At 41.5% G+C, this 72089-nt stretch overlaps 1 protein-coding gene across 1 annotated transcript; it reads right to left on the bottom strand.

Annotated features, from left to right (window-relative positions):
* Positions 1-30464: 30464 nt before the first annotated feature.
* On the bottom strand, positions 30465-60437 carry FGF9 (fibroblast growth factor 9). The gene is made up of 3 exons (XM_058547841.1): positions 59432-60437; positions 50924-51027; positions 30465-32650 (listed from the first exon to the last, which is right to left on the bottom strand). The coding sequence occupies exons 1-3, from the start codon at positions 59706-59708 to the stop codon at positions 32405-32407; spliced, it is 627 nt and encodes a 208-aa protein (XP_058403824.1). The 5' UTR covers positions 59709-60437; the 3' UTR covers positions 30465-32404.
* Positions 60438-72089: the final 11652 nt, after the last annotated feature.

Genomic DNA, 72089 nt, shown 5'->3' with positions numbered 1-72089 from the left:
TTTGTTCTTTTTAATAGAAAATCATTAAATATAGAAGCAAATAGGTTTTCACATTTACTCTTTGGCAAAATTTTCCATATAAGTAACAGCGCAAGTCAGAGAACAATCCTTTGTTGGACTATGCATCCTGGTTCTAGGGTCAGAGATTCAGATCCATCAGTTAGTTTCAACGACCCCATTTTGAAAATGAAAGTGAAGGTACATCTCCCCAAAGGAGAGCAAGCCAGTCCACAGGAGAAGCAATTCTTGGGTTTGAATCCAGCAGTCTCGCCAGGGCCCTGTGTTGCCTAGAAAGGAGGACTGATTGCAATTATCCTAGTTGATTCTGGCTTCTGATGGGACAGGATGCGGTAGGCACACAGTGACGAGGACAAGAGTAAATCTAGTATGTACTAGCTCAGCCACTTACTGTGTGGTCTTGGGCAAAGCCCTACAGCTCTCTCAGCCCGTCTGTTTCCTCATCTATACAATGCAGATGATAAGAACACCCACCAGGAGGAGTTGTTATGAACATAGACCAAGGAAATGCAGGTCGAGGCACTTACCATGGTACCTGCCACATAGCAAGCACTCTGAGATCTAAGTCACAGAGAACAAGCCGGCGTCAGCTCTCCCCCAGGACAACGTCACTCGCTGGTGCATGAGCAGGGCAGGGTGGACAGAGGTAACGTCAAATCCAAACTCTGCAGCTTCATTACTGGGTAAACCACTCCGAGCAAATCATATAACCTCTGGACGCTTTAGCTCCTTCATCTGTAAACATGTGAATAGTGACACCGAACTCCAAGGTTTTTGTGAGGATTAAATGAAGGAGCATATTTAAAGTCTCTGGCATTTAATAGATGTGGAAAACAGGAAGTACCTTCCTCCCTGGAGACCAGTCTGCCCCTCTCCTACCTAGTCTCCACCAGGGGCTCTCACCGGGTGAGTGAGAAATTTAGAGGTGTGCCCTGCCCTCCTCTACACCCCAGTATCTTTATACAGATGAACTCAGATTATTATGAACGGCAAAGCAGTGTTTCAACTTGACTTCTGCCCTCACCACTCGACTGAAACTCTGCAAGACCTTCTGATCTCCAAAGCAAATGGCCGGGATTCATTTTCCTCCCTCTTTTTGCATTTGATGCTGGCTGATTTCCATCTTGAAGTCTTTTCTCTTTTGGTTTCTATGATGTGATACTGCTCTGGGTATTCTCCTGCTTCTCTGGTACTTTCCCTCCAAGTCTAACTGCAGGCTTCACTTGTCCTTCTGATTCATAAACATGGGATGCCTCAATGTTCTACACCCCCTCGCTTCTCTTTCTATTCTCTCCCCTCATCAGTCTCATTCACTTCAATGGCTTAACTCTCTCTTTCTAAAATCATGGCCTCCAAATCTGTATCTGTGGCCATGACATCTTTTCCAAACCCTAGAACAGGAGTTGAACACCCAGATACTTACAAGGGCCAGGCAGGTAATATAAATAACTACAACAGGCTGGACTAGAGGATAATAGGGAGTAGTGGAGACTGTAGCAAAGTAGAGAGCACATACTTCACTCTCTAGTCTCGCCAATTGCTGTCTTGCAAGAATGAGGGCCTGGCGATTCCATATCTTAAGATTTTTCAAAAGAAATCAGAAATGCAGATTTTTATAAGCAAGTAATTAACAACTAATTCAATTTTATTGAATTGTCCAAGTTAACCCTATACAGGGCAAAAAAACTTTACCTGAAAGCAAAATATGGCACATGAGCAACTAATTTACCATATTATTCTTTTTGTGTGTGTGTGTGAGGAAGATTAGCCCTAAGCTAACATCCAATGCCAATCTTCCTCTTTTTGCTGAAGAAGACTGGCCCTGGGCTAACATCCATGCCCATCTTCCTCTACTTTATATGGGACGCCACCACAGTATGGCTTGACAAGCAGTGTGTCGGTGTGCGCCTGGGATCCGAACCTGTGAACCCTGGGCCGCCGAAGCGGAGCACACACACTTAACTGCTGCACCACCGGAGCAGCCCTTACCATATTATTCTAAACCCACCAGTTCAAGTACTCATTTTAAGCCTCATTTGAAAATCTCACTGGAACCTCAAGTTTAACATATTCAAAACCCACCATAATCTTCCCTAAACCATCTCCTCTTACTGTTCTATAATTCAAATATTGCCAATCCCATTCTCCCAAGCACCCAGGTTTGGAACCTTCACATCGTTTTCGACTTTTTCTTCACTTTTCTCTCAACTGATCAGCTCTGCTATATTATCTTTGCAATGCGTCTCAAATCTAATCCCCTTTCCTATTCCCATTGTCACCATTAATTCTCCACTGCAATTTTTCAGTAGACTTGCTGGTCTCCTCTTCTGTTTCTCCCCATGTTAATTCATCTACACACTACTGACAGATTAATCTTCCTAAAATACTCCTTTTCACATAACTCCCCTACTCAAAAGCGTCACAGTTTCCTCTAACCTCTGAAATTTAGTATATTCTTCCCAACCTGGCGTTCAAGGCCTCCCGTAATCTAGGGCAGATACTACCAGCTGTCCTTTTTTTTTTTTCTTTTTTTTTTTTTTTTTAGAATTGCTTATTTTATTTTTTTTTTCTTTTAAATTTTTTATTTATTGCAGTAACATTGGTTTATAACATTGTAAAAGTTTCAGGTGTACATCATTGTACTTCTATTTCTGCATAGATTACATCATGTTCACCACCAAAATACTAATTACAACCCATCACCACACACATGTACCGAATTATATCTGTTCTCTCCTCCTTCTGTGGTAGTAGAACTCTCAGTGATTTGCTGGGAATGTAGACACCTAAATTAAAGAGCATATTTCCCAGGATCCCTCGCAGCTAGGTGTGGCCAAGTGACTAAGTTCTAGCCAGTGGAATGAAGGTAAAGTTCTATGGAGTAGTTTCTGGGAGCACTCTCTAAGAGGTACGACATATGCCCTTTTCCCCCTCCTTCTTTGTCCCTTTCACCGTCCTGATGTCTAGAATATGATGTTACAATCTTCGATGTTCAACTAAAGGCCCACAGTGTGGGGTAACAAGAGAGAAGAAACTTGGGTCCCTGACACAATGGAGTACCATACCAGCCTTTGAGACCACTGGACTTTACATATTTTTATCTTGTTTAAGCCATTGTTGCTTTTGGTTTTCTGCCACTCTCAGCGAAACCTACCCCTCGCTAGTATAGATCCCACCTAACACACCTCTTCCACTCCCCTAAGTATATCCTATCCATTATTCGAACTAAGCTACACTTGGTTCCCCAATATTCATCTACTTTCCTACCTCTCTGCCTTTTCTCATGCTACACCTGGATTGTTTTTCTCTTGTTGAAATTTTATCTCTCTCTCAAGACTCATCTCAAATCTCATATTTCACTTCCATAAAATAAATCATTCTTCTTCCCCCCCCAGTAGCATATGATTTCTCTCTCTAAATCCCATCAGAATTTTATTTATTCCTCTCGCATTATATTTATCACAACACATGCACACACACACACACACAGCCAGCATTATGCCCAAACATTGCTGGCCCTATCCATATTGAACAGAGTGGGTCCATGATACAATCTGCTTAACTGAATTGAGGAGAAAAGTCACCCACAAGAGAACAACAAATGGCTGAGGAGTATGTGCGGAGGGAGTTCCCTGACAGGTCTTAGGATGGTTTGGGACAAGGGAGGTTTTGTGGGTAGGGTCTGTATACATATGAGCTGAAGTTGTTGTCTGATGCACCAGCTGGCAGAGCCATCCCTACATCACTTCTTAGAGCTATGTCACCCTCAAATCTAGGGACCAAGCAACCGCACCACACTTTGTCCACGGCTCTCCCTCTGGCTTGCTCCTTCCCAGCCAACCCCGGGTCAAGCCCCAGCATTAACCATTTGATCAATGGGCATTTGACTTTATATTTGATCAGAAGCACATTTTAAAACTTCTGACTTAGGCATAGCCTCTACTGCACCTAAGTCCCACAAACCCTTCTAGATTTTTCTTTTGGGACCTGTCTCTGAATGACAATAAGAATAGCTTGGCTTGGCAGAGGATCCAGGTTAGGATTACATGACATATGGCCCTGCTGGATGCAAGCCACACTGTCAGATTATCCAAGGGGCTGGTCTTTGTGGCTTTGAGCTGCTTACATGAGAACCCCCATTACCTCTTCTCACCAGACACCTTTGACAAAAGATGACATTTGAATATAACTATCAAAGAAAGGAGTTGGGAAAGAAGACAGAAATATCCTCTCTCCAGGTCCTGGGCTACTCTGAGACTGAGCCTGCCAGAGAGTCAGATGCTCACTTCCGAATGAACCCACATGTGCTTCTCTCCTGAGTGGCATATGTTCTCTCAGGAACCGCACAGCTTCTCAGCGGGTTGGGCAGGAGGTTTGCACCGTCTCTCAAAAGAGAGGCTTCTTGGCCCAGCCTCTGTCCTCCCAAGTGCATGTCTTAGATTTCCTGAGCACAGGTCAGCACTAAGGGGGGCCACAGACAGGAAGGAAAAACAGAGCGTCCGTGTCACGGGCTAGACGTGAGAGAGTCCCGCACAGTGAGGACAGGGGAGGAAGGGACAGAGAACAGGAAGCAGAGAATGCTGAGGAGTTGGTCTCCATAAGTTAAAAAACAAGCTTCCCCCTAAGGCACGCCGGTCGAGGCTCCCTCACTTCTCAAAGCCTCTGATCCCAGCCATGGGTCCCCCTGTAGCTGCAGACACACAGAGCATTTTTCCAAGCACTTTCAAAGGGATTAATTCAGACAAAGACCTTGGCTTGAACCTTGGATTTGTTGTTTTTTAACCAAGCCTTTGCTTTTACTATTTTTTCTATTTTTCTTTTTATGTGCTACTTTTAACTTATTTTTTATTTTTATTAACTTATTTCATCTTTTACTTATTTTTTTTTTTCAGTGGGGACAAGAAGTGACTGCTTAAAGTGTCAGGCACTGTAGAATGGTGGCTGTACGGTGTCTTAGATCGGGAGTCAGCAAACTTTCTGCAAAGGGCCATATAGTAAATGTGTTTAGACTTGGCAGGCCGAGTGGTCTCTGTCACGACTACTTGTTGCAGTGATTGTGGTGTAAAAGCGGCCGTAGACAATAGATAAACAAATGAGTATGTCTGTTTTCCAATAAAAATTTATTTACAAAAACAGTCAGCAAGCAGATTTGACCTGTGGGCTGTAGTTTGCCATCTCCTGCCTTAGATCCAAAGCTGATCTAGACGTGGAGAACTCGAGAAAAGAGCCAAGTGATGGAATGAATCTCATCAGCCTTTCAACCAGGCACACATTCCTATTCCCGACCTTCTGAGAATTGCAGATCCTCTTTGCTCACATCTGAGTCTTTTAGTAACCATATTTTTCAGTCTTCAGTAATCACCCAGAACCGTGCTAGTCAGACCACGAACTGAACATTTTCATTCTCATCTGTTACCAGCACTGACCTTGCACATGGCCTAGGTTTCATCTCCACCCGACACCAGATCATGGGTCTTATTTCCGGACAAAGTGCTAATGGGAGCATAAAAGGACACAGCAACAAAAATGTCTCCATGGTGTCACAAAAGAAGTCACAAAGGTGACATATGAGCTGGGTCTTTGCCAGGCAAAGAAGGGAGAAAAAAGTACATTCAAGTTAGAGGAAATAAATTACTAAATAGAAAACTGTCATGGTAAGATTTTAATTTTAGGAAGATAAATGGCTTCAATAAGGAAGGATAGAAGAGAGTGGAACCAGAGGGAAGGAGACAAAATAACAGGCTGTTCCAAGAGCCCGGGCAAATTAGGATGAAGATCCCAACGAAGGCAGGGGCAGTAGAGGTGATGTTATACACTGTATGTTTGTGTCCTCCCAAAATTCATCTGTTGAAATCTTAACCCCCAATATGATGTTATTAGGAGGCTCAGTCTTTGGGAAGTAATTAGGTCAAGAGAGTGGAGCCCCCATGGCGGTATTAGTGCCCTTGTAAGAAGAGACTCTAGAGAGCTTGCCTCCTCTCTGCTCTCTCCGCCATGTGAGGATACAATAAGAAGTCAAGAGGTCAGCCATCTACAAACCAGGGAGAGGACTCTTACCAGACACAGATCTGCTGGCACCTTGATCTTGGACTTTCCAGCCTTCAAAACTGTGGGAAATAAATATTTGTTGTTTAAGCCACATAGTCTATTGTATTTTGTTATAGCAGCCCAAACTAAGATAGTTGGGAAGTCATCAAATATGAACAGTTTCTACTATAATATTAAAAGAATTGAGTGATCAGCTGAATGGGGACAGTGGGAGACAGGATAAGAGTTATTTAGGGTTAAAAATAGGTTAGCCATAGAGTTAGATAGTATTCCGATTAGGATTAAGATGAGGGTTTTGCCTTGGATTAAGGCTATCACTGATTTACTTTCATTGGTTTACTTCTCATTTTAAAATATGATTCAAAAGATTCTTCTAACCCATCGTAACTCACCAATTCCAAGACACATTATTTTTCACATTTTACACATCTAGTTTTTACACATTTATTTTCATATCTCTAAATTTAAGAGGTATCTTACTGATGTTAATGTGCATCTTAGCTTAATTGGCAACTATTTATTTCATAGCAATAGCAATAGATGAGATAATGGTGAATCTTCCAATCAGTGGCATCTTTCATTTTATGTAATATGGTGAACGTGTTCAAAACACAATAGAAAATCAAATGATTCATGTTAGTTCCAAGGAAGCAAAACCATCATTGGTGTGTGTTGTTTGTTAATCATACTTTAAAATCTTGTATCTCAAGGAAGCTTTTAGAGACTATGAAGTACTTTCTTGAATAAAAGCTAATCAAACTCACTTATGGGTTCAGTGTGCTGTGTGAAAAGGTAAGAAATAAAACAAAATATAGGTGAGAAAATATGATAGCAAGAGGATGGAAGTTTAGTTCAGGAATTTAGCAAGCAGGTGAATTCAGTAAACAAAATAACTACTTTTAAAACAACTTGTGACTCATTACCAACCTACTCTATGATTTGAGTTCATTCAAATTGGTTTTTTGCTGTTGTTCAAACAAGACTATGTGAGTTATCTAACAAACAGAGTGTCACATGAACACGTTAACTGCCTGAGTCTGCGAGAGGGCTAGAAATGCTAAAAGGTGCCTCAGCATAAGAAACTAAAATCTCTCTGAAAAGGAATTCTGTTCTCCTGTGTCTTGGTCACACTTCTAGATGAATGTAACCACCTCCTCAAGGGAATCTCTGACTCGGGCCTTGTCGGCTCCGACCCGTGCTTCATATCTCTACTACGGTGGTTCTTCTTAAATCCCGTTTTCACATCGCTATTGTACTCCAACCCCCCTAACATCTCCCTAGTGCCTCACAACTATTGTCCAAACATTTCTGCATGACTTGGAAGGCCCTATTGGTCGACACAGCTGACTCTACTTCCCACTGTTCCTCTCCTGTGTCCTCTGCTACCAAAAGCTAATTTCAATCCATCTTCTTTGGACTTTTCTGAAATATTTTTCTCCCGTACTGAAATACCTCTATTAGAACTCCTGCCTATCAAGTTCCTTCACAGAGGCTTCCCCAGCCACAGTCAACAGGCCAGTCAAAGTGTCTGCCACACCTGGAGCTCCCCTGTGACAGAAACCTCTGTAATCCCAATCCTGATGTCACAGCTATCCCAAGGGGCTCCTTCTGCATAGATGACCATGTTCTGTATGGCTAAAATCCTTTGGCCAAAGCTGATTGGATTAGCGTGGGCTCCTAATCTAGACCAGACAGTCAATAGGCTGGCCAGTGGCCAATGAATTTGCCAGGTACAAAAGGTCTGCTTAAATAAGGATAATGAGGAAGGCAGACCAATGAGATCCCCTCTCTTGGAAATCTGAACAGAAGATAGAGAAAGAGAGAGCAAGGGCACTCACAGGAGCAGGAGTGAAAACATCAGCAAGCGGTCAAGTTACATTAACAGTAGAGCCTTAGAGAAGGAGCCAGAATTCCTGCTGCTGCCAGGCCACAAGATTTCCCTGTTAGTAGAGCAGCCTTGGATCCAGTACAACTTCCCAAGTCCAGTTTCTGTGGGGCCAGTTCTAACTCAATTTCTCTTTTCCCCAGGAGCCCTGCCTGTAGACCTATTCCTGGATTCTTGTGAAGTCTAAATGACTGCCTGAGATTCCTGTTTCCTACGTGTATCTGTACAGTGCGTAAGGGAACCTGAATAAGTGTTAATTCTATAAAACAAAAGAACCTAACACACACAGTGACCTTCGCCAGTCCCTGTTCCCTGAACATCTGCAGCACTTCTAGCCTGAACCACGCAGTTTGGCACTTACTACAGAATGTCTTCCAAGGTCACCAATTTTGCATATGCTTTAATTTTTCTTTCCAATAGATCATACACTTCCTCAGGGCAGGGCTCATGGGTCCTGTTTCTTTTTTCTCTCCTGTCCTATATGACCTCGAATATGTTATTTAACCAAGCATCAGCATTCTCATTTTCAAAACTGGAATAATAATAGTACCTACTTTAAAGGTTAATTATGAAGAATAAATGAGAACATGTCTGTAAGTGCTTGGCATAGTGTCTGGCACACAATGAGTGCTCAGTAAGTGCTGGTGGAGGTAGTAGTGGCAGTGGTGGTAAGGTTGGCAAAGCTGGTGGTGGTCATGGTGGTGGTGGTGGTGGTGGTCATGGTGATGTTGGTTGTGGTAGTGGTGGTGGTGATGGTATAATGGTGGTGGTGGTGGTGATGGTGGTCATGCTGCTGGTGATGGCGGTGGTAATAGTAGTGGTGGTGATGGTGGTGATGTTGGTAATGGTGGTTGTGGTGGTGACGGCGATGATGCTGCTGATGGTGGTGGTGGTGATGATGGTGGTGATGCTGCTGCTGCTGCTGCTGCTACTGCTGGTGATGGTGCACAGCATACATCATACAGTTCTGAACACACAGTAGATAATTTAGGCATATTCATTGATATGTGGGTCATCTGGAAAACCATATACTACCTGAGTTATAAAGGAGAATGAGAGGTAGAATAAGAGATAAGCACAAGTGAAAACCAACGTTTGTGAAGCACCTGCTCAGATATCAAATACTGTGATAGATATATGATCTCATTGATACCTCACAACAACTCATTGGCAGAAATTCTAATTTAAGGATTAGAAAAACTAGGATCAAATAAACTAAATGACTTGCCCAATTTTACAAAACTAATTAATGACACTATCTGGGCTGGAGATCTGCACAATTCCAATAACCGTACATTGTCCACTGCACCATGATGTTGCACAAATAAGCCTTAAGGAATTGATAGATGGAGAGACGGGAAGCCCAGTGATGTTTTTCCAATGCAGTAATGGCTTCAAAATAGACTTTATTTTTTCTCAAAAAAGGTCATACTTATGCACACTTAATGTACCATTTGCACACTAATTTCCCCCATCAAACTCCATTTTCTATATACATCTGATCAATGTTTACATAAGTATTAGGAGAAATAAAGTTAAATTACTCAATTTCAACTTCGACCTATAACGAAGGAGGAAAAACAAAAGTGAGGTATTAAGAGGTGATGCTCTTGCTGAGAGCTGGCAGTCAGCCATGAAGATACATTCAAGTAAAGCTCCTTTCAGAAATGTCCTCAGATATTAGTTAATTCTACCCTTCAGAATTAAATTTTGAAAGATATGCTCTGTCGGGGTCTGTCTTACTGAGCCCTGCATTTCGAATCCACTTGGGGTAACTCAGGAAGCTACTTGCTGGGAGACGGGGTTGAGGGAGGAGGCAAGTCATAACGTTCGAGTGTCTCCTACCTCCAAGAACTGAATCTTCACTCATTCATTTAAAGATCTCAGCGGTCTTCTGAGGAGCCACGTTTCATCAGATGAGGAAATGAGGCCCAGCAGTGCTGGCCATGATGCCTGGGCGAGTGAACGCTGAAACTGTAATTCACTCCAGTGCTCTCGGCTGCCAGGGCCTCAGGTGCTCCATGCATCGCCCCGTTAGGTCACCTACCTCTCCTTCCCCCTTACTAGAAGCGCTGGTTCCCAAAACCAAGGCTTTGTGTTCCAGCTAGCTCGCATTCAAACCCAGCTGTGCCACCTCCAGCTGGGTGACTTCTCGATACTTAGCCACCGTCTCTGAGCCTCAGTTTCCCCAGTCTACTTGACAGAATTATGATGAGTCTTGAATGGGAGAATATATCGAGTCTGGTAGCACACAGCCTCACACAGAGGCAGGACTGCAGGCCTGGCAGTTACTGTCACTATCATTAATTATCCTACTAGCTTTGCTCTATGGGGCTCTGTTCTCAATTTTTCTTCCTCTAATTCTTGGTGCTGATTCCTGACTAAAAGCTAGAAGCTAGTCAAACCACTGTAGAAATACCACAGCCCGCTCTATCCATCGAGCAACGGCTAAGGCTGTGTGAGAGAGCCGGCAGGGTGATGGTGAAAAGAAAATTAGATATGGCTTAGTAAAGCTGATGCAGCAGCGAAAAGGCTAATGTAGTTTCGGGCTTTGTTCCCAATGGCTTCATCAGCAGAGAACAGAGGTGCAGGTGCCTCTTTAACAGCCTTTCTCAAACCCCACCTGGAAAATTGCACTAAATTCCGGGCACTTCAATACCATAAAGATGTAGAAAAGCTGAAGGGAGTTCAGAGAAGAGTAATAAAAAAGATAGGGAGGTTAGGAGAATTGATTTACTGGGAAAGATTAAAATAACTAACTATGTGCAGCACGTCTGGGTGGTGACTGGTGAGGAGCAAAGGGGACCGCGTAGCAGCCTATAAATCCTGGCAGCGTGTACATGGCGGGAAGAGTTACTCAGCATGGTACAAGGAGGCACAGCCGGGAACCAGGGTGAGAGGAAGGAAGGACAATTTATGAAGAACACTAGGAAAGTTGTGTTGAGTTTGTTAAAAAACAGAGGGAGAGAGAGAAATTAAAGATACTAAGGAGCAATGTTGCAATTCAGCAGGTGGAAATCCTGTTTTTCTAAATCATATTGTTTTCCAGTCTACCCTGAATGTCTACTACCCAACTCATATAGTGCTTTATTGTCATTCCTCCCTCTCCTCTGGACTGGAAACTCAGAGAGAGTAGAAATGCATCCGTTTTGCTCACTATTGACTCCCCAGCACCTAATGCGGTGCCTGCCACACAGTCATTGTCCCATGACTATTGGTCGAATGCAAGTTGAATGAATGACCAGTTTGCAAAGAAATAGAATGAAATAAAGCATTTATTACCAAAAATGATGTATAGTAACGGTAATATTACAGCACTAAAGATGTAGCCGGATCATTGCTATGGATTGCAGGATGTAGAATTTTAGAGTAAGAAGGGCCATTCAAAGTCTTATATTTCAATGATTCTCACCTTTTTTTTTCCCAAACCAGTTCACATGTGCACCTAGTTTTAGGCACAATTTCCAGCACACTAAAAAATTTCCATCTCTTTCCACCGTAAAAATGCTTATCATAATGCAACTGAGAGTGACGTTAACACGTGGATAACCTTGAAGCCACTCTAATCTATTAAAAACAAAAAAGTAAGGGGCCAGCCCAGTGGTGTAGTGGTTAAGTTCACATACTCCACTTTGGCAGCCAAGGGTTCACAGGTTCAGTTCCCCGGCGCGGCCCTACCAACCACTCATCAAGCCGTGTTGTGGCGGCGTCCCACATACAAAATAGAGGAAGATTGGCAAAGATGTTAGCTCAGGGCCAGTCTTCCTCACCAAACAAAAAAATGAGTAATTCACTGACTATTTTTAGTTGCCCTCCCTCACCATCCTTATGTGTTACTTATTCATAGCCACCTTCCCTATTGGACTCCAGCCTCCACGTGGGCAGGGGCATCCCCAGCCCTGACACAGGGCGTAGCACATTCCTAGGTGCACAAGAACACTTTTTGAGTTTCTAAATTTTGAATAACAAAATTATTTGCTCCACTACTTACACCTTGTAACTTGTACATTGAGATACAATAGAAGAGACTGCTGTTCTAGCTCGGCACTGCCATTTGCAGATTAGGTGGAATGACTTGCCCCAGGTGACCTAATTCATGGCACAGCCAAAACTGTAGGAACAGTTCCACTCCAGATTCACTGAGCTTACCAGGCGCCATTCTCAGCATAGTATGCTATGCTATTTACAAATGAGGAAATTGAGGCTTTGAGAAGTTAAATCACCATCTCAAGCAACTGGAGGACCTAACATTGAGACCACATGGGCTGCCTGCAGAGCCCGCCTACCTATCTGCTCCTCTCTGCTGCCTCCTGGGAACCCCTACCCACACCCTGGATTTCTCTGCCCCAGCTCGTGGAACAAAGCTACAGAGCACAGGCATGTCAGGATTTGTGGTGAATGGAGGATTTTCTTTGTCAATTTAGCCAAGGCTGATGAGCTGTAGTGATGAAATTTGGAGGCAAAGTCCAGACAGCCCTTGATACATAAATTTGTTTCTGAAAGAGTCAACTTCAAGTTCATCTGTGGAATCCCAGTTGCCCCATTAACACCTACAATAAAACTGCAAATACATTTCAGGGAGAAAGCAAGGAGAGGGAGCCATTTTTTTCAATTTACTCAATAAACGTGCTGAATGCCTCCCAGGCCCCAGCCACTTTGTAGGCACTGGGCCTGCAGAGGTAAACCAGACTCAGGCTGGCCCTGGAGCCAGAGCTCAAAAACAAACCATGTGAGGGGCCGGCTTAGTGGTGTAATGGTTAAGTTCACATGCTCCACTTTGGCGGCCTGGGGTTCGCAGGTTCGGATCCCAGGCATGGACATACACACCGCTCATTAAGCCATGCTGAGGTGGCACCATCCCATATACAAAATAGAGGAAGATGGGCACAGATGTTAGCTCAGGGCTAATCTTCCTCAGCAAAAAGACGAAGATCAACCATCCGTTGCCAATCTTCCTCACCAAAAAAAAAAACCATTTCAATACAATGTGCTTTGTGGCCAGTGAGGGGAAAGGTGCTGTCTTGTGGGTAAAGAACCCAAAGGAGGTAAGGTGGGAAGTGATCTAAGAGTGTACCCAGCAAGGAGCAGGGGGCACTCCAGGCAGAAGGGACAGCATGAACATAGGCTGGAGTCAGGAAACAGCACAGTTTGGAGAACCCCAAGCATTTCAGGGGCACTGAGGCAGAGAGGGAAGGAAGAGCAAATGTTAACTCTGAGGAAGCACAGGGACCCCAGGGGAAAATGAACAATGGAATTACCAAAGCTTACAAAGTCGTTTTCTATGAAACAAATTCTTCTCGCTCATTGAACATAGATGGCAGCAGTGCTTATGGGCTGTTTTCTGTTTTTGTCTTTAGAATTTGTTACTCATTTAAAGCGGACAAAACTCTGTTGTGAAAGACCCAGCAGAAAGCTGCTAGAGATGAAGAACATAAGGACCCTGTCTAAGATAGGGAAAAAGGCAAAGATGAAATAAAGTCTAATAACATAGTGTCAATAATGTCCTTGTTTTTTTCTGTCTTAACAGCCCAGAGTAGGTGGGATGGATGCTGTACTCCATGAAGACGTTTAAGGAACTAAGGTTTCTTCCCTCTCACATCTCCACCGTCCCACCAGCCCCTAGGGCGTTGGGCTTGTCTGCATGGTCAAAGTTGAGTCTCAAGGTCATATGTGTTCCAACTCATGGGAAAGAGAAAGAGGGGGGAGTGAATGTATGATGTTTGAGGTCCCGGTCTAAAAATGCCATAAATCTCTTCTGCTTGGGTTCCATGGCTAGAAATTAATCAGGTGGTCAAACTCAGCTGCAAGTGAGGTTGGGAAATTGAGTCTCCACTTGGGTAGCTATGGGCCTGGCTACCCTCTAGTTGGAGAAGGGAAGAATAGACCTGAATCGACAGCCTGTGGTCTTCCCCTATCGAGCCCAGTGAGAAGCTTAGCCCAGGAAGGTAATATCTCAGGATTCCTGGACTACCTATCTGGCCAGATATCCTCTGCACAGAGATGAAGTAAATGGACTTAGAAGATTGAACAGAGGAGAGAGGACATGTTATTGGGATAAATAAAGTGAAAATTAGATAACAAGTCTTTTAAGGTGGACTGTTTCTCACTTCTGTTGGAAACTGAACCAAGTCAAGTCACTTTACTTCTCTAGCTTCCATTTGTTTCCAATTCAAAAAAAAAGAAAGAAAGAAGCTAATGCTGGGCCATCATTTCACCTCTCTGTCATGTGGTGAAGGTAAGTGAGATGGTGCCTGCCCTCTGCTTTGCAGTCCAAGAGACACTACAGCTTGCAAAGGACACTGCAGACTGTGCATTTGGACCGCCAAAGCAGAGTCAGGAGGAGCACATGGAAATCCATTACAATTTAAGAAAAATGCTAGGTGGCAGTTTCCAAAAAATAGAAATCTTGGTGGACAGCACCCCTCTTGGGTCGTAACACACTATAGGGAGGAAAAGCCAAGGCCGAGGTCAGAAGGCCTGGGTACAAGCACAGATATAACATGAACTAGCTAGTTTGCTATCTATAAAACAGAGATAATCAGTTACTTCTTAAGTTATTTTAAGGATTCAAACGTAAGGTAGGTAAGGATAGCCGAAATCTGATGAGTGCTTACCATGTGCCAGGCACTATTCACAATGCTTTTCAAATCTTCACTGACCTGATCCTGACAATAGCTCCTATAGAGGGAGGGATAGAGGACCAAGCAAAGACACAAAGAGGTATGCAGTTTTGTCCCAGGCCACAAAGATAGAAGAAATGGTGGAGATGGGATTCAAATCCAGGCAACCTGGTTACAAAATCTATGCTCTTAAACGCTATGCTAAATGGCTTGGTAGAGAATGGGTATTTGATAAACACTGAAGAATGACACTTGTGGTAACCTCCACTATTCTTAAAATATTGATCCATTTCATTGATCTTCCATCCCATGAGAAAATGCAAATAAATGTTCTTTATAAACTAGTATTACTCAAATATGAATTAACACCAGTATAAATGATTAATATTTCAATGGGTTCAATCTCCTTTTTAAATAGTTAAGAAGCGCAGTTGGAACGTGTAATTTTTAAGTCCAGTAGTTTCCATTCAGTGTAGGCAAGGCACAAAGTGGACTAATTTCTATTGAGACAAGCCATAGCTGATTTATTTACTGCCTCCAAATGAAAAGTTCCCATTCTAGTTGTAGAAAACAAAAATGAGGCTTTGATTGGACCTCCTCTCCTTTATTTATAACTGTTATAATTAATCCATTAATCCATAATCCTACAGTCGTGCACCTCGTGTCATATCTTAAACATAAAGATTTATATTTTATTTAGATTATGACCTTCACGTCATATCTTAAATATAAAGATTGATATCCTACCATCCCAAGAATGGATAATTTAGTCACTGGGTTACAGGTTGTATTAATTCTTTCCTCTAATCTCTCATGAACTTCACTTGGCTTCAGCATAGTCTGAATTCTGGCATTTGCTTCAAATGCTCAGCCCTTTCCAGAGAGCAGTAACTAATCAAATGGGCTTATAATTTGTTCATACATTTGTCACAAAGCCCTTAATATAGTTCCTTGAATGTGCTCAGAACCATTAAGTGTGGTTCCCAATTTAGCTTCGTGACAAGCCGTCACGTGTTTCTGAGATAAAAACAGCTAAACAGGAATTTTGAAACTTAACTCCTGTTCTGAACTAAAAATAAGGAACTAATCACTACAAAGCATGCCAAAAAAGGTGTTCTATATGACATTACATACATGTCTTGATTTTCTTGTTGTTTTTATTGTTTTGCTTCCACATCTCCTTTATTGTACGTCGTAAGTCAAGCCACTCTCTCCTATGGACAGTGTGTTGACCCCACACAAAGCTTTAGTTCAGAATCAGGTGGAAGACTCTCTCATCCATCACCTATCAGGAAATGCTCCCCGTATCCCCAGATTCACCTGTCTCTCTCTGGCAGATCCCTCCAGTCCAAAGAGCTGAGTTTTAAAAAATGATAATCAAGGACGAATATCCTAATCCTGTGTCCCTTCCTCTGAATTCTCCTTTTGCCTGCTGTTCAGTAAATTTGAGGAGCTCTTCCTTGATGGGAAAACATTAGCTGTAGTTGTGAGCAAATGCAGCTGACTTACATTTGCATTCTCTGATGTGCCAGGATCACACTAGCATCCATTATCTCATTGTATCTAGCTGTGAGTGCTCTGGAAGGTTGATACTGTTTGTAATCATATTATATGATGTTTTTTAAATTATTATTGTGGTATAATTGGCATACAATAAACTACACCAAAGTGCATAACTTGATAAGTTTGACATATTTATATACCCAGTAAATCAAGATCATTAACATATCCATCACCCCCAAAAGTCTCCTCATGCCCCTTGGTAATCCCTCCTCCAACCCCTGCCCCCTACTCATCTCAGGCAACCACTGATCTACTTTCTATAACTCTGCATTAGGTTTAATTTTCTAGAATTTTGTTTAAATAGAAACATACAGTATGTACTCCTTTTTATCTAGCTTCTTTCATTCAGCACAATTATTCTGAGATTCATCAGTGCTGCAGCATCTTTCAGTAATTCATTTGTTTTTATTGTTGAGGAGTATTCCATTGTATAGATGTACCATAATTTATTCATTCACCTGTAATATACATTTGGGGTTTTCCCACTCTTTGCTATTATTTAAAAAACCTGTCACTGTCTTTGTATGTACATATACTCCTATGTCTATTGGGTACCTATGTAAGAGTGAAATGGCTGGATCACGTAGTAGACATATGTTGAATGTTTTAAGAAACTGCCACAATGTTTTCCAAAGAGGTTGTACAATTTTACATTTCTAGCAGCTGTGTATGAGAGTTCCAGTTCCTCTAAATCCTCACCAACACTTAGAAAGGTCAATTTTTTAAAATTTTAGTCATTTTAATAGGTGTGTAGTGGTATCTCATTATGGTTTTATTTTGCATTTCCCTAATGAGCAGTGGTGTTGAGTATCTTTTCACGTACTTGTTTGCCATTCGTATATTCATTGATGAAGTGTCTGTTTAAATATTTTGCCCATTTTCTTGAGTTTTGAGAGTTCTTTATGCATATTAGATATAAGTCCCTGGACATATAAGTCTGGACATAATTTGCAAATATGTTCTGCCAGCCTATGGCTTTTCTTTTCATTCTCGTAACAGCATCTTTGAAAGAGATTGTGCTCTTTTTGTGTTGTATCTGAGAAATCTTTACCCAAGGTCACAGATATCTTCTCCTATGTTTAATTCTAAAAGTTCTATAGTTTTTGGTTTGATGTTTAGGTCTATCGTCCATTTTGAGTTAATTTCTGTATATGGTACGAGGTGTGATTGAATTTTTTGTATATGGGTATCCAATTGTTCCATCCCATTTGTTGAAATGTTGTTCTTTCTCCACTGAATTCCCTCTGCATCTCTGTTGAAACTTAGTTGTCCCTGCTGGTGCGAGGGTGGAGCAACAGGGGCTCACATTCATTGTCGTGGGAATGCAAAATAGCGCGGCTACCTTGAAAGAGAGACTGATGGCTTCTTACAAAACTAAACATACCCTCACCATACAGTCCAGCAATCACACTCCTTGGCATTCACCCAAATACCAAGTTGAAAACTTACGTCCACACGAAAACCGGCACACAGATGTTTATAGCAGCTTTATTCATAACTGCCAAAACTTGGAAGGAACCAAGATCTCCTTCAGTAGGTTAATGGATAAATGTACTGTGGTACATCCATACAAGGGAATATTTTTCAGCGCTAAAAAGAAATGAGCTATCAGGCCATGAAAAGACATGGAGGAAACTTCAATGCATGTTATCAGGTGAAAGCAGCCAATCTGAAAGAGCTACATACCATATGATTCCAACTATATGACCTTCTGGAAAAAGCAGAACTATGGAGACAGTAAAAAGGTCAGTGGTTGTCAGGGGTTGGGGAGAGAGGGGAATGAATTGGTGGAGCAGAGAGGATTTCTAGGACAATGAAAATAGTCTGTATTGGGGGCCGGCCCTGTGGCGTAGCAGTCAAGTGCGCACACTCAGCTGCTGGTGGCCCGGGTTCAGATCCCAGGCACGCACCGAGGCACTGCTTGTCAGGCCATGCTGTGGTGGTGTCCCATATATAGTGGAGGAAGATGGGCACAGAAGTTAGCTCAGGGCCGGTCTTCCTCAGCAAAAAGAGGAGGATTGGCATGGATGTTAGCTCAGGGCTGATCTTCCTCACAAAAACAAAAAAGAAGAAATTACTCTGTATGATACTATAATTGCAGATACATGTCATTATACATTTATCCAAACTCATAAAATGTACATCACCAAGAGTGAACCATAATGTAAATTATGGACTTTAAGTGATTATGATGTGTCAATATAGGTTCATCAATTGTAAAAAATGTACAACTCTGATGGAGGATGTTGATAATGCGGGAGGCTATGATGTGTGTGAACAGGGGATATATGGAAAATCTCTGAACATTCCCCTCAATTTTGCTGTGAGCCTAAAACTGTTCTAAAAAAATAGTCTTAATTTTAAAAAAGCATAGAGATAAAAATAATGAATTTAGCATGTCGTATCTCTTTTTCAGTTATTCCATTGCTAAATTACATTTTCTTTATGGGTATTTGCTTTCCAAAGTAAATTAGAGTAATAAATATAATTTTTTAATTAGACGTCTACTTATACAGGTCTATTTATGGACTCTGTATTCTGTTCCACTGATCAATTTGTATATCTTTATGCTAATTCCACAGTCTTAATTACTATAGTTTTGTAAGTCTTCAAATAGTGTCATTCCTCCAATTTTGTTTATTTTCAGAGTTGTTTTGGCTATTCTAGATCCTCTGCATTTCCACGTGAATATTAGAATCAATTTGTTAATTTCTAAAAAAAAGTCTGCAAGATTGCCTTGGCTCAATAGATCAATATGCAGGAAATTTACATTTAATAATACACGGCATGGTATATCTCTCCATTTATGTAGGCCTTCTCAGCTGTGTTTTGTAGTTTGCAGTGTATTGATCTCGAACATCTATTGTCATATCTACCCCTAAATATTTCTTACCCTATTGAATGTTTTTATTTCAATATCTGATTGTTTGTTAAGAATATGTAGAAATACAATTGATTTTTGTATATTTTGCTCTTGCTTCCTGCAACCTTGCTAACTTATTTTTTAATTTTAGTAGCTTTTCTGTAGATACCATCAAATTTTTTTTTTTTTTTTTTTGGTGAGGAAGCTCAGCCCTGAGCTAACATCTGTTGCCAATCCTCCTCTTTTTGCTGAGGAAGATTGTCCCTGAGCTGACATCCGTGCCCATCTTCCTCCATTTTGTATGTGGAGGAAGATGGGCACGCCACTACAGCATGGCTTGAGGAGCAGTGTGTAGATCCACGCCCGGGATCCGAACCCACGAACCCCAGGCTGCCAAAGCAGACTGCGTGAACTTAACCACTAGGCCACTGGGCTGGCCCCAAGATATCATCAATTTTTCTACATTGATGATCATGTCATCTGCAAAAACAGACAGTGTTTCTTCTTACTTACCAATCTGGATGCCTTTTCTTTCTTTCTCTTACCTTGCTGCATTGACTAGGATCTCCAGCACAATGCTGGATAGAAGTGGTAAGAGTGGACATCCTTGTCTTGTTCCTGAATTTTGGAGTAAAGCACTCAAACTTTCATAAGTATGATGTTCACGTAGTTTTTTCATAGATACCTTTTATCAGATTGAGGAAATTTCTTTCTATTCTTAATTTGCTGAAGTTTTTATCAGGAATGATTTGAATTTTGTCAAATGCTTTTTCTGTGTTTATTGAGACAATAATATGTTTTTCTTTTTTAGCTTGGTAATAAGACGAATTACATTGATTTTATTTTTTATTTTTATTTATTTATTTTTTTTTTTTGTAAGGAGATCAGCCCTGTGCTAACATCTGCCAATCCTTCTCTTTTTTTGGCTGAGGAAGACTGGCCCCGGGCTAACATCCATACCCATCTTCCTCCACTTTATATGGGACGCCGCCACAGCATGGCTTGCCAAGCAGTATGTTCCTGCCCGCCCAGGATCCGAACCAGCAAACCCCGGGCTGCCGCAGCAGAGCACGCGCACTTAACCGCTTGCACCACCAGGCCGGCCCCCACATGGATTGATTTTCAACTGGTAAACCAACCTTGCATTCTTGGGATAAATCTCACTTGGATATGATACATAACCATTTTTATATATTATTGAATTCAATTTGCTAAAAATGCATTTAGAATTTTTATATCTATGTTCATGAGGGATATTGGTCTGTCATTTTCTCTTCTTGTAGTGTCTTTCTCTGGCTTAATTCATACAATGAATTTAAAAATATTTCCTTCTCTTCAATGTTCTGAGTTTATCTTAAAGCAGTGTTTCTTTTTCCTTAAATGTTTAGAATTTACCAGTGATGCCTCTGAGCCTAGAGTTTTATTTGTGGGGAGGTTTTTAATTACAAATTCAATTATGAATTTTGTAATCAATATTAATATCTATAGTTATAATTATATTAATGTTAAATGTTAAATATTAAAATATTAGAATTAATATTAATAAAAATAGAGCTACTCATGTTATCTATTCCTTCGTGAGTCAGCTTTGGTATTTGGTAGTTTATGTTTTTCAAGGAATTTGTCCATTTAATCTAAAATGTTTAATTTATTCAACATTAAATATTAGCATCAATTGTTTCTAATATTCCCTTATTTTATTTTAACATCTGTAGAATTTGTAGTGATCTCACCTCTTCCTTTTCATATCTATAATTTGTTTCTTCTTTCTTTTTTTCCTGATCAGTTTGGCTAAAGGTTTATTGATGTTGTTGATCTTGTCAAAGAACCAGTTTTTGGTTTTATTGATTTTTTTTATTGTTTTTATGTTTTCTAGTCCATTAATTTCTGCTCTGATCTTTGTATTTCCTTTCTTATGCTTACTTTAGGTTTAATTTTCTCTTCTTTTTCTAGTTTCTTAAGATGGAAGTTGAGATCACTGACTTGAGAACTTTCTTCTTTTATAATGTAGGAATTTAGTGCTATAAATTTACCCCTAAGTATTAATTTAACAGTGTTCCGCAGTTTTTGATACGTTGTACTTTAATTTTTATTCAGTTAAGATTACTTTATAACTGAACTTATGATTTCTTCTTTGAGCCATGGGTTATTTAGAAGCTGTCATTTACTTTTCAGTATTGGGGATTATCCAGAGACCTTTCTGCTAGTTGAAATCTATTATGGTCAAAGAACATACTTTGTGTGACTTGAATCCTTTTAAATTTATTAAGATTAGTTTTATGGCTCAGAATATCTTAGTAAATGTTCTTTGCGCACTTGAAAAGAATATATACTATACTATTGTTGGGTGGAGTGTTCTATAAATGTCAATTATGTCAAATTGGTTGGTAGTGTTGTTTAAATATTCTATATGCTTAATGATTTTCTGTCTACTTGTTCTATCATTTATTGAAAGAAGGTTATTGAAATCTTAAATGTTTATTGTGAATTTGGCTATTTCTCCTTGCAGTTTTATCACATTTTACTTCATGTACATTGATGGTCTATTTATTAGGCACATGAACATTTTGGGTTTTTATGTCCTCTTGATGAATTTATCCCTATATCATTAGGAAATGAATTTCTTTATCCCTGGTAAGACTCTTTGCTGTGAAATCATGTTTGTCTGATATTAATATAGCCATTCCTGCTTTCTTTAGCAGAATGTTAGCATGGTATATATTTTTCCATTCTTTTACTTTTAACCTGTCTTTATATTTAAAGTATGTTTCTTGTAGGTAGTATGTAGTTGGATCTTGCTTTTTTTAATCCAGTCTGACTATCTCTGCCTTGGGGTATTTAGACCATTTACTTTTAATGTGACTATTAGTATAAATAGGTTTAAATCTATCATCTTGTTGTAATACTTTATGTTAGTAACTTATTTAGAGTTTATATCACACATCTTTAACTTATTTTAATATTATACCACTCCACGTAAAGTATAAGAAACTTACAATAATATGCTTCCATTTCTCCTCTTCCAGATTTGTGCTATCGTGGTCACACATTTTGCTTGTATGTATGTGATAAATCCCATAGCATATTGCTATCATTTTTGTTTAAACAGTCAATTATCTTTTAAAGAGATTTAAATAAGAAATTATATATTTACTCATGTAGTTATCCTTTCTAGTGCTCTTCATTCCTTTTTATAGATCTATATTTCCATGTGTTATCTTTTTTCTTCTGTCTGAAGGATTTTAAGATTAAAAAAATTTTAACATTAACAATTAATATTTACAATTTTAACATTTATTATAGTATGGGCCAGCTGCTGAATTGTTCCAGCTTTTGGATGTCAGAAAAATTCTTCACTGTTGTTTTTGAAATATATTGTTGTTGGGTATATAATTCTAGTTTGATAGATTTGTTCTTTCAGTACTTTAAAGATGTTACTCCACTGTCTTCTTGCTCACATTGTTTCTGACCAGAAATCTGCTATAATTCTTAACTTTGTTCCACTGTACAGGCACAGCTCAGAGATGTTGCAGGTTCGGTCCCAGACTGCCTCAGTAAAGCGAATATGGCAATAAAATGAGTCGTACGAATTTTCTGGTTTCCCATCACAGATAAAAGTTATGTATACACTATACTGTGGTCTATTAAGTGTGCAATAGCATTGTCTAAAAAAACAATGTACATGCCTCAATTAAAAAGTGTTTTATTGCTAAAAAATTCTAACCATCATCTGAGCCTTCAGCGAGTCATAATCTTTTGGCTGGCAAAGGGGTCTTGTGAAAAACGCAATATGTGCAAAGCACAATAAAGCGAAGCGCAATAAAACGAAGTGTGTCTGCATGTGATATGTGTTTTTTTAACTGGCTGCTTTTAAGATTTTCTCTTATCACTGGCTGTCAGCAATTTGATTATGATGTGCCTTGGTGTTGTTTGGGTTTGTTTTTTTCTTTTTCATGTTTCTTATGCTTTAGGCTCATTGAGCAACTTGGATCTGTGTGTCTATAGTTTTTATCAAATTTAGAAACTTTCTGGCCACTATTTACTCAAATATTTTTGGTCTCTTTCTCTCTCTCCTCTCTTTTTGGGGACTCCAATTACACATATATTAAGTTGCTTGATGTTTTCCCACAGCTCACTGATGCTCTGTTCAATTTTTTTTTTCTCCCCAAAGCCCCAGTACATAGTTGTATATTCTAGTTGTAAGTGCCTCTAGTTCTTCTATGTGAGCCACCACCACAGCATGACTGCCGACACCCGAGTGGTGTGGTTCTGCACCCGGGAACTGAACCCCACCGCCAAAGCAGGGCACGCTGAACTTTAACCACTAGGCCATCAGGGCTGGCTCTGTTCAACTTTCTTTTTTTAATTCCCTTTTCTGTTTGTCTTCCCTTTTAGATAGTGTCTATTGCTATAATTTCAAGCGCATGCATTTTTTCTTCTGCAGTGTCTAAACTGCCATTAATCCCATCCAATGTATTTTTCATCTCACACATTGTACTTTTCATCTCTAGAAGTCAAATTTGAATATTTTCTTGTATCCTCCATGCCTCAAACTTTTGTAAAATATGGAATATAGTTATAATAACTGTTTCAATGTATTTTTCTGCTCATTCTAACATCTTTGTCAGTTCTGGGTCAGGTTGAATTGAATGATTTTTCCTCCTCATTATGGGTTGTTTTTTTCCTGCCTGTTAGCATGTCTGGTGATTTTTGATTGGATGCCAAACATTGTGTATTTTATCTTACCGGGTGCTAGATATTTTTTATTCTCATAAATATTATTGAGCTTTGTTCTGGGAATGAAGTTACACTTACTTGAACAGTTTGGTCCTTTTTAGTGTTTCTTTTAAAATATGTTAGGTAGGACAGGAATAGTGTTTGGTCTAAGGCTAATTATTCTCCTCAACTGAGGCAAGACCCTTCTGGGTACTCTACCCAATGCTCTATGTATCTTGCAGTTTTTTAGTCTGGGTGGTAGGAAGAAGCACTATTACTGGCCCTTTGTAAGCACCAAGTACTGTTACCGCTCATCTTTTAGGGTGTTTCTTTCCTTATTCTCAAGTTGTTTCCTTATACTCATGTACTGATCAGTACACAGCGCCTTTCTAGGGAGCAGTAACTAATCAAATGTATTTATAAATTGTTCATACATTTGTCACATGCTCCTTAATATAGTTCCTTGAGTGTGCTCAGAACCATTGAGTGTAGTTCCCAAATAAGATAGCCTCATGACAAGCCATCACATGTTGCTGAGATAAAAACAGTCACACAGGAATTTTGAAACTTAACTGCTGTTCTGAACTAAAAATATAGACTAATCATTATAAAACATGCCCAAAAGATATGCTAAATTACACCATATTGACTTTATGCATGTTTTATTTTTCAGAGATGTTTTTCAATTCAAAGTCAAACCAAGAAGGAATTCCTTTGGGAACAATTTTAAGCACCCAGTTGAATGGGAACCAAAAGAATATTTCTAAATGACGTAAGTCCATTATTTAAAGTACCTGCTTTAAAGAGATGGTGCTCTTCTTCAAACCACATCTCAGTCCTCTTCTCCAGGAAGAAATGATATTTTATATAAGGGAGACCATGAGAAAAGCTGATGACAATTAGTTGATGACACTTTCACAAGGGGTAGGCATATGTCAAGTGGGTCCACATATACTTATATTGTATATGAAAACAAATTTTAATAATTTTGTTTCTACTTTCATAATCCCTGGAATACAATATATATCAATAGTCGCTTGCTGAATAAATTAATGAGTTTCAATGAAAAGTTCCCTTTGCTTGAATTTTGGTCAGGTTCTAAATTATCCATTGGGTATTATTATGATATGTTGAAAAGTCATGGGTTTATCTAAGAATATCCTCAATAGTTGACCAATTTTATAAGGTTTTTTTTAAAAAAAAAAAAACGCCAAATATGACCCATGACAACAAAAAATAACTTTTAGTTATCCAAACTACAATAATAATATTCACTATTTCTATTTTATTTTTATATTTCCTATAATCTGAGCTTCTGCTATTTGAAAAGAACATATGACCCAAGTGACTACAGCAACCAGCTAATTAGGACATAGAACAATTCATTTGAGATGCAGTTTGACCATTTCAAGGTACTGATGCATCTGAGAACACATTTAGGGCCACAGGATGGGGCCATGAATCACGGATATGGGCTAGATGTGACTAGATTGTATTTTCAGGCAAGTTAATCCATGTACTTCAACAGGAAGCATTTTTAATACAATATATATCTTCCACTTAATAATCTATATTTTAAAAGAAATAAGTGCTTTGCATCTGGAACCAAATGAAAGCTTTGAGATAAGAATAGTAAAATTCAGCCTTCTTTGCATAGGAAATATGCCAGGAGGAAGAAACAAGAAGCACCTTAGTGTCACCACAAACTTTAAAGTTGCTTCTTTAAAGCAGATCATCAAAAGAAATAGACTTATTTCTAATTTTGCACCCACTTACCAAAGAGTCATTCATAACCTGAATCTATCTCTAGATGTTACTTCAGATGCTGGGTGAGCGGCAGCATCATGGGTTGTTCTTCCCTTAGGTTGTATCCAAACAGGGACAGTCATGATGTATCTCCCGAAAGATGGAGAGTCTTTTCTTGCCAATATGCCCTGCTTCAAATACTGCTCTAATTCAATTAGCCCTCATTTCCTAAGCCAAACTTAAGATCATAAAACTCTTCAGAGGAAATTCTAAAGACTATCCATCACATTCTGCCAGTTCTACTTATTCTGTAACATGCACCTAAACAAATCTACTCTTTAAATGTGGGATAGGGAGGGGGAGACCCAAGAGAGTGGGAAGTCATGGTTCCCGTATAACTAGAAGAGGAAATCAAAGCAAGCTACAAGGAAGCCAGAAGCTGATTAACTACAGATTTGCAATTCCAGTGAAGACAAACAAAATGAAAAGTTTTATCCCTCTAACCAAGATGTATAATTTCATCTCTCTAGTATTAAAGCTATGGTTATGTGCCCATTTATATTTCGATGAGGTGGATTCTATGGGAGATTAGGTATTTTCCAAAGCTTCATTAATTCTTTTACCTTCACTGAGTTCTGGTACCTTTAAAAAACATCACAAATCTACAATTGATAAACTTTTGAAATTACATTGCCTTTTCCTTCAGATTTTCCCAAGGAGGGAAAAATAGGGCAGCCTCTATTCTGTTTATTTCTAAACAAACTCATTTACTGCCAAGAAGGAGCTCCTGTATTGAAAGAATCTATCATCAAATTTGAGGACACTCTTTTAAAATGCTTGGGGCCAGGCTGGTGGCATAATGATTAACTCCACTTCGGCAACCTGGGGTTCATGGGTTCAGATCCCAGGCACAGACCTACACGCTGCTCATCAAGCCATGCTGTGGCAGCGTCCCACATACAAAAAATAGAGGAAGATTAGCAAAGATGTTAGCTCAGGGACAATCTTCCTGAAGCAAAAAGAGGAGGATTCGCAACAGATGTCAGCTCAGGGACAATCTTCCTCACCAAAAAAAAATGCTGTCCTACTTAAAACAATAGGATTTGAATGGGGCTGCCTCTAACTGAGTTCTTACATATTAATGTAAACCGAATACATAGTTGAAGACAGGTGAAGTTCATGGAAAATTGCCAACATTGTCCTACTTGCCTTATAGTGAGCATCCCAGTCCTACAGCATCTTAAATGGGAACTGCATGTTTATATAATCATTGACATAGAACCCATCCTGGTATCTAGTAACAAGATCAGAACATTGTCTGTTTTTTTCCCTACTATATCCTCAGCACTCTTCCATGTCAGTGTTGCAATACACATTTATTGAAAGAATGAAGTGGACATTTTATAGATTATATTTTCACCTCTTTCATTATTCTATATTTTAATTGCTATTGTGTTGTGGATTTTGCCTGTGACATGAAGTAAATGTGAGGCGAAAAATTAAAGTGACTAATATTAACAAAAACTAATAGAGTTACCTTCCTCTGGAACAGAAACCAAGAGTAACAAAAGAGCATTCTGAGCACAGCCTCAATAATTGCAGGGCAACAGAGCTGCTGTGACTCAAAGACTGGTTCTGATCATCTCCATGAACCAATGCCATTCTGCAAGGGAAAGGAAACCCTCCAAGACTAATGCTGGCCAATCAGGCTCAATCACAGCCATCCAGGAAACATCAGTAAAAGAGAGAATGAGCCCAAATTCTCCAAGTACAAAGCACTTTCTTGAGACATATAGAATGCCAGAGATTATAGCTGTCTCTTCTGTACCTCCTACTCATCTTTTTCATCTAACCTTACACATCACGACCTCGGGTCCTCATAAGTCTGTATCGGGCGCAACTTATGTTCCCCAGCCCCCGTACCCTCCTTATCACAGCGTTCATCACACTATACCAGGTTGCCCATTTGTTTAAATTCTGTGTGTGCCATCAGTGACTTCGCCTGTCTCTATTGCTGATGCCAGCTCCACACAATAAAACAAAGGAAGGAGGGAGGGAGCGAGGAAAAGAAAATTAGGATGAGAGGAAGAGAGAGACGGAGGGAGGGACAGAGTTGGGGAAAAAGGAAGAATTTGGTCAACCACAGAATAAAGAGATGTTGGGAGTATCACTTCCTTCTGATACAGTAGTTATAACTCTAATATCTTCACAAACTAGGAAAAGCCCTCCTCTTATTAGTCAGAAACAGAAATCTCACAAAGCTGTCATCTACCAACCATGTACATATGCATACACTAGAAGCCAGAGGCAACAGCCAAGTGGAGCTTACAGAATGTTTTGCAACATCTCACAAAATGGTTAGGAAAAAGCCTGCATGAGTGTTTTTAAAAATAAGTTTCTCCCTGCTGGGCCATGAACATTGTCAATAATGCTCGCCCTTTCCCTGTGTAAGGACAGAGCCAGTTGTTCAGCTCTGAACATCCACATTACAATTTTCCTTTCAACTCCTTAGTTCCTGGTATCAAATATTCCTGGCTAAGTCCACTAATAACAATGGGAATCATAACTAAAACCACAAACACAATTAGAAGGATCTTCAGAAGACAGGGAAAAAAAGCAAGAGCCAGTTACAAGCACAGCTTGCCAAGGACTATTGAGATATAGGTGTGCCTACAAATTTTTAAATTAAGTTGTAAAAATGTTTTTCAAGATACAAGCTGGAATATAGTTGGAGACTAATGAGAAATCTAAGTAAGAATTTTCTCTTTTACCATTAACCAAAACAGCAAACAGGCCTCTCTTTGGTGTTTTACTTGCCTCCCTGGTGGTCATCACGATAATCGTCCAGCCTTCGAGCCAGATGTCTATCAAGCTGACGACCACGCTTGCACAGAAGCAAGAGGAAGAAGACACATCAAGAATACGCATTTTCACTTTCTTTCCAAAGAAAATTATGAAAGTGGCTATTTCTTATTTCTGCATGTTCCTCCCTGGTGAAGAAAAGGTTACATCAGAAGTTCTTCTAGATGATGGAAGTTAACTAAAGTTATTGTTGTAATCATTTCACAATATATGTAAGTAAAATCATTATGCTGTACACTTTATACAGTGATGTATGTCAATTATCTCTCAATAAAACTAGAAAAAAAATTTTCTAAAGACCTAAGAGAATGCAGTGACCAAGGCACACAGCAAATAAAAGGTAGAAATCACACTCCAAGCCACTGTTCACACCTTTGTAACCAAACCTGTGTGGCCAGTATTCATTCTACAAACCTGAATCCCAGAATTTAGGGCTATATACTGAAGGAGGTAAGCACAGCTTATTCTTATAATTCCTCCCCATTCTACTTTTAACAATAACCTATCAATTTTACAATGTAAAATGTCTGTGGACACACGTGGGTATTTTTTAGCATATATAAAACATGTAACACATACACACTTGAGAGGGACTCAGTGGCTAACATATCTTTTGAATCCATCTGGCCTATTCCCCCACCCCCACTATTTCATTGCTCTTTCGTGAAAGTGACCACAAATGGTGGATCTAAATTTGGCACATTTCAAGGTCAAATGACGCAGCAAACAGAAATTGACCTGAAACAATATGCCTTTGTCATTCACCATCCACGTAAATGTGCACACACTGTGTTCTGCTTGCTGCCAGTTAATAAATCTTTATCCCAGAAGATTACTCGCTTCTTCTTCTAATGCTTTCAGAAAAGAAAAGACATCTGGATGTGTTTGTTCCTCCCCCTCCATCCCCCACATCCCTCCATCCCCTCAACACACAAGCAACAGCTGTAAGAGCAAGGAGAGCATGTTTTTAAAATTCCATTGGTTCATGTAGGCACATAATCTGAAGCAGCTCCAAAATGGACATCAAGTAAAAAATACCAGTTTTCAAAAGTCTGTAATTATGTATTTACACAAATTACATAATCCTGTGTGTATTTACATACAATTACAGATTATCAAGTAAATAACACAATGTTGTAGTGTTAATGAGATGAAATAGAATGAAAATACCATAAACTGAAGACATTTGTTTATCTACAAAACAAGACCTGGCAGAAACAGGTTCCCCAACACTGACCTGGCAAGTCCTTCAACACTGCCTGGGGACACTCACCGACAGATGGGAGGGTGGCTCAGTCCATGCCCAGTGAGTCATTGATGAAGGTGCAAGTGTTGGCACCAATAAGATAGTGGTTTGGCTGTCTGAGCAACTGTGAAAATTGGAACCACCCACTCTACAGTGGCTTGGGGCTGCCATCCAATGGGTTTTGGGTCTCTTACGACAAGAACTGGATGCAAACTCATGAGCTGGGGCTGACTCACTCTACTGCCCAATAGGACAATGCCCATGCCGAAACCCTGAGCCATCTACTCTCCCAGAACACTTATTTACATAAATTGCATAAGTCAATATTTATTTATTTACAGACCATTACAGTTTATTGTATCAATTGCCAAAAGCATATAACATTTTGTTTATCTTAAAAAAAAGTTACCAAAACAAAATAACTCCAAAAGTAGACATTAAAGTAGCATTTTCTAGGAATGCATGGAGACTTTAGTCTTTTTCACAAATTCTCTTCTTTCTTTTAGGCTGATTATCTAGTGTCTCATGCTACTTTAAGATTACTTTTGGCTATCTCCTAAAGTCAATTTCCTCAGTGCTAAATATTGTACCTATGATATCTAAGAAATTTGATTCTTCCCTGTGGTCAGATGTTTAATGTTTTTCAGCCAAAAATATTAAATGCCTTTTGGAAAACCTAAAGCCTGAATATGTGCACATTTCAGCAGCAGCAAAGAGTTAAATAATAAATAAGAACACTACATCTGGGAATTAAATGCAGTTTCTGTTTTGAAAGTTAAAAAAACAAGAAAATAAATGAAGACATACTGACCTTTATCATAAATCACTATTTTACATTGCTTCTGTCCCCTCCCCCCAAAATACATCTTAATTCCAAAGGTTAGACTTAGTCTCTCCCTAATGCACATCAGCAGGAGGGCTCTGCTACGCACTCCGCCACGGACCACAGACCGGCCCCCTGTGCTCGAGGCATTACGTCATGCGCTTCTGCTTCAGAACAGCTCTCAGTCACCAGTGACAGACCTTATTTTTCATAGAGAATGTGCATCAGAGCAACACAAAGTTGGAATATTAAATTTTAACATTAGTTGCATAAATCTCAACACATTTTCTGTCACTTTCAATTTCCCAACATAACTGGTTAGAAAGTGTTCTATGTGGTGTGAGAATTTATTATAAATTCCTTTTTCTTAAATATTGCTTTAAGAATTTGGCTCTTTTCTCCTTAGAATACAGTAAGAAACAGTCTCCCTTGTCCAAGGGCAAGTTCCAAAATTATTGCTACTAAAGAAATATGTATTCTTATGCTTTTCAGCATAAAATGTTATAAAAGCCTTGCAAAAGATATTCTATATAGTAACTTCCCCTCTAAAAAAACTGAATGCTTGTGAAGACCATTTCAAAAAATAAAACACAGTCAACAAGTATAATACTTTCCCCCTCATTGTCATTAGTAACGAAGATTTATTAGTTTCATTTTGCAATTTTTCTTGAAGGGTGCTATTATCATGTAATGTAACAGTTCACACCAAAAGAATTTTCTATGAAAGATGTAACTATCGTACTTCTATAATTTTATATTTGATAGCCAAGTGCACAAATAAAAAGTTTACAAGAATGATCCTGTTAATCTGATTCTTGTCCCTTAAAAAAAAAAATCTGCGCTTTATAAGCTTTTTTTTTTTTTTTTTTTGTCCTTTTTGAGAATTCTAAATCAGTACGTTTGCTGTTAGTCCTGTTGCTCTGGAGACCAACTAAAATAAAAGCACAGTTATTGTTCAGCTTTGGTATAGTCTGCGATAGATTTAAACAAATAGGATATACACCAACTCTTTCTTTTCCAACCATGAAATTACAATGATGGAAGAAGTCATTTATGAGAGAGGAAATATTACAGACACAGAATAAAAGTTTGAGACCCAGTTTATCTTTAATCCTCTGGGATAAGCTATGAAACAAGCAGTCTGAAGAGTGAATACTCAGTGTCGTGAATGATGAGCATAAGTTTACAATAATACGGGCACAAAAGAGATTGTCGCCTTTAGTACATTAGGGTCATCAGAGTTTCTCATATCCATGCACCATTATATGTACTTGCATGAATTTACCACAGGTTCGCAGCGGACTTTGCCATTAATGCTTACAGAGCCTAAAGCTTCCAAAATGCCTCTCTGGCCTGTACATATTTCATTAAAAATAAACTCTATATAATAAATAAATATATAAAATAAATAAAATGTTGCCTTTGGAATTTCTATAAATAAATTTAATTTTTTTTTTTTACTAAGAGGTCTTTGCTTGAAATTCACTGGGATGACACCAGTGAAAATTAACTGAAAAAGTCTTTTAAGTAAGACTGCACCCTCTATGCCTTTGAAAATGCAGCATACCCTTGTGCAGGCCACCAGCCAAAATCCTGATGAGTCGAAGTATGGCAGCTGTGCTGATATGGGATGAAGTACAACTGATCAAAGATGGAAAAGCGTGTCTGTCTCCCAGCATGCATCAGGCTGTCGTCCTCTAGGCTTTTGCTTCTCTCTTCAGTTTCCCCTGCTACCCATCCACTCACACACTCACACCCCCACGCTCAGTCTCCCTCTCCTCGCCTCACAATAAATCAAGCAAGTGGGCATAGGCAGTCCTCCAGGAGGACAAGCCTTTAAGTGCAGAACAAAATCAGCATGTTCCCATCCAAGCCTCCATCGTACATCATGCATGCGACAAAGTTTGGCAACAGTGGAGCTGATGTGACGCCACAGCTAATCAAGAAGAACCCACCACGTGAAACCTTTATAGTGGTTACTTTTTTAAGGGCTCAAGTGAAGAAATTGTCTTTGTCAACTTTGGCTTAGAATATCCTTATATAGTTCGGGTACTTTGTCGGGGTCCACTGGTCTAGGTAAAAAATGTGTGAATTTCTGGTGCCGTTTAGTCCTCGTTCCTTCTCTTGGGGTCCCGTCTTTGTTTAACGCAACATAGTATCGCCTTCCAGTGTCCACGTGTTTATACAGGTTCGAAGAGTACGTATTATACCAGTTTTCTTCAAATTGTTCTCTGAATACACACTCTTGGGTTAGTTTTTCCTGTTAGAAAAAAAAAAAGCAAAGAAATATTTTGCAAAATCAGGTCTTTCTGTATTTAAAGCAATATCCAATTATACAATATAACTCTGATGAGAAAATACTGATTTCAACCCATTTTAACACATTTTGCAGTAACTGCTTAACTCTATAAATTTAACTACTTCTAAATTTTTTATTCATAATGACTAAACCACAGAAGATTCTAAATGTTTTCTAGCTGAACTTTTCCACATGCCAGTTATCTGAACCAGTCAAAGAGGCAAAGGACAACACTGTGGCGGGTTGTTCTCATTTTTACTACAGCAATTTGGGCGGTAACCATCTTGAGAGGGAGAGCCTTTGCCGAGGCCCACGGTTCAAATAACAGTTTCAGCTTTATTTTATAAAGTACTTGCTACATAGACCAATATGAGCAAGAGTACCAGTGATGTCAGGTATTTCCTGCCCTTGGAAGCAGTGGAGTTCATATACGACTCTGTAAGAGTGGTTTTCAAACTTCACCGTGCAGAAGAATCACTTGGGATGCTTTTTGAGAGTGCAGATTTCCAATCCTCAACCCTTTAAAATTCTGACCCAGAAAGTCTGGAAATATGCATTTTTAACAGGCCCTTGGGGGAATTCTGATGCAGACAATCCTCAGTCCACATTTTGAGATATAATGCTTTCTATCGCGACTGAGTGAGACCCACCCAACTGAAAAAGTCACAAGAGAAAAGCTGTACTTTTTCCACATTCCTAAAGCAAAAAGATTCCACATTTTCATAAACATATTACAGTTCTCTTTCTACCTGAGATTTACGAAAGCCTGGCTCCCATTTAACCCAACAACCTAGGGTTCCTGCAGCCGCGTGTCTTGTGGGCAGTAAGGACCAGATCACATCCCACAACCATGAGCACTCTCCAAGCACAAACGTGCTTCTGAGCTGCCCCTGGAGAAACAAACGGGACCGAATGGCCTCTTCACACCACGAAATTCAAACTTTCAAAAACAGTATCTTCCTAGATGGTACTTTTAAAAAATAAACACTAAAATGACTTTTAGAAATATTCCATTTGTTCTTGCCCACCTGGCACTTTACATAAATAAGAAAATAAACAAATACATGTCCACACTCAGGGTTAAAACAGCAAAACAGATAAGGTCATTTGAGTTCTTGCATTTCTGTCATTCAGACCCAGAGGACAGACAGCAAGCTACACATCACCCAGTACAGACAGCCTTTGACACGAACATGCTTGAGAGCACAATTTAGTGCCCCTCATCTCCAACTGCTGTAGAACGAGTCAGGAGAGCACAGAAGGGAAGCAAGGGAGAGAATCTGACAAAGTCAACAGTCCGCTGTAAGGCCAGCTTCTCTATGTCTCTTCTCTAACTTAAGGAAAGGCTCAAGACCCACTCGACAGCACACAGGACCTGCACCTCCTGATAGGTGCTCTTCCAGAGGATCAAAAAGCACCGAGCGGGTGTGTAACAAAATATGACCTCCTCGGATAAGTGTATGCTAAGAGAATCGAAAAAGGGGAAAGCAAAAAGCAAAAACAATGCATCCGGCAAGGACAGAAACGATGGGAAAAGGAGGGACTGCTGATGCTGGGTTTGGGGACAAAATGAATTGCACAGAGCAAGAAGTTATCTGTAGCTCCCCCTCAACTGGACCACGCCTGTCTGGGGTGCGAGGAGAAGCTCCAGCCGGCAGGAGGAGGGGCACACAGTGGAGAGGCACCCCCGCCCCTCTACATGCCATCCCAGAGGCTCGTTCTCTCAGGAAACAACCCTGCACTGCGCCCAGAGATAAAGCTGAACGTGACTTCTCGTTCATTTCTATTAAAACTGACAAAATAAAAAGTGTTCAAGACATTAACAGCTATTTTAGTCTTTACTTCCATCTGCATAATAAATATTCTCCTCACAGACAAGATTAGTCCTGGCTAAAAATTTCTAGTTTGGGTTTGCTGTGATTAAGTAAATTTTCTAAACAAATTATGTTCATTTTTTTTTTTTACTTAAAAGGAGGCCAGGTGCGGAATTGTATACTGAGCCTTTACTTCTACAAAGGACACGAAAAACTATTCAAATTAAGCTTTCCTTTTCGCAGTAGGAAATCTCATCACCTGACAGACACTTCACTTAAAAAATGGAACACTTCCTCCTCCTTTTGGAACCATTACGCACTCGTTGACATTTGCTTTGTATACTTGCCATGCCTAGAGCACAGGAGCCTTTCCTGGATTGGAACCACATCCCAGGTAGCTTCAGCAGAAGCTGCCCAGTTTGCACAGTGGTGAAGAGCCTGGCTTGGGAGTCAAAGGCCTCTGCAAACCCAGCTTCGGCCCTCACTAGCAGCAGGATATTTACAACTCCTTATCTCACCTCTCCAAGTCTCAGCAGCCTGGTCTCTAAAGCATCTTGAGACAGGGCAATTACAAACATGCAATCAGAGAACAGTGCTCAGCACAGAGGAAGCCTCAATAAACAACAGCGGATGCTGACATTAAGTTAACATCACAACCTCTTAGAACTGGAACAAACCTTAGAAAACAGCCAGCGCAACTTTCCCCATTAAATACGTGGGACAGTGAGGCCCAGATGCGAACTGATCTGCCCCTGGTCTGTGCCACAGGATAGAAGTTTCCAGGAGCTCCAGTGGAGATGCCACACTCTCAAGATGGGCTCCTTTCATTTTTTTACTTTTCCCTAAGCAATGTGATTCCTCCAGACCCTCGCATCCAGGGGGGCTTCAGATGCTGTTTCCGAAGGGGCAAGCATTGGGGAGGGCCATGTGGGGAAAGGCTAGGGTCCTCAGACTATGTCAGGAATTAAGGGCAGCAACTCTTATTTCGAGAATCACATGTGCTTTCTTCTTTACCTCAAAATGTAATTTTTAAAAAACACTATTCATTTTGTAGGAGGAACAGGTGGAGATGAGAAGAAAACAGGATGAACAAAATTTTACAGTGGTAGGGATATCACAATCTAACATTTAATTTCAGTATTTATGAAAGATTCTCATTTTACATGTTTTGGGGGGCTTTTTTAGTATATGAAAAAATGCTTTAAAAAAAAGTTGAGGGGCCAACCCAGTGGCGCAAGCGGGTAGGTGCGTGCGCTCCGCTGCGGCGGCCCGGGGTTTGCCGGTTCGGATCCCAGGCACACAACAACACACCGCTTGTCAAGCCATGCTGTGGCGGCGTCCCGTAGAAAGTGGAGGAAGATGCGCATGGATGTTAGCTCAGGACCAGTCTTCCTCAGCAAAAAGAGGAGGATTGGCAGATGTTAGCTCAGGGCCGATCTTCCTCACAGAAAAGAAAAAAAAAACTTGAATAAGCTAAGAAATTGAACTAGCCTTTTCACTGCTCAGTAAACACTGCTCTATTTCCCCAGCAGGCTATTACATAGACCATTGCTTGTACATACATAATATAACTTTCTAGGCAACCCAGAAAACAAAGTGAATTATTCCATTTAAAACAGTATAATCTACAGCAGCATTTTTTGAGATGGTTTAAGAGTTCAATCGTCTCGTACTTGGGAGTGTCGTATGACTTTAGTTAACAGTTAAATGAGATTGTGCAGACATTACATTGCAAAACCACTGGTACATTTCAGCTCCTGTAATTATTACACAATTGATATAATGACACTAAGGTAAGCTTGCATACCTTAAAAATTAAAATGATCATAAAAAATTAAAGACCCTATTACTTTTCTATATCACGTATATGATTTTAAATAATTTCTTCCTCTTATTTGGGATTATGTTAACGTGTGATTTTTGTTTTAGACTAAGATAGATAAAGTAGCAAGATTTACAGAATTAATCTCTTTATGATCACACTTCAGTATTTAGTGACAAAATATTTAGTTGAAGTGAATATATTTATGTTATATATTTGTACTCCAAAGTGATTTTTCTAAATTACAAATTAAAAACTAAATACAAATTGTGAAAGCAAAAAATACATTAATCTGTATTCTTATATACACGCAGAGGAGAAAAACAGTTTCTGCCTTCAAATAAACCATACACTTGAGAATTATAGAACTCACATGTTTTAAACTCACCACATGTTTCCAATGCAGACAGTTTATAGAGTATTCCACTATAAAGTGATCAAGTCTTGTTTTATTGTATTTCCATGTTTTAATTTTTTTTTAGATTATTTAACTATAGCTGTTTATAGCATACCTATCTTTGAACTGTTGGATTATATCACTATGCTTGGGTGGAGAATGTGGATTTAATTCAAAAGTCTACTAAAGCCCATGCTTTGGAACAAAATCTGGTGAATGTTAGCAACTATGGAAACCTCTTTTCATTTTATATCATCAAATTCTGAGCAGTGGGAAAAACTGATATTAAAACTTCAAAACTTTTACCAAACCCATTAAAACTAAAGTATGAGATAATAATGTGAAAATTACAGTAGACCCCAGAGAATGTTTAGGAATGTTATAAGACATTAAACTCCTATACAGTAGTTCCCCCTTATCCGCAGGGGATATGTTCCAAGACAGAGATGTCTGAACCGGGGACAGTACTGAACCCCATATAGACTACGTTGTTTCCTATACACATACCTATGATAAAGTCTAATTTATAAATTAGGCACAGTAAGAGATTAACAACAATAACTAATGATAAAACAATTATAATAATATATTGTAATAAAAGTTATGTGAATGTGCACTCTCGCTCTCTCTCTGTCTCTCACCCATTTAATATTTTTGTACCACAGTTGACCACGGGTAACTGAAACCACGGAAAGTGAAACTGTGGATAATGGAGGACTGCAGTAGACACTAATTTAAAATATTAGACAATTGGAAAATGTATAATTCTCTTGGGCATTATGCCCAATTCATATCTATACCCATTTAAAAACCGAAATCAGAATTTTTCAAAATTCCTGACTCAACAGTTCTCATTGAAAACATATAGACAGTTATAAACTAATGTTACTGCAATAAACAAAAATTAAAAAAAAAAAAAGAAAAACATATAGACATATAATCCTGCTATTTTAAAACATGATTTCCATATTTTTATTTATATATATAATAGCTTTAACCACACTGTCCAAATGGTTGCCTTTTTTCAACTCACTGGGCTGCTTAAACTATTATTAAACTTATACTATACAGAAACTGACCTGATTGTAGAGTTCCCGAGCATTTCCTAAGTTCACTTTTTCTCCTACATACCGTTTATTATAGTCATGGTATTTAAGCCTCCCTTAACCACAATTACTTGTACAGATGTACTCTTCCTCATTAATAATCTAGCAGTAAAGTCTTAATGGGAGTTGTTGCAAGGATCAGGGTGATTAAATATAATGACTAAAGGACCATTAATAAGAAGCAGGTCTTTTAACTCTTCTCTCCTGGGAGAAGTCCCCAAATAGATAGAAAGCAACAAACACAGAGAGAATAGGCAGGAGGGCACGATTTCTTATTTTATTAGAAGCTCCAACTCAGATCCAACCCCCTTATGCCCTCAATATGCCTCACCTTAAGCCTCATTTTTCAAAACCTCTTTAAAATTCCCACTATTCCAGATGGGCTTGCTTTTATGTCCACAATCCTGACCATCAAAATTGCCGCTGGAATTGTGGGGACAACTGAATCAGTTGCATCTGGTCAGTGTAAAGAAAATGAAGCAAGCAGGCAGGCAATTTTTCATTTTGTCTCATCAAAATATATAGAAAATTAAGAATTCCTACATTCTCTCCATTCCCCTCCACCAAAAAAAAAACACACACAAAAAAAAGAAAATACCTTCTCTCCAGAAGCTGCTTACTTAGGTATTTGGGGACTCAAAGGTCAGGGGCCCCTGAACCCAGGGGCCCACACAGATGCCTTCTGTGCTGTGCTCTCACCAGCCATACGGCATCAAGCATGCTGCCAACGACAGAGCCTGCCAAGTGTACCACAGGACTGGCGAGACAATTTAGAGGCCTTCCTTAGAAGCTGCCTGTAGAAATGGACATTTGCTGAGCAAAGCATATTAGCTCACAAATTTTCAATACATTTCCAGAGATGTAGTTCCACAGGGGAAAGAAAATCTTACTCAAGGTATAATAGAATGCAAATTTGAGAAGTTCAATATTCATTTTAAGAAATATTTGTGTTTGTGTCAATGTGTAGCCAACACACATTTAATTCTTCCACAAAGAGCCCTACAGGAAAAATTCATGAAATTTCTTTTAGGATCTTAGAACACCAAGTTAAAAAGAAATCACACGTAACATTTCTTACCATAGATGACTATCTGACAAGAGTAACACGCCATTCAATGACCACTCGAAATGCACATCAAAGATATGCAAAAGCGGAAAAAACTTCAAACTAAATATTACTTTACGTAACAACTGAGAGTTGAATGCCCTTGAAGAACCAGACTGACCAACAATGGAGGCAAAGCGAAGAGCTAAAATGTTGAGAGGGAAATTAAGAAAATAAGGGATCCAAAAAGGACACCGCCAAAGACAACTGAATCCAGCTACTCTGTCTCAGGACAATCGTCGGGTAGACTGTAGGGGAGGAACTGAAAAAGGAAAACGTACCAAAGATTTTCTATGATAGACTAAGCAGGCTAAATTCAGGACTTGGTTCATAGAAATAAAATTAGAGAAACTGAAAGATCAACAAATATAACGACAGCATGAGCCCAAAGACAATTTTTGAAGAACTAAAAGATTCATAGAATTTCCTTAGATAAAGGAATGCCAACCTTCCAAAAACAATACACAAAATCTGGTAACTGCGGATGGGTTGATTAACAATCCTGGGTCTCAACTTCCTTAACTGTAAAATGAGGGAATTGGACTGAGATTTCTAAGGTCGCTTTGAGTCTAAAATTCTAGTGATTCAGTCTTGGAACATCAAAACGTGGAAAGCAGAGCTATGCACAATAACTCTGGAAGGACGTGTTGAACAGGAAATGGAAAAGAAACTGTAGTGGATTTGGAAAATAGGGAAAGAAACCAAATAAAATGTGCTGTATCAGTTGCCCACTGCAGAGAGGGTGAGCGCACAGGTCAGAAATGCAGACTGAATTAATGTTTACAGAGGCAGCCAAGGGAGTGAGGTTGCTATTTCAAGGAGGAAAGGAGGACAGGGAGGAGACATTACTTTGGCAAGAGGGTCCCCTTCCCTCTCCTCCCAGGGAGACCACAGGATGATCCCCTCCTGCAGGGCATCTTGCCTACTACTTCCTTGCATTTTGGGGCCTGCCACCATCCTCTTCCCAATATTGGCCTCAGTAAACATGGCTCATTAATGAATGTCTGCCTGACCAGCAAACCCTACATCATGAGCTGCCCTAAGAGAACTTACTTGGAAGAAAAATCAAATCATGTAAGAAAACAAAAAGTTAGCAATGTTGCAGAGCTCTCAAACCTGAGGGGAAAGTTGCACGTGTGCACAAGGCAGATAAAATGCAACACCAAAGAGAAACAATAACAGGGCTCTTAAAATTTCTCAAACACTCCCACCCAATGCTCACGTTTCCTCTGCACACTCATCCCCCCAACACCCACCGAGAAACCCTAAGTAAAATCGCAAGGTAGATGAAGCTTGCCCCTGGCATCCTCCATACTCCTTGGGTCCCCAACTCCCAGCTCCCACTGTACTCACGTCAGACCAGATTTCCCCAGAATCAAATTCTTCCTCCCAACCCCATCTGTGATAATATAATTGACTCCTCTCTCTTAGAAAGTGACTGGTGCTCTCCCGTCCCTTCCTCTCTGCAACAGTTAGGCAACTGTGGCTACTTCTCTCAAGCCCCTCTCTGATCGGGCATAACAGCCCTCTTCTAGCCCTAATCAGGGCTGACACCGCTGACCAATCACTCCATTCCTCCAAAACACCAAAATCACATGCTGACACGGGCCTTTTTAAAATAGTGTCTTAACCCTGAAAACCCAATTCTGATGGTAGGCTGTTCGGGTGCTGTGACAGCCTAGTTCACCAATACGTGAACATTAAAAACAATAATCACAATCATAAAGTAAATTAAACCCCAAAATAGAAATTTCTTAAGTGGATAAAATAATAATGAGCTACATATGACAATAAAGTATATAAAATTAATCTTAATTAATAAATAAGGCTTAAGGTTAACTCTTTAAAGTATAATTTGAAGGACACCATGTTTTGATCTGAAGGAAAATGTTTATTTCTTTTCTTAGACTATGTCATAAGTCTTTATTTCAGAATTCAAACTTGCAATAAACACAATTTCCATGCATCTCCCATCCAGCAAGGAGTATCGAGGCTGCACCAGGACAGGACTTGCATCACTGCCACACTCATCCATGAAGAACACTAAGGGAACAAGCCTGGACTGAGCAGCCACTGTGAGCCAAGCACTGTACTGGTTGCTTCATAGGGATCACCTTCTCTAAGCCTCACAGCAATGCTATGACGTTGCTATCATTAGCCTGTTTCATAGTTATAGCTCAGCAAGTTTGAGTAGCTTGCCCAAGGTCACACAGCTAGTGAAAGACAGAGCTGGGATTCTAAGCCCTGTGTTTCCACTACTCCATGCTTTATCTCCAAGTTCAAACTGTTCAGAATGCAAATAGAGGCTTGAATATTCCATAAAAACATAGAAAAGTGAAAATCAACTTGAAAGAGAGAGAAAGAAAAAGAATACAAGCCAAGTTAACAAAACCAACAGAAAACTATCCAAAACACAGCAATTCATAAGGAAAACAGATGGACGGATGGATGGAAGGAAGGAAGGGGCCAGGAGAACAGAAAGAAATCTAGCGCTAAGAATGGACAGTGGTTCCGTGAGAACATAAAATGCAACAGGGCAGCTAAATCGCCAGAATCATTCCACGCTACGGCAAAGCAATCACAGGATGCGCTACAGGGAGAGGGATGGCTTTGGCATGACCTTGGCAAATCTGTTCTTGGAATACTGCATTGAGCTTTGGGCACTTTATTACAAAGGAAAAGAAAACCTCGATGGGGATTTCAATGAAGAATTACAACAACAACAAAAAAGATTAAGAAAGGAGGGGATCAACTTATGTCAGGATTTGAAGCATTTATAGAGAGGATGAAGGAAGACAGCTCTGTGCAGCATGTCTCTCCCACTTAACATCATAACCTTTTAATCCTTAAGGGGAGCCCTCCGCAGCAGGGGTGTCAGGAATGCACACACTCTTCTCAGCTGCCTGTTAGGATGCTGCTGAGGTGCACCAAGTCAACAGACTGACAAATGATATCTTTGCACAAGTCCTAGTCAGTCCCTAGCATGGCAGGAGGCAGGAGGGATGAGGTGGCCAGGCCGCAGCTGAAGCTGCCCCCAGGGCAGTGCCTCCCACTTGGCTCCAGTGGGGCCGGCTTTCTTTGTGAGGCTCCAGGGTGCCTCCCAGGCCAGGACACAGAGCAACATAGCAGCACCATCCCCTGAACGGCTGATGCTAATACAGGGGAGGACCCTCCTAACGAACGAACGAACGAACGTCAGAAGTGTAGCCTCTGGCAGCAGCTGGGACAAACAGAAGCAGAGACAGGACCGTGGCAGGGGAGGCAGAAGTAAGGACAACAGAATCAGGAAACACCTAGCGGCCACCATGTTTCCAAACCCTGCGGCAAAGTTGCCTTCACACAAGCTTTTTTCTCTCCTGAGAATGCCTGCCTACTTTTCTCCATCTCCTCTGTGAAGAATCTTGACATTTTCTTTTACCCCTAGAATTAAGGTCCCTCCTCCAAGCTCTCCAAACCTTTTTTGCACATAATTTTATTATAACATTTATCACACCAAATTATAATTCTTAGTTTGCAAACCTGACTCCTCCAACGAAGTTGCAAGTTCTTCTTGAATCAGTTCTAAGACCACTCACAAGAGGAAGTGCCATTTGCATTTGTATGTACAGTCAACTCTCATATTCATAGTAGTTATGTTCTGTAAAGTCACCATGAACAATGAATTAGGGAATACTGAATCATTGCTCCTGAGGGAACTGCAGGGTTAGGTTCCTGTGAGGCTCTGGTCATAATATTTTTGTCAAACGATCAATACATAACCTTGTTTTACGTGAGTTTCTGTTTCAGTTAATATCATTGATTCATTAACAGTGAACTCACAGCCAACAGCACCACAACTCATGCCTGAAGGAAGCTTACCCCACCAACGTATTTTCTCCAAAAGACACATCACAGCCTTCTTGCACTTAGGAACACCAGACAGCACTTCAGCACAACGCTTGAGGGGCATTTTAAACAGCAAAATCACCAACAAAAAGCACGAAAATGTGGAAAACGTGGCACTAAACAGATCTCTAAAAGGACAGCGTGAGCTGAAACAAGAAGGCAGTGTCGCACTGCAACACCTCAGCTGGGAACATGCCCACCAGGTGACTCATTTTTTGCTTCTCTGCACATGTCTGGAAATGACCGCGAAAATGCTTCGAGTAACGATTTTAGGGTTACAAACAAATTTTAGCAAGTAGACAAATTTGCAAATACACAATCTGTAAACAATGAGGATCAACTGTATTTCCAGCACCTCCAGTTAATCTGTCAGTTGGGGACTGTGAGGACAGCCAGTGGAAACGGTACTAAAGGTACTAAAGTACTAAAGTACTTTAAAAAACAGGTACTAAAGTACCTGGCACGTATTAGTAGAAGGTGATGTCAACAGTGATTGTGGATTTTGCGAAAGCAAGCAAGAACGCGGGCGTGCAAAGGAGGGAACGGAAGAGTTCGCGAGTGACTAAGCAAGCGAGAACTGGAGTGGGAGCGTGAAGGAGGGCAGGCTGACGGGGAGCGCTCCCTCCTTCTGAAGGAGGCTGTCCAACAGCGTGAACTCAAGGACTGCAGGGAGACTGACCAGAGAAGCAGGAAGCTCTGCAATTCAAAACCGTCTGAGAAACAGCAGCTCAGGGCTCTGTGTGACCAACAAGCTACTCTGAAAGAAGGGGTCCCGCTGGAAGGGTGAGATGAAGGACGTGGCGAGGAAGTGGGTCAGAGGAGTCCCGGGATGCAGAGGGTGGGTAAGGCCTGGAGGCCGCGCGCCTACGCTTCTCTCGTCCTCACACCGTTTCCACTGGTTGTCCTCACAGTCCCCAACTGACAGATTAACTGGAATTCCCACGTGCAGCTGGCCCAGGACTCAGAAACCAGGGGTCAGCACTGTCAGTGAATGATATAAAGGAAATATCCATCGCACATACGTGCTGCTCTTTCCAAATACATACATACGAACCGCTCTGTAACAAATTCATTTTAAAGTGTTAATGAATTCACAGGAGTTTTTGTCATAACGTATTTTTTCAATCAAAAGACATAAGTACAGTTACTACCATGTAGAGTTCCAAACTTTTTTTAATCAAAAAGGGAGCCATAAGGTATAAACTCAAATGATCAGGAACCAGTCTGGTCTGTACTTCAAATACTTATTCATAAATTAGGTGCCTATAAAACAGGGTCTGCCTCGTCTTCTTTTTATAGAAAACAGAAATAGGTGATTTGGGATCCTACTGACAACACAGTCACACATTCAGTATTTATTCAGTGCCAACTGCATGCAAGACACTATTTCAACTACTGGCAGTTCCATGGGAAACCAAAGTAACTGAGGCCCACCTTCACAGAGCATCCCCCTCATGGACTGGAATCCTGTGAGGGACAGTGAAGAACAGGTGTCAGCCCAGGTTCTATCTCCAGAAACAGCTTTCAAAAGTGCCTCACTCAGGGCTTCCCCAAACCACTCTCTCACGCTTTCCTCGTCAGACTTCTCTGGCAGGGACTGAGGCGGGGGACTTCAGAAAATGCAGCAGTGTGGAGCAGGGAACAGGAGTAAACCGAGGGTGGGAAGAGAGAGGAGTCAGGATCGTGTGTAAAAGCTGTGTCTGTCATGAGGAAGATTCTGCTCCCAGATTCCTGGGCCTGAAGGAAGCCCATTCCTGAGCATGTTACCTGGTACCCAGAACCATCTTCCTCTCACCTCTCATCCAGATGGGATGAAAGCAATCTACTGAGCTATTAATAATTAAAACTAAATCCTTTCCAAAGCCTGTAAAATCTCCAGGCCTGTGTTCTAGACTTTGGCCACAGTAGTTGGAATGTGTTAAACATGCCTCAGACAACCAGTAAATGTAGCTACCCTGCTAAACAACACAAACTTAACTGAAATTAAATAAATACATAGACCCACTTTTTTTACAGATGATTTTCCACTAACTGACGGCCAGCAGTACAGATGCTAAGGAAAGAAATGAACCACTAAATAAAAACTAGGCTACTAGAAAGAAAAGATTGTTCAAAAATCATATCTATGAAGGAAATACTAAAATCCTGCTCTAATATGCAGTTAATTCTGATAAAAAATATTTTTAGTCACAAAAACGGATGGTCATTCTTATGCATGTGTATCCAACAAGGTTTACTATTCACCTACATTTTAATCGTAATTTGTAACTATCTATGTGACCTTGAGTAAGTCACTAAGCCACTAAACTCTCACCTCATCTCTAAAACAAGGGCATTGTATGAACTAAATCAAATAATACAGTAAAAGATGCTCCTCTGAGGTGCTGCCCTCTTTATCATCAAAGAATTATTACTTGATCCTTTGAAAATTGGTGATGTACACATGCAATGTAAGGCAATGCTCTATTATCCAAAATATCTGTTTAAAACCACTCATTTCCAGAGCAAGCCTGCTATCAAGAAGATTACCAAACAAATAACCCTTTTCATTTCCTTTACCTGAATTATATTCTTTGGAGACTCTATGTATGGGACATGCCTGAACGTTTACCATCACAGTAATCTGAACTGGCACATCATCACGACAGATTGTGAAGTCTACTGGTGCCTTGCCATTTGGTATGGTGTCCTGTTCCATAAACACGCAAGTTTATGCTGCTCATTCAAAAGTTGCTCAGTCGCCACTGCAGAAGGCCCAATGGAGACAAGAAGGCCTCCTATACAGGGCTAAGGTCGAGCCGCCTCTCCAAAACACCTCTGACCCTCCTTGCTAGGACCTCACATCTACTGTGATGGTTTCAAAACTGGCCCTGGAAGACAAAGGACCTAACCTGGGGGGTTACAAGTTTTCTACAAGAACATTTTCACTTTGTCTTTTCATTTCATGAAAAAGTAAAGGAATTATTTTAAAGCTATTCTGGACTCTCCAGATGACCACCTATAACCACATACCACCACCCACAAATGTATTTGTGTTTAAAATTACTCTCAGGGCCCGGCCCCTGACATAGTGGTTAAGTCCAGCACGCTCTACTTCAGTGGCCCGGGTTCACCAGTGTAGATCCCAGGCGTGGACCTACACCACTTGTCAAGCCATGGTGTGGCGGTGACCCATAAACAAAATAGAGGAAGACTGACACAGATGTTAGTTCAGGGCTAAGCTTCCTCAAGCGAAAAAATAAATAAATAAAATTACTCTCAGTGCTAAGTAGTGCTACTTTCACCATCAGGGCTAATAGGAAAAGAAAAAGACATACTTAGAACATCAGTGAAGACCAGATGACATCATCCAGTTTCCCAGTAATTCCAACGGGAAGATGTGGGGGGAACTGCCTTCCAAGGTGCTCCCAGGGCTCCAAGAACGCGTGTGCTGAGCTCAACGCCGAGCCCCAGCTTGAGAGCCACACTGACAGACAGCAGTGTCTGAAGTTAGCTTTAGGTAACATCATCCAGCCATTAAATCAATCACGCTGATTTGGATTTTATTGAACTTATAATTTAGTGTGAATTTTAATATTAATATGTTTTGAATTTCAGCTGCCAAAGAGATATAAGGAGTTTATGTTTGTACATATTCAAATAACATAATAAAAATAATTTAAGTCAATATGGGGTTCTAAGGATCTGAGATACTTTATTTTTTCCTCATAAAGAGGTTGATACATTCCTTTGTTCTGGGACAGCTGGATCTACAGGGTCCCTTCCACCTCCACCCTCCACACTCTGGAAACACCACGCGAGGAACCTCTTTGGCTCACATGCCTCTACTCCGTGGAGACAACTGCCCCTTTTGCTTTTTAAAAAGTTTATGTGCATTTATTCACGGAAACCAGGATCCAACTGTGTCTCTGGAAACACAACAACCAAATCCCCCAGTAAACGCCTGTTTCACAAGTGTCTCGGCAGGATGACAGAGCGGTTCCACAGTGCTGGGTGAGGCTTGCAGGAACCAGGCTTGAGTCCTCGCTCTGCCACCTATGGGTTCTGGGCCTTGGATCAAACCACTGAACCTCCTCACTTTGAGTGTGAACAGTTAAATAAGGTAACTCCCTTGGAAACACAGGATGCTCTAAGTTGACAACTACGTCCCAGGTAGAGTTATCAATGCATGACACTCAAACGGCCAGGCTCCGCGTGTGTGTGGGTCAGGACAGGCTCAGCAGCTGCGTCAACAACGCTTACCATATGCCAACTGCACATAACATGCACTGCTGGGCCTTTAAGAAACAGAAGATTATCAGGACAGAGACTCTGACTCCTAAAAACTTAATCTAGTGGGAAAGACCAACAGGAATTAAAATTCTGGACAGAACAATGTTAAGTGCTATAGAAGAGATACAGAGCAAAAATCTGTGACACCTTTTGTATCACTTTTGCAGATTCCATGCTCTACTCTCCTATATCATTACAATTTTAGTGATTGTGCTACCTTTTTTTAATGAAAAGGTCAAATATCTTTCATTAAATGCAAGCTTCTTGAAGGAAATTAATCTTTTCGTAGCATTCTTTTTTAGTGAGATATTTATTATAGTCAATTATTCTTAACATTTTAAAGTATCTTGATAACACTCAGATAATTTAGATGAAGAGCCTAAAAGTAACTATCTGAGCCTTACTTCTCATCTCTTTGGTAAGGACAAAAGTGACAAATGTAAACTAATACTCTAATACTTTAATCCTCTGGCCAAGTATGCACGTGTGTGTGTGTATGTGTGTGTGACCTAACACCCTCTCTAAATTTCACCCAGGATATTCTAATCTTTACATTTGAAGGCTTATATGGCCTAACTTGTCTGCCTTTCCTTTTCTGAGACTCCTATTCATCCCTCAAGACCCATTTTAAATGTTACCACACAACTTCCCCAAGCAGTTATTTAAACACTCTTCTAAGCCCCCAAGATAGTTGTGCATTCCTCTAAAATAGTGTATTTCATGTTGCACTGAATTATTTATAAGCATATTCCTCCTACCAGATTTTGAAATATTTGTTGCACTGTTAACGCACTTAGCACAGTGCTACACACATGGTGGGTATAAATGTTTGTGAATGAATGAGCAAATGAATGAATGCGTGCATGGATAACTTAACACATGGATACAATAATCAAAGTCCACCCCATAGCTGGAATTGTTCAGGTTTTCCTTAAATCATATCATGATGCACATTAGCCGTACAGTTTTTCCTATTTCTACATTCTAATAGGATATCAGAGTCCTATATAGTTTTCTGAAGAAAGATTACTCCATTCACCTCTGACCTTTTAGATCTATTCCAAGGTAAACTTGGAAACAAAAGCACTACACAGATGAAAGGAGAGAAATAATCCCAAAATACCAAAATACATTTTAAATTAATTTTTGTTATATTTACACATTCATTTACTTTATAAAAGTGACTGCTATTTCCCCAAATCTCCTATTTACCTTCTTTCATAATGAGATCAGTCTTTTCAAGGTTTCCCCAATGTTTAGAAACAAAACAACTCCAGTTTATTTTATGGAGCATTACACAACTTCATACAGGTGAAAATTATTTAAGCTACAATTTTTAGTGTGTTTGCTTGTTTTCTTCTTTCCTTCTCTCAGTCTCATCACAATGAAAAGGTAATATTTTGGTCACTCCTCACTCCCACTGCCACACCAGCTATGACAACCACAAACTCGATGGCAGATGTGAGTCCTGGCCCCCAAGGAGCCCAGGTCTCAGCTTCATTCTCCCTCACCTGCATTAGCTACAGACCAAAGGGAACGCAGGCTGGCTGCCCAGGGAGCTTTCTTCCCAGCTCCACACGTAAGAGCAGAGAGATCTAGCCGCATAAACGTTTTGTAGGCACAGAGAACAGCAAGGGTTAGGCAGACAAGACTCGAGAGTGAAGCCTGGAAAATCCAAACCATAAATGCTTGAGATCCAGAGCAGAAAGAGACACTCCAGACATGTAAGCTAGGCCCTCCATTTCACAGATGAGGAGAACAAGGGCCCAGCGCCTCGCGAGCAGCAGGGACAGAACGACAGTTAAAGTCTCCTGATTTCTGTTGCCACGTTCTCGCACAACACTATCTTTTTCTCCAGCCTCAGCCATAGCCCCCTTGGGCTGGACACACGAGGGACAATATATCGCAGTCCATTTCAGCATGGGAACGGAAGATAGGGATTATTCCTTCCAGCAGAGTCCTAAGTACACACTGACCATACAAGTGGACATACAGTGAGGTCCACATCTATATGTTTAATGGAGCATAAAAATAAGTCACGATGTTTAATTCATTTCAATCCAACAAGCGTTTATTGAGCACCTACTGTATGCAAGAGCCATTGTTATGAGTCAGACAACATTAAAAAGAAATATATGGCCCACGCCCTTTTGATACATTGGAGAATACAGAAACACAATTAACTACACGATAAATCGTACTGTTACTTGTGTGAAAATGGAAATATAAACTAAGTATTACTGGGTCCTGGAGGCAAACAGAAGAAATGTGAACCAGAATAAATAGGGGTCCAGTTAGGGGTATGGTAAAGGTCTTGCAGAAGAGGCAACAAGTTCATTGAATCTTGAAGAAAGAAGATTCTTTCGTCAGGTAGAGAAGGGAAGAGAAAGGCATGCCAGGGAGAGGGACTAACGACCACTGGCACAAATCAGACATCTCGGCTTGTGTGGAGAAGAGTGAGTAGCCTGACTCGAATTACACGGGGAAAGAGGGCCAAAGATGACACTGGCAAAGCAGATCCAGGCAGAGTGATCTGTGAAAAGTACCAACTGCTCCCTGTATAAGGAATGCGGGCATTAGCACAACCACTCTAGATTCAAATTTAACCAAAGCAGGAAAACCATCCTTATGACATTAAAAATGGTGTGTGCTATATCCAAATTACATAGGCCATAATTTATTGTCATCTGGAGTTTCTGAGTAGAAGTTTGATACTACTTCCAACCCTTGCACATGTGCATGTGTGCACGTATGTGTACACATGCACATATATATTTACTAGTATATGTATAGGAAAGGAATACATCGAGAAAAAATTTCTCCTGATTCTATACAAAAATGCCTTTCATTTCTGTCGACAGAGGACTCCAGAACTTTTCCCATTCTGAGCTTCCTTTAATTTTCAACTTCTTGTAGCGTCTAATCAAAGTTCTCATATTGCAGACAATGTGGATTAAATTCTCATTTGACCACCAACAATGGCAATGAAAAACTAAAGATTGACTTCACTACAAGTTTTTTGTTAAAAACTCAAGTTAGTGTATAGTAACTAATAATCTATTATTCATACGCATATGTTTAGCAAAAATGTATTAAGTTCCTACTGCGTACCATGCACTGTGATTTAGAAACCGTGCTAGCACAAGTAAAGAGATACAAAGACGTAAAGTCAGTCCCCTCCTCTCAAAGCAGAGCAGGAACTTTGTCTCATTCATTGCTGTCCCGAGCACCAACAGTGCCTGGTACCTGGGAGGCTACAATAAATACTTCTTCACTGCCTTCCCCAAGGAACATACAACCCAGTAGAGATGGGAAGTGAGACCGAGGAAAAAAGAAACTCATAATACTTGCAAATAATTGTAATATTTTTACATTCTTATTCACAAACAAGAATATCTGACAATAATTTCCCTCTCTCTTCTCTCTACATAATGAAAATCTTAGTAGCTCAGAGAAAGGGTTTCTCCTCACTGCATGGTCTATTTCTAGTTTTAATTACAATACTTGGCAAAACTTGGGAGAAGATCATCCCAATTCATTTCAAAAATAACTCCCATTCAATATAAGAAGATGGGATTTTTCACACTTGTAAATTTTTTATTTCCTTGATAATGAAAATGGTTTGGTATAAAACATTCTCCTAGAAACTTGGGTTTAGTGAAGGTCCAGGGCTGATATCTGTTAATAAAAACCAGTTTTCCTCAAAAAGTAAAAACTTACACTCTCCTTGCAAACAGACTCAGTTTCACTTCTAGCTATTTATAATCTAGAGAAGATGCAGTTCAAATCCAACGTGAGACATAAAGCTCGGCAAGGTCTCTCACAGTACTTACTGATCCATACAGCTCCCCCTTCTCATTCATCCCGAGGTAGAGTCCACTGTCCACGCCTCGAATGCTGACCAGGCCCACTGCTATACTGATAAATTCCAGAATGCCTGTGAGACAAATGGCAGAAGGCAGAAGACAGGTCAGAGCACAGAGCATTTTTTTAAAGTCTCAGCATCCCCAGGAGTTTTGAGAGGACACTGAGCCCAGCTCCCAACTTGGATAATCGCACACTCATTAAAGAAGTGTCTTCTCTTAAAACCATTGCCTAAAAGAACTGATTTTTCAACTAAATTCTATCTTATAATAATGATACAAAAATACTTATCAACATGACACACAACACAACATTTAAATATTAAACGCTAGTATTTACATAGACATGCTAAGAAGTGATATGACAGATAAACCAATACACATATTCTAATTAACCTAAAAGAGTATAATTTATGGAAAAAAACACTGACTTCCACTTTATAAATGTGAAATTATTTGTGTATGGGCATAGATTGGAAAAAAAACACTATTTAGAGAATGGTCTTATTTCCCTCAAAACAAGAGTCTGAGGTGCTAACCAAAGACTTGATTGCTTTATACAGAAAATTATCCAGCTCTCTACTGCATAACTTTATTGAGCCCCATCTGGAAAATTAAAATAGCCTACACACATCCCAGATATTTCTGCTTAAACGAAGTATTGATTTTTGCTGTACTTATCTAAGCCTCAAAGAGATAGCTAAGCAATTAAGATAACATAATGTTCTGGACAAAAAATGCTGGTTCCGAAAATGCTCTTGATTTAAAATAGGCATGGAATACTATATCCCAAAATCAAACCAATGTAATGATCTGCTTTTATTTCCTTCTTTCCCCTTGCTTCCCTCACTAAGAATAACAACACCTAAGCTGAGCATAAATCCAGAATTTTATAGCCACACAACATCGGCTTCAATTTCTCTAACTATATTGTTGTTTTAACATGATTATCCAACAGTAATTTGGGACAATGCTAATATTTTTTGTGCTTAGTCATTTTCTCAATTTTGTTATAAAGTGCAACACTTTGTGTAGACCTTGCATTAATGCATACCAAATATTGAGTTCTTGTTTTAAAATATCTTCAAATATTGAAAAATTTACTTACGTTTAAGAGTTTAGAAAAAACTAAGGATAACGCTGCGCTATAGTCAGTCCCATGTGACTAATAAAAAAGCACTTACATGGATTTTTAAACAATTAATTTTGCAGCTCTCACAAAATAGACTGTGCTGCAATCAGAAGAAGACATGAACTACACAAATCTAATAAAGCAAAGCGTTCCAAGGTGATGTAAAAAAGAAGAGTTATTTCTTACAAAGGAGTATTCTTAATTCTTTTATAAGCACAAAACACAACAAATATCTCATGCTTACAGTTTACAGAATATCTGTCTGGACCTGCAAAACTACTTATTTTAATATAATGTGAAATACTGTATGAAAAAATATAAAGAGAAATTAAAAATTACTTTTTGGATCTAATAATCTGTGACTGTGTAACGGAAGATACATTTAAAATAAGCTAATTTATTACTAGACTTCCCTGCCTCACAAAGCAAATAGAAAGATAAATAAGGCAATATTTCCATGAGATTCATTTCACATGAGATGCACTCCCTTATTGATGCAATCATTTTATTTCATTGTACTATTTCTAACTCTTACGATTAAAAATAATTAAAATTGTGACATTTCCTTACTATTAGGAGTTTACATACACATGAATCTCTTCTTAGCTACCTGAAAACACACCACAATATAGGTCATAGTTATCCTGAAATTAGTGAAAGGAATTCATTAATGTCCAATTTTCATTATAAAATGAAAGACAGGAAACATTCTGCCCCTTTGAGGTCTGACCAATTTAATACACCATGTCAATGGGGAAAGTTTGAAACATAAAACTAAAAGATACTTGCACCTTCTAGGAGGATGTCTGGTGACCTTTCTGTTTTCCCTAAACATGAGAAGGCTCTGAGAATAATGAATATTAGCCAACGTTGCCCATCAGGCCCAACAAAAAAGAGGGCATGTGTGATCTCATAAAACCCTCTGACTGGCTGGCCTGCAGAACATCAAAAATAATAACAACAACAACAATCATAATAGCTAGAATATGTGAGCATTTCATCTGTGCCAAACGAGAGGCCCTCTCTCATTCAACCCTCAGAACCACCCCAGGTATTACAATATTTTAATCTCCAGTTTACAAAAAGGGAAATTGAAGTTCAAGGATTTTAAATAACTTGCCCCTAAGTAATCAGACTCCAAAGCCTACATCCTTATCGATTAGGCACATCTTACCGTTGGTTTTACCTTTTTTTCATGTATCCGTGATTTCTGTACCATTTTTATATAGTTATTCCCTCACTAGTGACTAGAAGATGTTACCTAAATCAGAATCCACAGACCCAGTGGGCAGGACTAGAAATAGCAGAGGAAGCGAACATGTCAGCTACTGGGTCTCTTGTCATGCAGAACTCGGGAAGGTGGGCATCTCCTAGGTGTGCAGACTATTTACCCAAATTGTTTATGTACACATAGTATATAGCTTTTTTTGTTAAAAGACTTAAGTTTTGAAACTATTATTATATAGTTTGGAAATGAAAGTATTAAGGTATCCATCTTGTTTCTTTTTCTGGCATCAACGAGATAGCTGTAATTCACATGCAATGACATTCAATCAACGAACTATTATTGACTATTATAAAGCCAAGCACCATGCCATTTGTTGAGTATATAAAGATGAATACAATACAGGCTAGGCCCTAAACCCTCAAAGAGCTTACCTTCTAGTGAGAAGAAGGACAAATAAACAGATAAATGTAATAAATGTGGAGAATGCAGTGAAAGAGAGATGTTTAGGGTATGGTCAGTGTCCAACAATGGACAGCTCACTCAGGCTTGGGAACAGGAGTCAGAGAGGGCTTCTTGAAAGAAATAATACCCGAAACAAGTCTCTGAGGGGACTCTCCACATGAGAAGGAACCACCTCTATAGTGACCCCAGGTGGAAAAGATTTCATCACCTCAAACCACCATCCGTATCTCTGCAGCTCCTTGCAAAGTAGAGACCTCAAAAGAACAAGCCCAGCTGTTTATGAGGTCACCTCAGAGATCCGAGGGCAAGCCGAACACCGGAATGTTTGAGTCACAGCCATTCCCCCAGATGCAGAGAGCACCAACGTTGTAAGGTCAGAAAGACCTGGCAACAGGATTCCACCCCACCCAGATTGGAATCCTTATCATTCCTGCTACCATCTTGTCCACAATGAACTCTCTAACCTCAACAGATCAACTAACCTCTCTCTGGGCCTGAGCCAGTGCCAAGCAAGTGCTTCCAACTGTACTCATTTGAGTATGGCCCACTCCCCACCTATCTGTTTACATAAGTAGGCAGCACAGACAGGTGCTGGACCAATACCAGCCCAGGAGAATGCTCCTGTGTAGAAACATTTAAATGTTTAATGATCAACAGGAGAGGAAGGGAAAGAAGGAAAGAGCAAGGAAGAGAAGCAAGAAGTAAGGAAGGGAGGGAGGGAAGGAGAGAGGAAGGGAGGGAATGGTGGGACTGTGCCTAAAACTAAAACTGCAGCCCTTGCATGTGTACCGTGGAGTTCTGTCTTTCCTCTTAGGCAGACACAACTTAGACATCCTCAATTCAGAGGACCACAGTAATGAGTGATGGAGTGACATGGGAAACAAAGTCAGTGACCAGTGGCATTTGGCTATTCCCTTTCACAGCAGCCAGCAGTTCTGAATGAGGATATGCTCACTGAGCCGCAGGGGGTCTCATGGGATCCAAGGCTGACCCTGGTCCACAAGAGGCAAGGTCAGTTTCTGGGACTACTTCAGGAAAATGACAACACCAGACCCTCCTCCCTGTTCCAGACTCACTAGGTATTAGTGGTTAGCCCCAGAGTTCTGTCAAATGGACCATTAACCCAAAGCTGGCCCAGCTCCCAAGAGCCCCTCTATATGGGGCCTCACCTGCAAGGCCATGATAAGGCCAGCCATGGGAAATGGGAGGGTGGGCAGAAGCTGTTCCACTCTAGCCCATGTTAAACTACCTTCTAGCCTAAAAGCCCCCAACACTTAACAGAGCTGCACTCTTCAGAGGACAAGAATGTATGCAGGCTGTGGAGAGAGGCATGACATGAGGCTTTCAAAAATAGATTAACCCCCCTGCTCACCCTGAGAATCCCACACCAGAGCTGCCAAATCAATCATTGCAGAGCCTGCATCCCAGTTAAGTCCCAGTCTGTAGCAACTTGAACAAATCTCAGAGTTCACTTAGGAAACGACTGAACGGGACTTACAACGCCACCAAACTTTTCAAAAATCTGAATCAATCCTGAAAACAGCTCCTTAAATAGGCACTTTCCCTTAGTGAGATATTGAAGAGCCAGATATAAAGAACAGAATTTTTTGAAGTGCAAAACCCTGGAAATAAGGTTTTTTTAACCTTTAAAAAAATGGTACCATCACGTTTCTCCCCTCTAGCACAACTTCCACCTGACCCCTGACCCCCTCTGAACCAGCAGCCCCAGTTTGTGTGCTCATCTGGCGTCCTGATGAAGTCCGGCCTGTCAGGGCAAAGGGCACAGCAGGAGAAAGCCCCATCTTTCCACGAAGTCCAGGAATCAATCCGCTCAGGCTTCCCCTTTGCCAAGCAAAAGAGCAGATAGCGCCCAACGCTCACTGTCTTATTATTTTACATTGCTGTTTCCTCAATTGAGTTTCTGCTCACTTTTTCCCGTCTAGCAAGTGCTTTAAAAAGAAAAAAAATATATGAAAACGAAACATCTCCCTCTCCCACCCTATTACCCAGAGATCAACTCCCAGTTCCTTTTCTCCATGCTCACCCTTATCTCCACACCGCCACCCCCAAAGGAAAAACAAAGGGCTCCCTCAAGGTCCCACCTAAGTTGTCACCGCCGCAGCTCCTGCTGTGACAACAGTAAGATTCCCTTGCCCCCACGTCCCCTGCACTGCCGCTGCTGGGTCGCCGCCAAGCTTGCCGGCAGCCGCAGTCCCCTGCAGCTGCATGGGGGTGGCAAACATCATTTTTCCAGCACGTTCCCTTCTGTCGTTTCATTTAAGGGAGAAAATGCACCTCCTATTTTAATCAAGGTGTAAACCCAACCCACCCCTCCCCTACAGCTACTCTTTTCTAAAGGATCGCAAGAGAAACTGAGGCTGGAGACAAGGTCCCCGAGGACCCGAGGTGAGGAGGGGGCGGCCGCCGACAGGCGAAGGGGGAGGGCCGAAGGTGAGGCGGCCGCGGGAGCGGGAGCGCCAGGTGTGACGCGCTGCCGCAGCCCCTCGGACCCCTCCCAGCCGCCCCGCCCCCCGCCCTCGCCGCGCGCGCCGCCGGGTCCTAGCGCCGCCGACCAGGCCTCCTTCCGGGCGGGGCTGGGAAAGCGAGGGTAGGAGGCTCCCGGCACACGCACCGCGCTGCAGAGGTTGCTAATATTGGGACCTGCCGCAGCGGTAGCAGCGGGAGACCGCGGCACTGCTGTCACCCCGGGGGCCGCTCCTCACTGCAACCGGATGAAAGACTTAAATAACCCTCCTGCCTCACCCTGCTTCCCCACCCCCACTGCGCACAGCCACCCACTCAGCTCCATCCAAACGAGGGCGAGCGGCACAGCGGAGCCGCAGGCGCGCCCTTCCCCCGCGGCTCCTGGCCGACCCTAGAGCTCGATGCCCCGCACCCCCTACCCGAGAACCCTGGCAGGCGCTTCCGCTCCGCTCTCCTCCACCCAACATTGCCCCCACCAGCCCAGCCAGCAGTGCCAAGCGAGTCTAAGGAGTAGAGATGTCACTTCCTAGGCGACACCTTTCTCCAACCTCCAGGATTGGGGGTGGGGGATGAAGAGGCCGATAGGGTTTGTTTTATGGTCTCTATTCAGCCGCTGTACCAGAAGTCCTTGTCCGCTGACCCCAGAACGCGCCTCTCGGGTTCTCCCCACCCCACCCTCGTGGCCCCCACAATCCCATCCTTGCATCCTCGCTCTTCCCGGTGGCAGAGTTACTGGATTTCCAATGGCTCGACTGCGTGTAGTAAACGTTCTACCCTAAAGGTGACTGCATTGGGAAAAAAAAAAAGCCCATGGGGACGGGCGTGGAGGAGCCCAACCAGAACATCCCATAATCTCCCTACGCCAGTGTCCAGTCGTGATGCACCAGAGGTTCCGAGATGCTGTCTCAAAGACAGGGCTCGGCTAACTCACACAATGAAGCTGGCCCTGGCCCTGCAGCGCTGCGCCCCCGCCGGGCTCCCCCGGGCCGAGAGGAAAGCGGGCCCGCGGGCCGCGAGCTCTGCTCCGGGAAAGCGGTTAACAATAGCACACGCCGCCCCTCCGCCCGGCTCGGCGGCCCTTTGTCCCCCCACCCCTTCCCCTGCGGCTCAGGCCTTGCCCGGCCAGGGCCCCCGATCCACTCCCGGGCACCGCTGAGCGCGTGGCCTCTCCGAGACTCGGCTTGTGCTTCAGAAAGAGGGAGAAGGGTCCGAGATGGGACCGGGGAGGTCAGGGGTCCGACCTCCAACCGTCCTCAGTCCCGGCCACCAACTCTCCCGCTGCAGCGCGCGCCTCCAGTGGTTCCCACACCGCAAACGACCGCACTGCCCGGGGCGGCGGCTGTTAGCCCCGCTGGACTCACATTCACACACAAAGAGAAAAAGAAGGGCAAAAAAAATCTGATTTCCTAAACGCAGCCAGAAGTGTGTCAGCCCCTGCCCGTCGCCTCGGGACACAAGTCGTCTCCCCAGCACCGAAGGACGCATCCGAGCCGGCGGAAAGAGAGCCGGAAACGGAGCGCATTTAGGACCGCGCGGAGCTGGCCGGGCGGCCGCCGAGTGCGCCGCGGGGCCCGGGCTGCGGAGCCGGCACCTGCCGGCCGAGCGCGGGGGACTGCCTCCAGCCGCGCGCACCTAGGCCGCCGCCCGCCCGGCCGCCGCAGCGCGGCCCCGGACACACCAGCGCTCCCAGCCCGCCGCCCGCTGCCTGTTGTTCTCGTCCTGAACGCTAGGCATGGTAGCAGCCCTTCGAGTGGCCGGAGAGGCTGCACTTGCAGTCAAGTTTCGCCTTCGCTTTGCACAACCAGAGCTGCGTGGACCTCTCGAGGGGGAGTTATCTTCCAACGGAACAATTGTAAAGCAAAGAGCTACCGCTTTTTTCTTTTTTTTTAAGCAGAGACGGGAGACAGCCAGAAATATTTACACGAGTAGGTCCCGTTTTGGGCTTGGGCTCCGTGGTGAGCAAAGGGAGAAAATCCTGGGCCTCGTGTATCTGGGACCATCCCCATCTCAGGCCTGAATCCTCCTCACCTTCTGGCATCATCTACGGCCCTACGAACCTAAACAGATAGTTTAGATTGTGGTCAACATCTGGCATTAAAACACGAGGAAGAAAAATCACCACAGGACTTTGTTTTTTACAATCTAGTTTAAGTGTTGTCAGGTGGGTTCACTCAGAAGTTAACTCCTTCCAACAGTCTGGTTGCCCAAACTGGCGCTGTGTGTGTGTGTAAGGAAGAAACCCGAGAGTCTCCCCATCGGGACTGTGCTCGTTGACTTGGTGCTGCTGGGCTCAGGGTAGCGAGCATTAAAGTGGACCGAGTCACCAGCCCTCGGGTCTGCAACCCTCAGTGCTGAGTCACAAATACCCTCCTCGGGAAATGAAATCCTCGGAATGCCCTTTAAAATTAGCTCGCAGCTTTTGCACGCGCGCACACACTCACCCAAGAGAGCCACCCAGGAGACCCACACAGGGCTATCCACTATGGAAATTATAAAGCATAGGTAATAACTTGATAGCTGGAAGGACAAACGCCTCTGGTGAGCGTTCTGCCCCTTCCCAAGTCATTTTCCGCCAGCGTCTCTGCCCCTGTCGCTCAAGGAGACTCAGATATGACTAGTCCTCCTCCCAACAGAAAAATCAGTCTGCAGCCCTCGCCCACGGGGCGTTTAGACCCTCACGGAAAGAATAAACAATATGCTGAATTTACAGTTCAAGCAGTACACTTAGAGGAAAGAGAGAAAGGGCAAAAACTTCAGTTGGGCACAAGATAACCGCTACCTTCAAGAAAATGCATTTTTAAGTTCTCAGTAGTTAATGATTAAAGCTTTAAACTCGTGAAAACAGTCCATTCAAAAGAAACTTCCTAAACCCGATCTTCCCGTGTATCTTATGCAAAAGAACTAGGAACTTGTGTTATATTTATAAATCATGCCCTCCTTTAAAAAGAAAAAAAAAGGCCTTTCAGTGTAGACTTGCATCAGTGCCAGCGGCAGATCTGCAATTCCGGAGGCTTTTTTTTTTTTTTTTTTTTTGAGCTTGCAAGACAGAGGAGACACAGACGGAGAGAGGGAGAGATCCCTTCCCGCATCCCCCGCCCAGCCACCACCTTCTTGGTAGTTAGAATCCGAACATGTCATCGCATGGCCACTAAAGGGTTAATGGTATACCTACCGAATCGGCTGTGGTCTTTCCTGGTTCCCTGGATAGTACCATTGGGGAAGATCTCTAAGTGAAATCCAGTCCTGCAGTAGAGCTGCCTCCGCCTGAGGATCCCCTTTAAATGATCCAAGTCCGTGACTGCGGGTCCCCTGGGAAGCCCCCCTGCTTCGGACTGACCCAGGTGGTCACTTAACAAAACCGGGCTGTCCACCGGCAACACGGGCACATTCCCAAATGGTACCGCATCCTGCACACCGAAATAGTTCCCAACTTCACCTAAGGGAGCCATCAGAAGACTCGGCTTTCGGAGCACAGGAATAAACAATAATGATGGTGTCAACCCAGGAGATATTGGGCGAGGTATATCCAACTCCCCTTCCTTACTGCAGTTGCAGAGAGAGAAAAAAAAAGGTTCTTTTCTTCAATCCATTAAATGCATAAATAAAAGTAATCTGCTGTTTCACTGGCACAGGTTCAAGGTCAAACCACTGATAGTCTAAGAAACCACCACTTTATACTCACACACTGACATATTGATAAACATATCTATGTATCTCTATAGATAGATCCCCAGCTCTTAACAGGCAGGAAGGTCTTCATCCCATCCGACCGTAACAAGGAAAAAAATCCGTAGTTCCTCCATTTGGTTTGCGATCAGAATGACCATAGCAACTTAAATGCCTAGGCGTTATTATAGGGATTTTTAAGATGCACGGGCTACGTCAGAATTTACGGATCCTGACTCCAGGAAGGCATGCGCTGTTTTTACTCTAAGCGACTCTGCAGACATCAGCATGAATCCTTCAAGGGGAAAAAAAATCTCACGTTGGTGGCGGCGACAAATCTCCCCTCCCGGTCCCCCCTCCAGAAATAATAATAATAATAATAAAACAAAAAGAAGAAAAAAACTTTAGGCGTCCAAAGCTAGTATCCAGAATTCTCCAGAGGCTCGGCAGATGTCCATTGGCTTAGACAGGGTGGCGAGCGGCGAGCGAGGAGACCGCGTCCGGGAGCCCGCGTGCCGCCCTGGCCGCCGCGAACAGGTGTCGCCGCGCCGCCCGCGGAGCGTTGTAGCCGGCGGAGCGCTCCTCCTGCGCAGCCCCCGCCGGCGCGCAGAGTGGCGCAGGCAGCGGCATTGGGCTGGGTTTAAGGTAGCGCCGCGGCCGCCCGCGCTCCCCGCGGTCCTAGCGCCCGGCCGGCCGGCCGCGCCGCGCTGCGGCAGGCCCCGCGCGGCGTGCCAGAGCGCGGGACCACCTGGAGGCCAGCCGACCAACAGTGCTGTACACGGAAAGATGTAGCGGAAGACGCCAGAGGGAGAAACCCTGAGTCTCCTGACACTCCAGGTTCTCCTGAGGAATTGAAGCTGGTAACCTAAAATCTTGCTCGGTACATTGATGGGGGTTCAGACTGAAATTGGGAAACTAGTTTTCACATGGACTCTGTAACGCTGCATTGCACTGTAAAATAAAACAGTGGAGAGAGCTGAGGGAAGGGGTTTGATTTAATGAGCTTGAACGGGCATGGCAGTTTCTCGTTCATTCTTCTACCAAACACAAACGCAAACCGTATTGCAGGTAGGACGGGTGGATGTGAACCCAGCCTCTCTCTGTCTCTCTGTCTCTCTGTCTCTCTGTCTCTCTCTCTCTCACACACACACACGCAAACACAGGCAGCTGTGGCCACCGTTTCGGTTTTGTTCGGGGCTTTCTGCCGGGCATCTTTGGGTCGCCGCTGTGTGAGGGCCCGCCCCACGCCGGGGTTGGGGTGGCCGCGGGGCCGTCGGCAGCGGGGGCGCCAGAGAAGCGCCTCTGTCTGCGAGTTGGACTCGCGCGCGCGTCTCCGGAGAGTCAGGGCGGAGGAGAGCGCTCCAGTGGGCTCCCCCTTTCCCCCAAACTACGCTATTTAGGGCGAGCTGTGCCAATCCCCGCCCAGTTTCGGCTCGGGGAAGCGAAAGGCGAGTTGCGGTGTCTCCGTCCACGGCCAAAGCCCGCCCCGAGCCGGGAGAGCCGGGCGCGAGGCGCGTGGGGGTGGCGCGGGGACCGCGGCCGCTACTTCCCGCTCTGCCCCGCCGGGCCGCACGTGGAAGCCTGGGCTCCAGAGCCTGGGCCCGGGTTTCTGCTCGCGGCCGGCGGCCTTCGCGCCCAGCCGGAGGCCGGGACAAAGAAATCCGCCGCGAGGGGCCCTGCCGGACCAGGCCCGCCCGAGAGCTCGGCGGCGGCGCTCTCTGCGCGGGGGACAGCCGGCGTGCGCCCCGCTCCCCCGCAGTGGCGGGCGTTGAGCTCAGCGTCCCACACACACACACACTCGCCTCGCAGCCCGCCCGAGGGCCCCTCACTCCTCCGCTCCTCTTTGTTCACATTGTCTTAGAAATGGCCCGACTCTCGGGTCAAGATGGTGCAAGTTGCCGAGACTTGAGCACAGCTCCAGCTTGCGGGACGCGAGTGAGAAGCCAAGTCGGAAGCAAAGACTGGACCCTACAGTGGGAGAAGGAATCAGAGCCTTTTTATGGGGGAGAAGTCCGATCCGCCTTAGTAGTCAGCTAAAGGCTGGAGGTGAAGAAGCGGGCTGGCCCTATGCGGGAAGGAAGGGTTTCGCCGGAAGATGAAAGGGAGCAATGAATTTGCAGATTTCTCGGGCGCCGGAGCTGCCGGCGACCTGGAGCGACCTTACCCTGCCCCGCGGGGTGGAAGGCGAGCTCTGGCCCCGGCAAGGAGGAAAGAAAGGGGCGAGGTGGTCCTCCCTTCTTTCCATTCCCACACCCATTTGCCGCAGTCCCAGGTCATTGGGTGTCCGGGGGCGGAATCCGTGCGTCTTGCTTACGTGTTTATGAAGCCCCAGAGCCCTGCCCCGTGGTATTTACGGCGGTCACATCGACGGTGGGCTTGAACGATGACTGCTCGGTGGCAGATACATGAAGCTGGGGAGGAAGGGTCACTTCTCGTAAACCTCCCGAGAAGCGCGCATGAATCGCGAAGGTAGTCAGCAGCGCTGGGTTAAGCAGGGGCGTTCCTGAACCGCTGGGGTACAATACGCCGGCTGGGCTACTTTTTTTTATAAAACCTGATGGAGAGAGAGAAACGGGAAGACGGAAGGAGAAAGAGAGAGATGGAGAGAGGGAGACGATAAAGAGAGAGACGAGCAGCACGAGGACATTTCCAGTGAAGACAGGACTGGGACAATTTCCACCAGCTGTCTTCAACCACATTCTTTCGGTCTGAATTTAGACTGTCAGGCAGTGAGCAAAGACCATTTCCGCTTTTGAATCCTTCAGCCTCACGATTGTCACTTTAAAAAGCGATGCAGCAATCAGAGAGAGGGCTAAGTAGCTGATGGAGCACTTTCCCAGTTAGAAGCAGCCTGCTGTGGGCATCTCTTTTCCACTGCAGTTGGCTTAGTTCACATTTTATCTGCATCCCTAACTCTAGCCTCTGGAAGCTTTTGCTGCTTCCTTGCCCCTTTACCTTGCCCATCAGGTTTCTCCCCCTGCTTCAGTTTGGTCGTGTTTTCCCATCACAGTAATAAAAACAATGTCCTTCCCTCCGCTGATCACATTACATTTCTTCGGAACCCACCCTACTGGCTGTGGCTGACGTCCTCAAGATTCCCTCTCAGCTCTACCATGATCATGAGCTCTATGTCCAGGCCTGTACTTATGTTTTACAAGTATTCTTCAATTAGTATCTAGATGGTAGGCTCCAAGAGGACTGAGACCTTGCTTTCTAGAGACGAATGGTGTAATTGGCATAATAACAGCTGCCTTGGAAAATCGTTGTTGGGAATAAAGAGAAAAATGCACATAAAGCAGCCAGCATACAACAGACACTTAAGACGCAGTGGCTGTTATTATACTCTTCCTCATGATTCCCTGTAGATTTCTGCCCATGGGGTATTCAGCAAATATTATTATTGATCTCAACCCCAATGCTTTCTTAGGATATCTCTTCTAAAAATGTTTTAATCCCTCTTGTTTTCCCTTCTTCCAGTTTATCATCTCTCTTTACTGCTGACAATTTAGTACTTAGACCCAGAGAGGAATAAATGACGATGGTAGTAAAGAGAGAGATGAGGAGGAATGAGCACTAGAAGAGGAGTCAGCAGATCTGGACCTGGTTCCCCCAAACTCCCACCTACTCCCTGTGATTTTGGTCCCTCCCTCATGGACCCCAGCGAGCTGTGGTGAAGATGGATTTATGATACGCGCATGTAAAAATGGCCTGTAAGCTATCAAGTCCCAACAAATTTAAGGTGACCATTTGAGAAAAGTGCCCTGTTCATCTCCACTACCTTGTTCATTAGCGTGTGTCTTCTCCTTCGGTGTCCTTGGACCGTCCAAATGAAAATCAACACAGAATTTTTTCATTCCTTTCCTACAACAATAACGTGTAACTGGGCTTCTATCCTTCTATCTCCATTTCTCCCATTCTCCCCACCCCACTCTACAACCCTTCAGTCCAAGGCTTTTGTTTGGGAACTGTGAGGGGTGTGGGGTGGAGGGGAGTGGTTGGGAAGGCTGAAGTCTGTTCCCAGTCTGACCTCCATGGACTAGATTTAAGCTTCGATGGTAGGAGGACAGAACTGTAGTAGCCATTTATTAACTGCTTACTGTGTTGTGTTCAAGACACTCTACTAAGTGCTTTTGTGCTTTATCTTTTTAATCCTCAAAACTACTTTATAAGATAGATACTATTATTATTCCCTTTTATAAATGAGGAAACTGTAATATAAAGATTGTTACATGCCTCTTGCCACAGTGTTAATAAATGGTGGAGCCAAGTTCATAGACCTCAGAGCCCCATTGTGCAACACTGCCCTCTCTTATAATAGGCATATACTTTTACATTTCTATAAATAACATGTTTTCATAAAATAAATATATAGAAATAAATAGCTTATATACATATATAAACAACCAGTTAAAAGACATAATGAAGGAATAAAGACCCCAGTTACAATATGGAAGAAAAGAAAAGAAAGATAAGATTCCTAGGAATAAAATTAACAAAAATTTTTCTGCAAAATCTATATGAAGAAATATGTTTAAAGCTCTCTAGAGACACAAAAGAATACTTGAACAAATGGAAAGGCATACAATGTTCTTAGAAAAACTCAATTTCATAAATATGCAATCGTTCCTAAATTAATCTAAAAACGTAACGTGATCACAATAAAAATACCAACTTTTTTTTTACTAGAAACACTGATGCTAAAGTTAAATATAGAAAATTAAACTTAAATTGACAAAAAAAGTTTGAAATATACAAGAAAAATAAGGGAGTAACTAGCCATACAATATTTTAAACTATTTTAAAACTATACTAATTAAAACAGAGTATTATTAGCATATGAATTATTCATATTAGCAAATGAATAAAGAGATAAAGCAATAACACAGAACAGAAATTACAGAAATAGACTCAAATACATATTGGAATTTAATACATGATAATCAATCAATGAAAAAAATGACCTATTGAGTAAATGATTTTGAAACAACTGAATAGACAACTGGAAAAAAATAAGTAGTATCTTCTTCACATTTTATGTAAGGATAAAACCTAAATGGAGCAAATATTTAAATATAAAAAATAGAATCATAACAAGTACTAAAAGAAACAATGGAAGAATTCCTTTATAATCTGAGTTGTGAAGGCCTTACTAATTGTATCACGGAAACCAAACATCCAAAAGAAAATAATGATAAATTCAGCCACACACAAAACATTTGTTTAACTGCATAGTGGGGGGTGGGAGGGAGGAATTCAAGAGACAGATGACAAAATAGAAAAAAATGTGTATCTCATATCAAGATAAAGGACTAATTTCCCTAATATATAAAGAGCTACTACAAATCAATAAGAAAACTACAACTTCTGGTTTCCAGTTTGACATGTAAAGAGCTTGGAAGTCATCATTCCTGTCCATCCAACAAGAAAAAAGTGTAACGAACTGAAAGTCAACAACTCTTCTTAGATTCATCAAGGAATTGAAGTCATAGGACAAACTGCTGCCCTGAAAACTAGAGAGAAAGACAGATAGATACAGAGAATCACAGCTTACCGGAGCTGGAACCAGTATCAATAGGAACACTTTAAATTGTAATCGATGAGTTGCTGGGGGCTCAGTGTGGACAAGCATGAGAGTTCAAAATTCAGAAGAGGCCCAGTCTTAAAGGGCCCCTACACTTTCCTGGTTTACCTCCAGGAACCCTACCAGGTTGTCACTGAGAAGATCTGAGAAAAATCCCCTCCTGCTTCCTTCAGGAGCTGGGGAATGTAACCATTTTGAAATATGCCCAGAGCTCTCTGTCTTTAATGAAGCCTGCCCTCAAGGGAAAGTATTTTACCAGCACCTAACCAACCTGGTGGGAGTGAAATATACAACTTCAGCCCTCTCAAGCCTTCAATGTAGGGGAAGGGAAATACCCAACTCAGACTTACTAAAAGACTGAGACCTAGTCATCAGACTATAGAACATTTCCTCCTCCCCCACACCTTACTACCACATCCATAGGGCTCCTGTATAATAATGCGGATTAGAGCGAAATGAACTGCAAGGCTCAGACCCTATTTCAGGAGTCTTTAGGGAAACCCAAAGACAACAGGGGAGACAAAAACAAGGACACCAGAAGAAATTTTATCCCCTGACACCACAGCTACTGCAAACTGTAAAAACAGCCTAACTCCTAGCCAGGTAAATATAAAACCTTACACTAAAGGCCTATCTACCTCAGTAATTTTTACCCAATACATCACATCCAGGTTTCAACAAAAAATTACAAGGCATGCTAAAAGGTAAAAAAAAGCACACAGTATGAAGGGACAAAGTAAGCATCGGACCAGACTCAGGTATGGTAGAGATATTGGAATTATCACACCAGGAATTTGAAATAACCATGATTAATATGCTAAGGGCTCTAATGGAAAAGTGGACAGCATGCAAGCACAGATGGGTAATGTGAGCAGAGAGATGAAGACTAAAGGAAAGAATCTAAAGGAAATGCTAGAAATCAAAAACACTGTAACAGGAATGAAGAATGCGTTTGAGGGGCTCATCTGGAGACTGGACACAGCCAAGAAAAGAACCAGTGAGCTTGAATATATGTCAATAGAAACTTCACAAACTGAAATCAAAGATAAAAAAGAAAGAAAGAAAAAAGGGAACAGAATATCCAAGAACTGTGAGATAACTACAAAAGGTATAACATATACATAATGGGAATAACAGAAGGAGAAGAAAGAGAGAAAAAAAAGCAGAAGAAATATCTGGAGTGGTAACAGTTGAGAATCTTCCAAAACTGATGACAGACTCTAAGCCACAGATCTCTAGGAAGCTTAGAGAATACTAAGTAGGACAAATACCAGAAAATCTACACTGCATATCATATTCAATATATCATATTCCATGTCTACAGTATACACAATCAAAAACAAAGAGAAAATCTTGAAAAAGTCCAGAGAGGGGAAAAAAAAAACCTTACCTATAGAGGAACAAGGGTAAGAATTACATTGGACTTCTCTTCGGAAACCATGCAAGCAAGAAAAGGGGGGAATGAAATATTTAAAGCGTTGAAAGAAAAATACTAACAATAGAATAAAATAGTTCACAGAAAAGGAAATACGAATGGCTCTTAAACATTAGTAAATATGCTTAACTCCATTCATAATAAAAGAAATGCAAAATAAAACTGGGCTGATACACCATTTTTTACCTATAAATTTGACAGATATTAAAAAATAATATGAAACACTGTGAGAGTTTGGGGAATTCAGATACTCTCATACATTACTGTGGAGATGAAATTGACATAGCCTTTGTGAAGGGTACTTTGGTAATATCTACTAAAATTAAAAATACACAGATCCTTTGACTCATTGATCTCCTGGAAATTTATCTTAAGTGTCTATGCACACATGTGCAAAATCATGTGTGCAGACGATTCCTCACTATAGCACTCTTTGTAGTAGCAAATGATGGAAAGAGCCCGTGTGTCCATCAAGAATGACATGAATTATAATAAATCCATAAAATAGAATTGTAGGCAGCTTCTTAAAGGAAAAAAAAAATAGGGAAGCTTTTTGTATACTGTTTTGGACTAATCTCCAAAGAATATTGTTAAGGAAAAAATACAATCCAGAACAGCATACGTGTTGTGCCATCAGTTGTGTCATAAAGGGAAAACTTTTATATTTACACATATAAGTAATGTCCCTGGAAATATATACAAGAAACAAATGCACTAGCTTTGGTTGCCTTCAGGAAAAGAAATCATACAGCTAGGGGACAAGGGGTAGGAGGGAGAATTTTCACTATAAACACTTTCTTACCTTTTTGAGCCACACGAATGAGGATTATTTACAAAAACATGAACATAGTTTAATTTTTTTAAATAATTACATATTCCTCTTTGAAAGAAATGGAAGTACAGTGCCTGATGCAAAGATCTGGAGAGCAACTGCAGACAACGTTGTAATTAGGGACCACTTTCCTGCACACAACCCCAGGTGCGTGAATTGACACATCTGAAAATGTGATAACGTCAAACTTATCAGGCCTCCAGGGAAGCTCTGCAAGATGCTGCTCCTTTCCATCTCCTTCACTGTAACTCCTGTCTTTCCTTAGCAGTGTTCAGCTTTTTTCCTTCCATTTTACCTTTCTGCCTCTCCCTATTTCTACTATCATAAAATGTGGCTGATAAAGCCCTGGGACCTTCCTCACTTGTAACTGTCCCCATCTTACATCACACTGCTGGTTCAAAATACCCACCACCCACTCGGAGTTCCTCCTCACCGCCAGCAAAGCTGCCCAGCTTCCTGATGTGACCTCTCTCCTTGTTTGCCTCTTTATTTCCATTTCCCTTCATTTTCATTTTGGTCATTCCAACATAACCCATTTTAACTTTTCTTGCTTATTTTCCTACTTTCAGAATATAGATGAGGTACAAATAATGACAACAACAGTACTATTTTTCAAACACTCACTATATAGAAAGAACTTCACATGCATCATTTCATTTGAACTTCATTACACTATGAATTAGACATTATTATCTCTGTTTGTTAAGGTTGAAGAAACTGAGGCTTTGAGAGGTTAAGACACATGATCAAAGTCACACAGCTAGGAAATGATGCAGCAGGGTTCTAACACAGACCTTCTAATACCAAATCCTGTGTTCTCAGCTAAGTTAATACACTGTGGAACTTAATAGTAAATTAAAATAGGTTTTTTTTTTTTTTAGGTTAAATAGATAGCTTAGGCATTCATCCATTCAACCTATGCAGGGAAAAGAGGTTTTTTTTTTCTAAAGGCATCTTCAACATTTGCTTCTTCCTTGATAGTTGATGGAATGCTCCTAGTATTCTCCAAGGATGATTAGAAACAAACAGCAAATTACTTCTCATTGGTGCTGCCCATATTCTCCTGAAATTAATGTCCAACAATGTAAATCCAGGGATCAGTTAACCCACTCCGCTGACCTCTCAGCTGAATTTCAGAGTTAAATCCCTCTCTTGGCTGTCACACACTTCATGTCTTCCACAACTACAAACGTTTTAGGGTTTCCTCCTGCTTCACAGATCACTTCCTCAGTTTTCTCACTTTCCTTTGCTGCATCCTTCTCTCCTTTCTACATCCAATATTTGGGGCATCCCAAGGCTCAGCCCTCAGATATCCTCTTAATACTCCCTTCCTAGAAGATTTTGTCTACTCTGAAAGCTTTAAATACAGCCCATTAACTGAGACGTCCCGGATTACATCTCTAGCCCTTGCCTCTCCCTTTGACAATATTCATTCAGCTGCTTCCCTGACCTCCAAACCCAACACCACCAACATTGAGCTCTTGTCCACATACCGCTCCCTCAGAAATCTTGGCCCCCGAGTATTATTCCCTATCTCAGTAAATGGCACCAGCATTCACTCAGCTGCTCAGACCAAAAACATAAGAGTGGTTCTTCATTCAAATCCTAACAGTTCTGCTTTCAAAACATATCTGAAATCCAACCACATTTTGCCATTTTCACTGATGCCACCTTGGTTCTAGCCACCAACATCTCTCCCCTGGATCACTGCAATGACTTCCTCACTGGTCTCTCTGCTTAAGCGTTTTATCCACATGCCACCTCAACAAGTCGGATCACATCACTTTCCCGTCACCTTTACACCTAACTACCTACAACAGCGTTAACCTTCTGAGCCCTGGCTACCACTCTGATTCCATCTCCTACCATCCCACGCGTTCACTCTGCTTCTTCAAACCGACCTCCTGGTTGTTTCTCAAATATGCCAAGAACATTGCAGTCTTATGTGTCACCTTCTGCTTGAACACTTCCCTCTCAAATGTCCCATGGCTTGTTCCCTTGCTTCATCAAGTCTCTATGGAATTACTACCTTCTTAAAGAGATTTTCCTTGCTCACTCTGTCTAGAATGGCCCGTCTCCTATCACCCACTATTACTATTGTTTGTCACAACAATTATTACTGGTCCATATGTTTGCAATAACGAGATAGACAAGGCCCTTGCTGTCATGGAGCTGACATTCTATAGAGAGAAACAGACAATGAAGAAGTAAACAAGATAATTCTAGAGAGTAGTAAGTGCTATAAGAAAATAAAACAGAGTCCCGAGGATATGACTGGAAACTGCTTTCTAAGAAGATGACACTTTCTAAGATGACAAAAAGGAGCTGGCCTCTCTAAGATCTGAGTAAAGAGAATGCCAGGTGAGGGGTCAGCAATGACAAAGACCATGAGGCAAGAATGAGCTTGAAATGATTGAGGAACAGAAGCCAATGGCAGTAGCAGAATTAGAGACAGGATGAGTCACGTGAAATGAAGTAGGAGAGATGCACAAGGACCAGGTCCTATAGAACCTGGTAGACCTTGCTGAGGAGCTGGGAGTTATTCTAAGTGTGATGAACAACCATTATGATTGATAATGATTCCCTCAAAAGAATCAACAGACTATACAATGCAGTTATTTCACTTTTCAAACATAAAAATTGCTAAGCAGTACTTAAAAATACCATGAAAATCCTCTGTCTGGAATTTTATTAATTCCCATTAGAATAAGTCTTTATCTTTCCCAATACTTTCTGTTACTCATTATTCTTTCCCAAGACTATATTTTTCCCCAGGTTTCTCTGCTTCTACTTCTCCCCAACTTAAGCTTAATTTGTAATCAGACTCCCACTGAGTTGTCTGTCTGTATCCTCTTCTCCGTTTTTTTCATTCTGCTCTTTGTTATCATTAACAAGAATGCTATGTTAATGGAATATCTATCTGCTTAATTTCTTACAGTTCTGTGCTTTTTAGTGATTCAGTGAATAATTATCAAGTTACCACTTTTGTAATAAGTACCTAAAAACATAAGACATAGGAAGAATAGAAAAACTATAAAAGCATAAATTATACTAAAAATAAAACGATATTAGAAGTGTGACAAATTCTAGAAGCCATATATCACGTGTGGTGAAGGATGAGTGAAAAAGAAAAAAAAAAGAAGGGTAAAGAAAAAATTATTTAAAAAGAAAGTAAGGGCATCTAACTCCTATTATTTATCTGCCAGCAGAAACTTCACACTTTTATTAAAGAATTGCTTTTGCAATTATACCAGAATTTCTTTAGTATAGGAGAAAATATCCAGAAAAATGTTTTGTTTTGTTTTGTTTTGTTTTGTTTTAGGAAGATTGGCCTTGAGCTAACATCTGTTGCCAACCTTGCTCTTTTTTTTCCTCCCCAAAGCCTCAGTACATAGTTGTATATTCTAGTTGTAGGTCCTTCTAGTTCTTCTATGTGGGACTCTGCCTCAGCATGGCTTGATTAGCCGTGAGTAGGTCCGTGCCCAGGATTCGAACCGGTGAACCCCGGCCTGACAAGCAGAGCACTCGAACTTAACTGCTATGCCACCAGGCCGGCCCCCAGAAAAATGTTTTTGAGTACATATTTTGTACAAGGCATTGTGCTAGAGCTTGTTTGGAACATGTACACATGTAGGACAGGATTCCTAATCTTATCTTTTATTTTCGTACAGCCTATGTACATTTATATTTGTCCTTTCCTTTATTTCCCCCCACATTTCCCTGTTTTCATCTGGAAACATTTTCCTTCTGCCTAAAGAACTGTCTGTGGTTTTTCTTTCAGTGAAACCTACTGGCCACAAATTCCCTCAGTCTTTGTCAGAATATATGTTTGTTTTATCTTCGTCTTTTAAGATATTTTATTGGATATAGAATTCCTGGTTGACAGCCATTTTATTCTACCACACTAAAGCTATAGTTTTATTTTGTTGTCTTATAGCTCCTGTAATTTCAGTTGAGAAGTCAGCTGTAAATCTTGTTGTTACTTTGCAGGTAATTGTATCTCAGGACGCTTTTTTAAGATTTTGTTTTTTGTCTGACTTTTCAGCAGCTTGAATATGTTCTCCCTAGATAAAAGAAATTTTTTTTTGGAGGTTTACTTATTTATTTTTTATTTAGTTAGTTAGTTTAATTTTTTGTTTATTGCTGTAACATTGGTTTATAACATTGTATAAATTTCAGGTGTACATCATTATACTTCTGTTTCTTTTTTTTTTTAATAATTTTATTTGTTTATTTTTCCCCCAAAGCCCCAGTAGATAGTTGCATGTCATAGCTGCACATCCTTCTAGTTGCTGTATGTGGGACGCGGCCTCAGC

The sequence above is a fragment of the Diceros bicornis genome, chromosome 9, assembly GCF_020826845.1.
Source record: "Diceros bicornis minor isolate mBicDic1 chromosome 9, mDicBic1.mat.cur, whole genome shotgun sequence".
NCBI classification, from domain to species: Eukaryota; Metazoa; Chordata; class Mammalia; order Perissodactyla; family Rhinocerotidae; genus Diceros; species Diceros bicornis.
This window is presented reverse-complemented; position numbering and strand designations above follow the sequence as displayed.

Bases quoted from the DNA above. Each gene is read 5' to 3' on its own strand.
- FGF9 (XM_058547841.1), bottom strand. From the start codon at position 59,708: ATGGCTCCCTTAGGTGAAGTTGGGAACTATTTCGGTGTGCAGGATGCG. The intron at 51,028-59,431 runs GTAGGTATACCA...TTTGTCTCACAG, and splicing joins GAAAGACCACAGCCGATTCG to GCATTCTGGAATTTATCAGT. The intron at 32,651-50,923 runs GTAAGTACTGTG...TTTTTCTAACAG, and splicing joins AGGGGGAGCTGTATGGATCA to GAAAAACTAACCCAAGAGTG.